Source organism: Mesoplodon densirostris, chromosome 16 (assembly GCF_025265405.1).
Source record: "Mesoplodon densirostris isolate mMesDen1 chromosome 16, mMesDen1 primary haplotype, whole genome shotgun sequence".
NCBI classification, from domain to species: Eukaryota; Metazoa; Chordata; class Mammalia; order Artiodactyla; family Ziphiidae; genus Mesoplodon; species Mesoplodon densirostris.
The window spans coordinates 76,637,003-76,709,091 of NC_082676.1; the positions used below are offsets into that span (position 1 = coordinate 76,637,003).

Here is a 72,089-nt window from a genome sequence, read left to right on the forward strand (position 1 = left end):
ATAAATGATATTTAGATGTGTAGTAGATGTCATTATTATTCCACTTATACTGTTGAGGAAACTGAGATATAAAGAAGTTGAATAATGTCACGTAGCTGCCATGTGGTGAAACCCATGATGCCAACCGAGAGCCAGTGCTCCTCACCAGCATGCTATACTGTCCCTGGCAAAAATGTGTGTGTGTACATATATTAGACATAGAGTCAATATCCAACATATACAAAGAGTCCCCATCAATCAATATGAAAAACATAAGCAACTTAATAGAGATAGATATGAGAAAAGTATATAGAAGCGATTTTCAAAAGAATAAACAACAAAAGGTGAATAAATATATGGGGAAAAAATGTTCAAGACCCCAAGTGGGAAATGCAATTAAAAATAACTACTAAAGTCCATAAGGTTCATGAAGACTTTAAGAGTTCTGATCTCCAGTGTTTAATAAGGAAGTGGAGAAATAGCCTCCCACCCAACATTCACAGAAGTCAGTTTGTCATTATTTGCCAAGATTAAAATGTACTTTAACTTAGCTATTAGCTAAATTAAATACTCACATATGTACAAAAATATATGTAAAAATGCTTGCTATTTCTAAAAATGACCAATGGAAATAATCCCAATCAATAGAATGGAATAGCCACAAAATTAAATGAATACTGACATGGAAAGATGTCGATTTGGGGTTGATAATTTTTTTAAAAAGCAAGCAGGAGAAAATTCCATACAATATGATTCTCTCATATTTTATATGTGTGGAATTTTCACGTATGTGTGTGTATCTAAATGCATTTAAAAGTTCTCAATAAATACCGAAGTACACATTATACTATTCTTGTTTATTTTTATTTATACATACAAGAGTTTATTATACCAAAGTATTATCCACAGAGGAGAGAGGTTGATGGAGGAGAAGGGTGGAGAATGAATATGGATTTTTCACTTTTACTCCATCCATTTCTAAAATTATTGAATGTTTTATAGCCACATATTACTTGTGTAATTTATAAGAAGACAATAAGTATGACAAAAATTGTTTCCAAAAATGAAAAAAAATGCACAGAGCAAAAATATTATATTTAGTCAGCATATTGTTTGTTTGAGAATTTTTAAAACATCTTTATTAGAGTATAATTGCTTTACAATGTTGTGTTAATTTCTGATGTATAACAAAGTGAATCAGCTATATGTATACATATATCCCCATATCCCTGCCCTCTTGTGTCTCCCTCCCACCCTTCCTATCCCACCCCTCTAGGTGGTCACAAAGCCCCGAGCTGATCTCCCTGTGCTACGTGGCTTCTTCCCACTAGCTATCTATTTCACATTTGGTAGAGTATATATGTCAGTGCTACTCCCTCACTTCATCCCAGCTTACCCTTACCCCTCCCCTTGACCTCAAGTCCATTCTCTACATCTATGTCTTTATTCCTGTCCTGCCCTAGGTTTATCAGAACCTTTTTTTTTTTTTTTTTTGGTCAGCATGTAACTACCAAATTACCATTTCTGTTTCCTGGTATCTACCATAATGAATAAAATTCTTGCTACTCAAACTAGCAAGAGGTCCTTGACAAGTAGCAGTGGCATTACCTGGGAGCTGGTTAGAAATGCAGAATCTCAAGCCTCACCTCAGACCAGCAAAATCTGTATCAAATCCCCAGGTGATGGTTGTGCACAGGAAAGTTTGAGTAACCTTGCTCTAAAGCATTTAGCATTTTGATTTCTGCTTTAACCACTGAAAAAGCAACTGTTTAAAAGTAAAATAATTTAATATTTTTCCTAATATATGAAAGATATTTGAAAGTATCTTCAAATATCAGAGATAATTTGTAAAGATAGTTCTTTCACAATAATAAAAATATTTTTAATGTTAAAGTGTTAAACACAAAACAAATTTTTCAGTAACTAGGGAAGCAAGACTACTGAGTAAAAACAAAACAAAACCAGTATTAGAATATTTCAAGCAGAGCAGGTTGAACTTTGTAAATTACGATTTTTTCTCCATCAAAATTCAGTGTTTGCACTTCCTGAGAGGAGAGCCAGCTGCCGAGCCCCAGCTGTCTGGATTCTCCATTCCCAGGTGAACTGCAAGGTGTGTCAAGAGACAACACGGAGACATAGCAACCGACTTAGTTCCTCATTATCAAGCATGTAGAGCCTCGACTTCCTGCTTTCACACATAAATCCATCCCCTTCACAACTTCTCACATTAATCCCACCCCAATTCCTACCTAGCCTTCCCTAAAGGAAGCTCCCTGGACCAGGTGTGACTCCACCTCTAATTATTCTGGCTTCATTTGCCTGTGTTTTTCCTCATTATACTATCATTAGCATGAGGAGCAGGCTCCTGTTGCCTGGGCAACAAGAAGCAGCACTGTGCACTGTGCCTGGTGACCGGATCCTACTTCTGGTTTTTCTTTTACACTCTTGAATACTCTCACTTTTATGATCAAAAGAATGCAATCCTTTCTGCAGTTCTGCCTCTTTTCTTTTATTGTGGTTCTCTCTGTAGTGTCCAGCTAATTTGTCGAATTTCTCTTGGATTTATTACTTTAACTTCTCTTATTTCCTTTAGCTAATGCTGATGCTTTCTTTCCCCTTAATCAGATTCTCCCTTTGAATTGCCCACTCTGATCAAGACAGCCAGCTCAATATTTTTTCTCCTTTTAGATGTCTGTCTAAAATATTATATGCACAATTAAAATGACCCTATTTATGAAATTTCCTTGTCTGTCCTACTTCCTTCCTTTCTTCACTTGCTCCAGTTATTTGCTACTGTAATAATACAAGGCTAATAGAAAAATAATGCCCTCTGAGAAGCCTCTTAGATAGCCTCATCCACCAGAGGGCAAACAGCAGAAGCAAGAAGAACTACAATCCTGCAGCCTGTGGAACAAAAACTACATTCACAGAAAGATAGACAAGAAGAAAAGGCAGAGAGCTATGTACGAGATGAAGGAACAAGATAAAACCCCAGAAAAACAACTAAATGAAGTGGAGATAGGTAAACTTCCAGAAATAGAATTCAGAATAATGAGACTGAAGATGATCCAGGACCTCAGAAAAAGAATACAGGCAAAGATTAAGAAGACGCAAGAAATGTTTAACAAAGACCTAGAAAAATTAAAGAACAGACAAACAGAGATGAACAATAGAGCAACTGAAATGTAAAATACACTAGAAGGAATCAATAGCAGAATAACTGAGGCAGAAGAACGGATAAGTTACCTGGGAGACAGTGTGAAATTCACTACTGTGGAACAGAATAAAGAAAAGAGAATGAAAAGAAATGAAGACAGCCTAATAGACCTCTGGGACAACATTAAATGCAACAAGGTTCACATTATAGGGGTCCCAGAAGGAGAAGAGAGAAAGAAAGGACCTGAGAAAATATTTGAAAAGATTATAGTCAAAAACTTTCCTAACATGGGAAAGGAAATAGCCACCCAAGTCCAGGAAGCACTGAGAGTCCCAGGCAGGATAAACCCAAGGAGAAATATGCTGATACACATAGTAATCAAATTGACAAAAACTAAAGACAAAGAAAAATTACTGAAAGCAACAAGGGAAAAATGACAAACAACATACAAGGGAACTCCCATAAGGTTAACAGATGATTTCTCAGCAGAAACTCTACAAGCCAGAGGGGAGTGGCATGATATACTTAAAGTGATGAAAGGGAAGAACCTACAACCAAGATGACTCTACCTGGCAAGGATCTCATTCAGATTCGACAGAGAAATCAAAAGCTTTACAGACAAGCAAAAGCTAAGAGAATTCAGTACCAACAAACCAGCTCTACAACAAATGCAAAAAGAAATTCTCTACGTGGGAAACACAAGAGAAGAAAAGGACCTACAAAAATAAGCCTGAAACCATTAAGAAAATGGTAATAGGAACATACATTTTGATAATTACCTTAAATGGGAATAGATTAAATGCCCTAACCAAAAGACACGGGCTTTCTGAATGGATACAAAAACAAGGCCCCTATATATGCTGTCTACAAGAGACCCACTTCATACCTAGGGACAAAAACAGACTGAAAGTGAGGGGATGGAAAAAGATATTCCATGCAAAGGGAAATCAAAGGAGAGCTGGAGTAGCAACACTCATATCAGATAAAATAGACTTTAAAATAAAGAATGGAGAGGGAGCTTCAAGATGGTGGAAGAGTAAGACACGGAGATCACCTTCCTCCGCACAGATACACCAGAGATTCATCTACACGTGGAGTAACTCCTACAGAACACCTACTGAATGCTGGCAGAAGACCTCAGACCTCAGATACACCAGAGATTCATCTACACGTGGAGTAACTCCTACAGAACACCTACTGAATGCTGGCAGAAGACCTCAGACCTCCCAAAAGGCAAGAAACTCCCCACGTACCTAGGTAGGGCAAAAGAAAAAAGAATAAACAGAGACAAAAGGATAGGGACGGGACCTGCACCAGTGGGAGGGAGCCATGAAGGAGGAAAGGTTTCCACACACTAGGAGCCCCTTCATGGGCAGAAACTGCGGGTGGCAGAGGGGGAAAGCTTCGGAGCCACGGAGGAAAGCACAGAAACAGGGGAGCGGAGGGCAAAGCGGAGAGATTCCCGCACAGAGGATCGGTGCCGACTAGCACTCACCAGCCTGAGAGGCTTGTCTGCTCACCCGCCAGGTCGGGCGGGGCTGGGAGCTGAGTCTCAGGCTTCGGTCGGATCGCAGGGAGAGGACTGGGGCTGGCAGCGTGAACACAGCCTGAAGGGGTTAGTGCACCACGGCTGGCCGGGAAGGAGTCCGGGGAAAAGTCTGGAGCTGCCAAAGAGGCAAGACACTTTTTCTTCCCTCTTTGTTTCCTGGTGCACGAGGAGAGGGGATTCAGAGCACCGCTTAAAGGAGCTCCAGAGATGGGCACGAGCCGCGGTTATCAGCGCGGACCCCAGAGATGGGCATGAGATGCTAAGCCTGCTGCTGCTGCCACCAAGAAACCTGTGTGTAAGCACGGGTCACCATCCACACCTACCTTCCGGGGAGTCTGTGCAGCCCGCCACTGCCAGGGTCCCATGATCCAGGGACAACTTCCCCGGGAGAACACACAGCACGCCTCAGGCTGGTGCAACGTCACGCTGGCCTCTGCCGCCGCAGGCTTGCCCCGCATCCGTAACCCTCCCTCCCCCTGCCCTGAGTGAGCTACAGCCCCCTAATCAGCTGCTTCTTTAACCCCTTCCTGTCTGAGTGAAGAACAGACATCCTCCGACGAACTACACGCAGAGGCGGGTCCAAATCCAAAGCTGAACCCTGGGAGCTGTGTAAACAAAGAAGAGAAAGGGAAATTTTCCCCAGCAGTCTCAGGAACAGCGGATTAAATCTCCACAATCAACTTGAAGTACCCTACATCGGTGGAATACCTGAAGAGAAAATGAATCATCCCAAATTGAGGAGGTGCACTTTGGGAGCAATGATATATGTGTTTTTTCCCCTTTTTCTCTTTTTGTGAGTGTGTATGTGTATGCTTCTGTGTGTGATTTTCTCTGTATAGCTTTGCTTTTACCATTTGTCCTAGGGTTCTGTCTGTCCGTTTTTTTTTTTTTTTTTTACTTAAATTTTTTTCTTCTAATTATTTTTTTAATTTTTATTTTATTAACTTTATTTTATTATATATTATTTTATTTTACCTTCTTCTTTCTCTCTTTTTTTTCCTCCCTTTTATTCTGAGCGGTGTGGAAGACAGGCTCTTGGTGCTCCAGTCAGGTGTCAGGGTTGTGCCAATGAAGCAGGAGAGCAAAGTTCAGGACACTGGTCCACAAGAGACATCCCTGCTCCACGTAATATCACACAGCAAAGATCTCCCAGAGATCTCCATCTCAAAACCAAGACCGAGCTCCACTCAGCAACCAGCAAGCTACAGTGATGGACATCCTATGCCAAACAATTAGCAAGACAGGAACAAAACCCCATCCATTAGCAGAGAGGCTGCCTAAAATCATAATAAAGCGACAGACACACCAAAACACACCACCAGACGTAGACCTGCCCACCAGAAAGACAAGATCCAGCTGCATCAACCAGAACACTGGAACTAGTCCCCTCCACCAGGAAGCCTACACAACCCACTGAAACAACCTTAGCCACTGGGGACAGACAACAAAACCAACAGAAACTGCGAGCCTGCAGCCTGCGATAAAGAGACCCCAAACACAGTAACTTAAGCAAAATGAGAAGACAGAGAAAGACACAGCAGATAAAGGAGCAAGGCAAAAACCCACCAGACCTAAGAAATAAAGAGGAAATAAGTAGTCAACCTGAAAAAGAATTCAAAATAATGATAGTAAAGATGATCCAAAATCTTGGAAATAGAACGGAGAAAATTCAAGAAATGTTTAACAAAGACCTAGAAGAACTAAAGAGCAAACAAACAGAGATGAACACAATAAACAAAATTAAAAATTCTCTAGAAGGGATCAATAGCAGAATAACTGACACAGAAGAACGGATAAGTGACCTGGAAGATAAAAGAGGGGAAATAACTACTGCAGAGCAGAATAAAGAAAAAAGAATGAAAAGAATTGAGGACACTCTCAGAGACCTCTGGGACAACATTTAATGCAGCAACATTCAGATTATAGGGGTCCCAGAAGAAGAAGAGAAAAAGAAAGGGACTGAGAAAATATTTGAAGAGATTATAGTTGAAAACTTCCCTAATATGGGAAAGGAAATAGTTAATCAAATCCAGGAAGCACAGAGAGTCCCATACAGGATAAATCCAAGGAGAAATACGCCAAGACACATATTAATCAAACTATGAAAAATTAAATACAAAGAGCAAATATTAAAAGCAGCAAGGGAAAAACACCAAGTTACACATAAGGGTATCCCCATATGTTAACAGCTGATCTTTCAGCAGAAACTCTGCAAGCCAGAAGGGAGTGGCAGGACATATTTAAAATGATGAAGGAGAAAGAATTACAACCAAGGTGACTCTACCCAGCAAGGGTCTCATTCAGATCTGATGGAGAAATTAAAAGCTTTACAGACAAGCAAAAGGTAAGAGAATTCAGCACCACCAAACCAGCTTTACAACAAATGCTAAAGGAACTTCTCTAGTCAGGAAATACAAGAGAATGGAAAGACCTAAAATAATAAGCCCAAAACAGTGAAGAAAATGGTAATAGGAACATACATATTGATAATTACCTTAAATGTAAATGGATTAAATGCTCCAACCAAAAGACATAGAATGGCTGAATGGACGCAAAAATAAGACCCATATATATGCTGTCTACAAGAGACCCACTTCATACCTAGGGACACAAACAGATGGAAAGTGAGGGGATGCAAAAAGATATTCCATGCAAATGGAAATCAAAACAAAGCTGGAGTAGCAATTCTCATATCAGACAAACAGACTTTAAGACAAAGACTATTACAAGAGACAAAGAAGCACACTATGTAATGATCAAGGGATCAATCCAAGAAGAAGATATAACAATTGTAAATATTTATGCACCCAACATAGGAGCACCTCAATACATAAGGCAAATACTAACAGCTATAAAAGGAGAAATCGACAGTAACACAATCATAGTAGGGGACTTTAACACCCCACTTTCACCAATGGACAGATTATCCAAAATGAAAATAAATAAGGAAACACAAGCTTTAAATGATATATTAAACAAGATGGACTTAATTGATATTTATAGGACATTCCATCCAAAAGCAACAGAATACACATTTTTCTCAAGTGCTCATGGAACATTCTCCAGGATAGAACATATTTTGGGTCACAAGTCAAGCCTTGGTAAATTTAAGAAAACTGAAATGATATCAAGTATCTTTTCAGACCACAATGCTACAAGATTAGATATCAATTAGAGAAAAAATTCTGTAAGAAATATAAACACATGGAGGCTAAACAACACAATACTAATAACCAAAAGATCACTGAAGAAATCAAAGAGGAAATCAAAAAATACCTAGAAACAAATGACAATGAAAACACAATGACCCAAAACCTATGGAATGCAACAAAAGCAGTTCTATGAGAGAAGATTATAGCTATACAAGCCTACCATAAGAAACAAGCCTACCAAATAAACAACGTAACCTTACACCTAAAGCAATTAGAGAAAGAAGGACAAAAAAATCCCAGAGTTAGCAGAAGGAAAGAAATCATAAAGATCAGATCAGAAATAAATGTAGAAGAAATGAAGGAAATGATCGCAAAGATCAATAAAACTAAAAGCTGGTTCTTTGAGAAAATAAACAAAGTTGATAAATGATTACCTAAACTTATCAAGAAAAAAGGGAGAGGACTCAAATCTATAGAATTAGAAATGTAAAAGGAGAAGAAACAACTGTCTCTGCAAAAATACAAACGATCATGAGAGATTACTACAAGCAACACTATGCCAATAAAATGGACAACCTGGAAGAAATGGACAAATTCTTAGAAATGCACAACTTTCTGAGACCAAGCCAGGAAGAAATACATAATATGAACAGACCAATCACAAGCACTGAAATTGAAACTGTGATTAAAAATCTTCTAACAAACAAAAGCCCAGGACCAGATGGCTTCACAGGCGAATTCTACCAAATATTTAGAGAAGAGTTAACACCTATCCTTCTCAAACTCTTCCAAAATATAGCAGAGGGAGGAACACTCCCAAACTCATTCTATGAGGCCACCATCACTCTGATACAAAAACCAGACAAAGATGTCACAAAGAAAGAAAACTACAGGCTAATATCACTGATGAACATAGATGCAAAAATCCTCAACAAAATACTAGCAAACAGAATCCAGCAGCACATTAAAAGGATCATACACTATGATCAAGTGGGATTTTTCCAAGGGATGCAAGGATTCTTCAATATACGCAAATCAATCAATGTGATTAATAATATTGACAGGGCCTCCCTGGTGGCACAGTGGTTAAGAGTCCGCCTGCCGATGCAGGGGATACGGGTTCATGCCCCGGTCTGGGAGGATCCCATATGCCACGGAGCGGCTGGGCCCGTGAGCCATGGCCGCTGGGCCTGCGCATCCGGAGCCTGTGCTCCGCAACAGGAGAGGCCACAACAGTGAGAGGCCCGCATACCGCAAAAAGAAAAATAAATAAATAAATAAATAAATAAAATAATAATATTGACAAATTGAAGAAGAAAAACCATATGATCATCTCAATAGATGCAGAAAAAGCTTTTGACAAAATTCAACACCCATTTATGATAAAAACTATCCAGAAAGTGGGCCTAGAGGGAATCTACCTCAACATAATAAAGGCCTTATACAAAAAGCCCACAGCAAACATCATTTTCAATGGTGAAAAACTGAAAGCATTTCCTCTAAGTTCAGGAACAAGACAAGGATGTCCACTCTCACCACTCTTATTCAACATAGTTTTGGAAGTCCTAGCCATGGCAATCAGAGAAGAAAAAGAAATAAAAGGAATGAAACTGGAAAATAAGAAGTAAAATTGTCACTGTTTGCAGATGACATGATACTATATAGAGAGAAGCCTAAAGATGCCACCAGAAAACTACTAGAGCTAATCAATGAATTTGGTAAAGTAGCAGGATACAAAATTAATGCACAGAAATCTCTGGCATTCCTATGCACTAATGATGAAAAATTTGAAAGAGAAATTAAGGAAACACTCCCATTTACCACTGCAACAAAAAGAATAAAGAACCTAGGAATAAACCTACCTAGAGAGAAAAATGACCTGTATGTAGAAAACTATAAGACACTGATGAAAGAAATAATAAATGATGCAAACAGATGGAGAGATATACCATGTTCTTGGATTGGAAGAATCAATACTGTGAAAATGACTGTAGCACCCAAAGCAATCTACAGATTCAATGCAATCACTATTAAATTACCAATGGCATTTTTCACAGAACAAGAACAAAAAAATCTTAAAATTTGTACAGAGACACAGAAGACCCTGAATACCCAAAGCAGTCTTGAGGGAAAAAAACAGAGCTGGAGGAATCAGACTCACTGACTTCAGACTATACTACAAAGCTACATTAATAAAGACATTATGGTACTGGCACAGAAACAGAAATATTGTTCAGTGGAACAGGATAGAGAGTCCAGAAATAAACCCATACACCTATGGTCAACTAATCTATGACAAAGGACACAAGGATATGCATTGGAGAAAAGACAGTCTCTTCAATAAGTGGTGCTGGGAAAACTGGACAGCTACATGCAAAAGAATGAAAATAGAACACTCCCTAACACCATTCACAAAAATAAACTCAAAATGGACTAGAGAGCTAAATGTAAAACCAGACACTATAAAACTCTTAGAGGAAAACATAGGAAGAACACTCTTTGACATAAATCACAGCAAGATCTTTTTTGATCCACCTCCCAGGGTAATGGAAATAAAAAGAAAAATAAACAAATGGGACCTAATGAAACTTCAAAGCTTTTGCACAGCAAAGAAACTATGAACAAGACGAAAAGACAACCCTAAGAATGGCAGAAAATATTTGCAAATGAATCAGCAGATAAATGATTAATCTCCAAAATATATAAACAACTCATGCAGCTCAATATTACAAAAACAAACAACCCAATCCAAAAATGGGCAGAAGACCTAAATAGACATTTCTCCAAAGAAGACATACAGTTGGCCAAGAAGCACATGAAAAGCTGCTCAACATCACTAATTATTAGAGAGATGCAAATCAAAACTGCAATGAGGTATCACCTCACACTAGTTAGAATGGGCATCATCAGAAAATCTACAAAAAACAAATGCTGGAAATGGTGTGGAGAAAAGGGAATCCTCTTGCACTGTTGGTGGGAATGTAAATTGATACAGCCACTATGGAGAAGAGTATGGAGCTTCCTTAAAAAACTAAAAATAGAATTACCATATGACCCAGCAATTCCACTACTGGGCATATACCCAGAGAAAACCATAATTCAAAAAGACTCATGCACCCCAATATTCATTGCAGCACTATTTACAATAGCCAGGTCATGGAAGCAACCTAAATGCCCATCAGCAGATGAAAGGATAAAGAAGATGTGGTACATATATACAGTGGAATATTACTCAGCCATAAAACGGAATGGAATTTTGTCATTTGTAGAGACGTGGATGGATCTAGAGACTGTCATACAGAGTGAAGTAAGTCAGAAAGAGAAAAACAAATATTGTATATTAATGCATATATGTGGAACCTAGAAAAATGCTACAGATGAACTGGTTTGCAGGGCAGAAATAGAGACACAGATGTAGAGAACAAACATATGGACACAAAGGGGGGTAAGTGGTGGTGGGGGGGTGAGATGAATTGGGAGTTTGGGATTGACATGTATACACTAATATGTATAAAATAGATAACTAATAAGAACATGCTGTACAAAAAAATAAATATATAAAATTCCAAAATTCTAAAAATAAAAGAGCCAACACAGCCAAAATTAAATAAAATAAATATTTTTTTAAAAAGAAGAAAAGCAAAGCTCTCTACTATCATAATTCCTAACAGTAAGCTACATAAAACATTACCTGTCCAATCTCTTTTTCTAATGTAGTAGTTTTTAACCTTGGATGTATGTTGAAATCTCCTGGGTAGTTTAAAAAATCACTGACGCTTCAGTCTCACCCTTAGAGTTTCTGATGTAATTAGTCCGAGGTGCAGCCTGGTAGAGGATTTTAGAAAACCCCTTGGTGATTCTAATGTTCAGCCAAAGTTGGGAAGCAAAAAGGGTAATAGCTTTTCAACCAGCCTTTCCTGGTTTTGTTATTTTTGTTATTCCTTGGCACGTATGATGACAAATTACAAATTTACACTTCCCTTAAGGTCTCATGTCAGTCTTGGGTCTATTTTCCCACAACTCTGTTTCTCTCCTTCCCCTGTTCTAAGCTGCGCATTTCAGAGGGCTGATACTCATAGACTCTTTCCTGGGCTCCTGTGACAGCTAAAACTTTAGCTAAAAGTTTTGTAGTTTTACCTCTTATATTTAGGACTTTGATCCATTTTGAATTAACTTGATGTGTAAGATGTGAGGTAGAAGACATTATTTTGTATATAGATATCCAGCTGTCCCAGTATCATTTATTGAAAAGACTATTCTGTCCACCCTTGAATTGTCTTGGCAACCTTATTAAAAAATCATTGGACCATAAATGTATTGGTTTATTTCTGAACTTTCAGTTTTATTCTATTTATCTATTTGTCTATCCTTATGTCAGTACCATACTCTTTTGTTTACTGTAGATTTGTAGTAAGTTTTGAAACAGTTCTCCAACTCTGTTCTTTTTCAGTATTATTCTGGCTAATCCATGTCCCTTGCACTACCATATGCATTTATGGATAACTTGTCAATTGCTGGGAAAAACATGGCTTGGATTTTGATAAGGATCGGGTTCAACCTGTAAATCAGTTTGGGGAGCACTACCATCTTAGCAATGTTAAATCTTCCAATCCATGAACATGGGCTTTTGCATCATTTATTTATGTTTTTAATTTCTTTTTTTTTTTACTCTTTTTTTTTAGTTTCTGCTTTATAAAAAAAGTGAATCAGTTATACATATGCATCTGTTCCCATATCCCTTCCCCATTGCGTCTCCCTCCCTCGCACCCTCCCTATCCCACCCCTCCAGGCAGTCACAAAGCACCGAGCTGATCTCCCTGTGCTATGCGGCTGCTTCCCACTAGCTATCTACCTTACGTTTGGTAGTGTATATCTGTCCATGCCTCTCTCTCGCTTTGTCACAGCTTACCTTTCCCTCTCCCCATATCCTCAAGTCCATTCTCAAGTAGGTCTGGGTCTTTATTCCTGTTTTACCCCAGGTTCTTCATGACCTTTTTTTTTTCTTAAAATCCATATATATGTGTTAGCGTACAGTATTTGTCTTTCTCTTTCTGACTTACTTCACTCTGTATGAAAGACTCTAGGTCTATCCACCTCATTACAAATAGCTCAATTTCGTTTCTTTTTATGGCTGAGTAATATTCCATTGTATATATGTGCCACATCTTCTTTATCCATTCATCCGATGATGGACACTTAGGTTGTTTCCATCTCTGGGCTATTGTAAATAGTGCTTCAATGAACATTTTGGTACATGTCTCTTTTTGAATTATGGTTTTCTCAGGGTATATGCCCAGTAGTGGGATTGCTGGGTCATATGGTAGTTCTATTTGTAGTTTTTTAAGGAACCTCCATACTGTTATCCATAGTGGCTGTATCAAGTTACATTCCTGCCAACAGTGCAAGAGGGTTCCCTTTTCTCCACACCCTCTCCAGCATTTATTGTTTCTAGATTTTCTGATGATGGCCATTCTGACTGGTGTGAGATGATAACTCACTGCAGTTTTGATTTGCATTTCTCTAATGATTAATGATGTTGAGCATTCTTTCATGTCTTTGTTGGCAGTCGGTATATCTTCTTTGGAGAAATGTCTATTTAGGTCTTCTGCCCATTTTTGGATTGGGTTGTTTGTTTTTTTGCTATTGAGCTGCATGAGCTGCTTATAAATTTTGGAGATTAATCCTTTGTCAGTTGCTTCATTTGCAAATATTTTCTCCCATTCTGAGGGTTCTCTTTTGGTCTTCTTTATGGTTTCCTTTGCTGTGCAAAAGCTTTGAAGTTTCATTAGGTCCCATTTGTTTATTTTTGTTTTTATTTCCATTTCTCTAGGAGGAGGGTCAAAAAGGATGTTGCTGTGATTTATGTCATAGAGTGTTCTGCCTATGTTTTCCTCTAAGAGTTTGATAGTTTCTTGCCTTACATTTCGGCCCTTAATCTATTTTGAGCTAATTTTTGTGTATGGTGTTAGGGAGTGATCTAATCTCATACTTTTACATGTCCCTGTCCAGTTTTCCCAGCACCACTTATTGAAGATGCTGTCCTTTCTCCACAGTACATTCCTGCCTCCTTTATCAAAGATACAGTGACCATATGTGTGTGGGTTTATCTCTGGGCTTTCTATCCTGATCCATTGATCTATCTTTCTGTTTTTGTGCCAGTACCATACTGTCTTGATTATTGTAGCTTTGTAGTATAGTGTGAAGTCAGGGAGCCTGATTCCTTCAGCTCCGTTTTTCATTCTCAAGATTGAGTTGGCTATTCGGGGTCTTTTGTTTTTCCAAACAAATTTTGAAATTTTTTGTGCTAGTTCTGTGAAAAATGCCAGTGGTAGTTTGATAGGGATTGCATTGAATCTGTAGATTGCTTTGGGTAGTAGAGTCATTTTCACAATATTGATTCTTCCAATCCAGGAACATGGTACATCTCTACATCTATTTGTATCATCTTTAATTTCTTTCATCAGTGTCTTATAATTTTCTGCATACAGGTCTTTTGTCTCCTCAGGAAGGTTTATTCCTAGATATTTTATTCTTTTTGTTGCAGTGGTAAATGGGAGTCTTGATTTCACTTTCAGATTTTTCATCATTAGTGTACAGGAATGTAAGAGATTTCTGTGCATTAATTTTGTATCCTGCTACTTTACCAAATTCATTGATTAGCTCTAGTAGTTTTCTGGTAACATCTTTAGGATTCTCTATGTATAGTATCATGTCATCTGCAAACAGTGGCAGCTTTACTTCTTTTCCGATTTGGATTCCTTTTATTTCCTTTTCTTCTCTGATTGCTGTAGCTAAAACTTCCAAAACTATGTTGAATAAGAGTGGTGAGAGTGGGCAGCCTTGTCTTGTTCCTGATCTTAGTGGAAATGGTTTCAGTTTTTCACCATTGAGGACGATGGTGACTGTGAGTTTGTCATATATGGCTTTTATTATGTTGAGGAAAGTTCCCTCTATGCCTACTTTCTGCAGGGTTTTTATCATAAATCGGTGTTGAATTTTGTCAAAAGCTTTCTCTGCATCTATTGAGATGATCGTATGGTTTTTCTCCTTCAATTTGATAATATGATTAATCACATTGATTGATTTGCATATATTGAAGAATCTTTGCATTCCTGGAATAAACCCCACTTGATCATGGTGTATGTTCCTTTTAATGTGCTGCTGGATTCTGTTTGCTAGTATTTTGTTGAGGATTTTTGCATCTATGTTCATCAGTGATATTGGCCTGTAGTTTTCTTTCTTTGTGACATCCTTGTCTGGTTTTGGTATCAAGGTGATGGTGGCCTCATAGAATGAGTTTGGGAGTGTTCCTCCCTCTGCTATATTTTGCAAGAGTTTGAGAAGGATATGTGTTAGGTCTTCTCTAAATGTTTGATAGAATTCGCCTGTGAAGCCATCTGGTCCTGGGCTTTTGTTTGTTGGAAGATGTTTAATCACAGTTTCAATTTCAGTGCTTGTGATTGGTCTGTTCATATTTTCTATTTCTTCCTGATTCAGTCTTGGCAGGTTGTGCATTTCTAAGAATTTGTCCATTTCTTCTAGGTTGTCCATTTTATTGGCATAGAGTTGCTTGTAGTAATTTCTCATGATCTTTTGTATTTCTGCAGTGTCAGTTGCTACTTCTCTTTTTTCATTTCTAATTCTATTGATTTGAGTCTTCTCCCTTGTTTTCTTGATGAGTCTGGCTAATGGTTTATCAATTTTGTTTATCTTCTCATAGAACCAGCTTTCAGTTTTACTGATCTTTGCTATCATTTCCTTCATTTCTTTTTCATTTATTTCTGATCTGATCTTTATGATTTCTTTCTTTCTGCTAACTTTGGGGTGTTTTTGTTCTTCTTTCTCTAAATGCTTTAGGTGCAAGGTCAGGTTGTTTACTCGAGATGTTTCCTGTTTCTTAAGGTGGGATTGTATTGCTATAAAATTCCCTCTTAGAACTGCTTTTGCTGCATCCCATAGGATTTGGGTCATCGTGTCTCCATTGTCATTTGTTTCTAGGTATTTTTTAATTTCCTCTTTGATTTCTTCAGTGATCACTTCGTTATTAAGTAGTGTATTGTTTAGCCTCCATGTGTTTGTAATTTTTACAGTTTTTTCCCTGTAATTGATATCTAGTCTCATAGCACTGTGGTCGGAAAAGATACTTGATACAATTTCAATTTTCTTAAATTTACTAGGGCTTGATTTGTGACCCAAGATATGATCTATGCTGGAGAATGTTCCATGAGCACTTGAGAAAAAAGTGTATTCTGTTGTTTTTGGATGGAATGTACTGTAAAAATCAATTAAGTCCATCTTGTTTAATGTATAATTTAAAGCTTGTGTTTCCTTATTTATTTTCATTTTGGATGATCTGTCCATTGGTTAAAGTAGTGTGTTGACGTCCCCTATTATAAGTGTGTTACTGTCAATTTCCCCTTTTATGGCTGTTAGTATTTGCCTTATGTATTGAGGTGCTCCTATATTGGGTGCATAAATATTTACAATTGTTATGTCTTTTTCTTGGATTGATCCCTTGATCATTATGTAGTGTCCTTCTTTGTCTCTTCTAGTAGTCTTTATTTTAAAGTCTATTTTGTCTGATATGAGAATTGCTAGTACAGCTTTCTTTTGATTTCCATTTGCATGGAATACCCTTTCCATCTCCTTACTTTCAGTCTGTATGTGTCTCTAGGTCTGAAGTGGGTCTCTTGTAGACAGCATACATATGGGTCTTGTTTTTGTATCCATTCAGCCAATCTGTGTCTTTTGGTGGGAGCATTTAGTCCATTTACATTTAAGGTAATTATTGATATGTGTGTTCCTATTCCCATTTTCTTAATTGTTTTGGGTTCGTTATTGTAGGTATTTTCCTTCTGTTGTGTTTCTTGCCTAGAGAAGTCCTTTAGCATTTGTTGTAAAGCTGGTTTGGTGGTGCTGAACTCTCTCAGCTTTTGCTTGCCTGTAAAGGTTTAAATTTCTCCATCAGTTCTGAATGAGATCCTTGCTGATTAGAGTAATCTTGTTTGCAGGTTTTTCTCCTTCATCACTTTAAATATGTCCTGCCACTCCCTTCTGCCTTGCAGAGTTTCTGCTGAAAGATCAGCTGTTAACCTGATGGGGATTCCCTTGTGTGTTATTTGTTGTTTTTCCCTTGCTGCTTTTAATATGTTTTCTTTGTGTTTAATTTTTGACAGTTTGACTAATATGTGTCTTGGCATATTTCTCCTTGGATTTATTCTGTATGGGACTCTCTGTGCCTCCTGGACTTGATTAACTATTTCCTTTCCCATATTAGGGAAGTTTTCAACTATAATCTCTTCAAATACTTTCTCAGTCACTTTCTTTTTCTCCTTCTTCTGGCACCCCTATAATTCGAATGTTGTTGTGTTTAATGTTGTCCCAGAGGTCTCTGAGACTGTCCTCAGTTCTTTTCATTCTTTTTCATTTATTCTGCTCTGCAGCAGTTATTTCCACTATTTTATCTTCCACGTCACTTATCCGTTCTTCTGCCTCAGTTATTCTGCTATTGATCCCATCTAGAGTATTTTTAATTTCATTTATTGTGTTTCTAATCATTGTTTGATTCATCTTTAGTTCTTCTAGGTCCTTGTTAACTGATTTCTTGCATTTTGTCTACTCTATTTCCAAGATTTTGGATCATCTTTACTATCATTATTCTGAATTCTTTTTCAGGTAGACTGCCTATTTCCTCTTTATTTGTTAGGTCTGGTGGGTTTTTATCTTGCTCGTTCACCTGCTGTGTGTTTTTCTGTCTTCTCCTTTTGCTTATCTTACTGTGTTTGGTGTCTCCTTTTTCCAGGCTGCAGGTTCGTAGTTCCCGTTGTTTTTGGTGTCTGTCCCCAGTGGCTAAGATTGTTTCAGTGGGTTGTGTAGGCTTCCTGTTGGAGGGGACTGGGGCCTGTGTTCTGATGAATGAGGATCAATCTTGTCTTTCTGGTGGACAGGTCCACGTCTGGTGGTGTGTTTTGGGGTGTGTGTGTCTTTATTATGATTTTAGGCATCCTCTCTGTTAATGGGTGGGGTTGTGTTCCTGTCTTGCTAGTTGTTTGGCATAGGGTGTCCAGCACTGTAGCTTGCTGGTCGTTGAGTGAAGCTGGGTGCTGGTGTTCAGATGGAGATCTCTGGGAGATTTTCGCCATTTGATATTATGTGGAGCTGGGAGGTCTCTTGTGGACCAGTGTCCTGAAGTTGGCTCTCCCACCTCAGAGGCACAGCACTGACTCCTGGCTGTAGCACCAAGAGCGTTTCATCCACCCAGCTCAGAATAAAAGGGAGAAAAAGTAGAAAGAAAGAATTAGTAGAAGTAGAAAGAAAGAAAGATGGAAAGAAAGAAAGAAAGAAAAAAGAAAGAAAAGAGGGAGGGAGGAAGGAGGGAAGGTAGGAGAAAAAGAAATAGGGAAGATAAAGTAAAATAGAATAAAGTATGATAAAATATAATAGAGTTGTTAAAATAAAAAATAATTATTTAAAAAATTTAAAAAAAAACCGACGGATAGAACCCTGGGACAAATGGTGGAAGCAAAGCTATACAGAGAAAATCTCACACAGAAGCATACACATACACATTCACAAAAAGAGGAAAGGGGGAAAAAATCATAAATCTTGCTCTCAAAGTGCACCTCCTCAATTTGGGATGATTTGTTGTAAAAAGAGGAAAAGGGGAAAAAATCATAAATCTTGTTCTCAAAGTCCACCTCCTCAATCTGGGATGATTTGTTGTCTATTCAAGTATTCCACAGATGCAGGGTACATCAAGTTGATTGTGGAGCTTTAATCCGCTGCTTCTGAGACTGCTGGGAGAGATTTCCCTTTCTCTTCTTTATTCTCACAGGTCCTGGGTCTCAGCTTTGGGTTTGGCCCCGCCTCTGCATGTAGGTCGCCGGAGGGCGTCTTTTCTTTGCTCAGACAGGACGGGGTTAAAGGAGCAGCTGCTTCGGAAACCCTGGCTCACTCAGGCCGCGGGGGAGGGAGGGGCACAGAGTGCGGGGCGAGCCTGCGGCGGCAGAGGCCGGCGTGACGTTGCACCAGCCCGAGGCGCGCCGTGCGTTCTCTAGGGGAAGCTGTCCCTAGATCCCAGGACCCCGGCAGTGGCGGGCTACACAGGCTCCCTGGAAAAGGGGCGTGGACAGTGACCTGTGCTCGCACACATGCCTCTTGGCGGCGGCAGCAGCAGCCGCAGTGTCCCACGCCCGCCTCCGGGGTCCGCTCCTTCAGCCGTGGCTCACACCCGTCTCTGGAGCTTCTTTAAGCAGCGCTCTGAATCCCCTCTCCTCGCGCACCAGGAAACAAAGAGGGAAGAAAAGGTCTCCTGCCTCTTCGGCAGCTCCAGACTATTTCCCGGACTCCCTCCCGGCCAGCCGTGGTGCACTAACCCCTTCAGGCTGTGTTCATGCCGCCAATCCCAGTCCTCTCCCTGCTCTCCGACCAAAGCCCGAGCCTCAGCTCCCAGCCCCGCCCACCCCGGCGGCTGAGCAGACAAGCCTCTCGGGCTGGTGAGTGCTGGTCGGCACCGATCCACTGTGCGGGAATCTCTCTGCTTTGCCCTCCGCACCCCGGTGGCTGTGCTCTCCTCCGTGGCTCCGAAGCTTTCCCCCTCCGCCACCCACAGTCTCTGCCCACGAAGGGGCTTCTAGTGTGTGGAAACCTTTCCTCTTTCACGGCTCCCTCCCACTGGTGCAGGTCCCGTCCCTATCCTTTTGTCTCTGTTTATTCTTTTTTCTTTTGCCCTACCCAGGTACGTGGGGAGTTTCTTGCCTTTTGGGGGGTCTGAGGTCTTCTGCCAGTGTTCAGTAGGTGTTCTGTAGGGGTTGTTCCACGTGTAGAGGAATTTCTGGTGTATCTGTGGGGAGGAAGGTGATCTCCACGTCTTACTCTTCCGCCATCTTCCCCTCTCTAGGTTTTTAATTTCTGTTGACAATGTTTTGTACTTTTCAGTTACAAACCTTGCACTTCTTTTGTTAAAATTTTCCCAAGTGTATTATCCTTTATGATGATATTGTAGATTGAATTGTTAATTTCATTTTGTGGCCTTGCATTGTAAATCTGCCTTTTTCACAAGGTCTCCAGATGATTCTTATGTACTCTGACAGTTTGATAAGTGCTGCTCTATTCAATAAACTCAACCCAAATAATATTCCATACAACACTGCCAAATTCTGTCCCCCAAAGCTGCCAGCTCTCCATTTAGAAATGACTTGAAGCAGCATTGTTTACAGGAAACAGAGGTAGGTCCAAAGATACTACTTAACTGTGTGAATTAAATGTTTTAAATAAGAGGAAGCAACTAGTTAATATAAATAGAGTTTTGTTTTCATTTCTATGCAGTGAAAAACTCATATTAAATATCCATTTAATTTAGGCAGAAACTACAGTGTTGACTTTTCCCTGAATTATGTGGATAAGTGAAACGTTTGAAAGAATTATATTGATAATTATTAATTCTTCATTTCATTTCTATTGTATTTTTCATTTTTTTCCCAATAATAGCAACAATTACAACAGTTATACCTTATAATGAATATGTTTACTACACCCTGTTCTGCCATCTGGTGTTAGATATGAACACCAATTACCTCCATGACTTTCGATAACTCACTTTATCTTTCTAACTTGCAATTTCCTCAACTGAATAATGTAGAAAATGGACTAGATTTCTCTAGCATCTCACTCTTTTCGCTCTACATTAGATAATTCTGAATTTCTCTCATGTCCAAATATACCACTTAATTTTATGAACAATGTATTACAGAATTAGTCACTTATGAATAGTATAAAGCATGATTCAGAATGAAGGTGCTGAGGTCTGACATTTTTATACATAAATACAGCTACAGATCAAATTCAACACAACACTTATAGTCATAATATATTCTCTCGGCTTGCAATGTCCTTTTAGCAAACAATAGTTAATGAAACAAATTAAACAAAATGCAGTTTAAAAAACTTATACTGAGAGTCATTTGAAGTTAGTTAAAAGGGTACTTATTTACATATGTCTTCCCCAAATTAACACTTTTCTGTATATTTAATAGTCATTTTCTTTTCCCCCAATTTCACACTAATAATTTTGTAAAAATCAATGTGTAAATTACTGTATTAGCATGTAAAACTAACATGATGCTTTTCAAAGATGAAGTGAATATTTTGGTAAAAAGCCTTCAAACTGGAGGCATTTAATAATACTTATATTTCCTTCCTATTAATTCAGGTTAGCTTTCTCCCTCAGTCCAACAATTACTAACAATTTACCATACAGCAAACATTTCAAGATTTTTGCTAACAATTCTTGCCTTTGAGAAATTAAATCTATTTTCAGAAAACTGTAAAGATGATTTCTTTCTCTGATATCATTCTATCATGGAAGAGATTCTATTGCTTGCTTTTCTCAATGTACCTATGGGATTGATGGTATACCCATGACACATTAGTTATATGATAAATGAAGTCAGTTAACTGAATATATAAATAATAATAACAATAATAATAATACTTGTCTTCCTATGGTATCATTGACCTAAGAGTACTTAGCAATTTGACTGATGCCTTATGTCTTATTTCAGGTTTCCTAGAAACAGAGCATTAGCCAGGGATTCTCGTTTAAGTAATTTATTGAGGGAGTGCTCTCAGAGGACACTTGTAAGAGACTGAGGAAAGGAGAAGAGTGCCAGGGAAGGACATGAAGCATGAGAATGCAGCTGAAATCTAGTCTCAGCCTGATCACAGGAGCAGCTCTGGAGTGTGAAGAGCACCACAGAGTTGTTCACGTCTAAGCCCATTTTATGGGTGAGTGGTGGATTATAACCTCCCAGGAATCTCCTGGTATATGGGGTCCACTGGCTCAGGGCAGTCTCAGGAGACGGGGGAGCTGTGAACTATTAGCAGGAGCAATCACAGCATCTAGAACAGTGGTATATAACAAGTATGTGCTTAATAATGATTTGTTAAATGAGTCAATAAAATAGCCTTTTGAGTAGAAAATTATGTTTAAAATTGTTCAGTTATTCAAAACTCCCTGGAAAAAAATGAATGAAGAACGAATTGCTGTGATGCCAATGAAAGTTAAATGAATTTGGATTCAATATCCACCTCCATTATCCATATTCATTCTTCTAATTGCCCAGGGCAAAATGAAGACCAAGATCTAAATATTATTGTCTATCATCACCCTTATCTGCTGTTTTGGTTTTGCATCATGGCTGGATCTCTTCTAAATGTGATTCAAACAAAGATACAATTGACAGGAACTAGAACACAAATTCATATGGCCCCATTATATTACTCTACTGGATTCTTTCTGTATCATAGATGCACAAGGACAATTTCGAAGGGAATTCGAGAAAAAAAATGTTCACAGTTTAACACAATATGAATTTATTATTTGTGTTTTATTTCCTAAATAATCTTCCTAAATTGTTTCAAGGGCACTCTAAAATAATTAAAATATTGAGAATAGCAAGATAAAAAGCAGTAAGTTTTCTTTCCAAACTGTTTTATAAAAAGTCTTCCTTCACTGTTTTGAACATGAGTTATTTTAAGAACTTAGCACAGGAAAACAAAATTCTCAATGCAGTAATCATTTTACTGCTTGGTCATATGAAAGGAAAACAACATCATGGATCTTTCTTGCAAAGCTGGACAGGTAGAAAATATGAAAGTATGTAAAACCAATCAGACTGTGTCTCTAGAGAATTTCTCATCTCAAGTGTAGTTAACAAACTCCCAGTCCATTGTCATATCTAGATACAGCCTGTAGCCCATGTATATGAGCCTGTGAACAGTGTAAAATAAACTCAAAATAAAATCTTCTTATAGTACAAGATATGGCAGTCATTAAACTAAGATACAGCAAGTGTTATGAAGCATGAAAATATGGTACTTGAATTCTGTTTATTCAAAAGTCTTCACTGAGCTGAGGGTGTAACTAATTCAATTACTGATTTGAATATGTATTATATTTTAATTGTTGAAGCTGTGAAAAGAAGCATTGCCTAAGGATGAAATTAATAAAAATATCTAATCAGCTTGAAGTTAATCATTTAACTTTTTTTATTTAATGAAGATCTAATTTCTAGAACAATTGTGCCTATATTTTTTGGAGGTACATACCTATACTCTGGTCTATCTAGTGCACAAATCACTTTAGAATCATACTAGTTTACTTCAACTGCTTATCTAGGGAATGTTAAATAGGAGAGAAAGGTTTGGGTTTTTTCCATAATTGAAATAAAGGTACAATGAACAGTAACTTCCTGATGTTTTGTCTAATCAACATAACAGTGTAGATTTACTCTGCCTATATATGGAACTGTAGAAGAAAGTTGAGAAAGAATAACTATTAATAAATATAGGTTATACAATAATTATATGTTGCAGACCAGCTATAATTTCTGGATGGATATTCAGACTATATTTATATTGCATAGAAGGATAGACATCAAGATTTATTTGATAAATGTGTCAAATATTGATGGAGTTGAGTATCAAAATGGTGCTGTCAGGGGCCTCCCTGGTGGCGCAGTGGTTAAGAGTCCGCCTGCCGATGCAGGGGATACGGGTTCGTGCCCCGGTCTGGGAGGATCCCATATGCCGCAGAGCGGCTGGGCCCGTGAGCCATGGCCGCTGGGCCTGCGCATCCGGAGCCTGTGCTCCGCAACGGGAGAGGCTGCAACAGTGAGAGGCCCGCATACCGCAAAAAGAAAAAAAAAAAAAAAAAGGGTGCTGTCAGAATGCTGTGTCAGCATGTTTTTGTCATCTCAAAATGGCTTAAAAATACAGGAAATTATTTTCTCACTTAGTTTGAAGTCAGAAGTAGGGCAAGTCCAAGTTAGTTCAAGTTTATTAAAGCTCCAAGTTCTTGGAATTTGCTGGTTGGCTTTTGTCCTGAAGCTTGCGCCCTTGTGACCAGAATATGGTTGCAGCATCTCCTAACAATGAAGCCTGAACACAAGGTGTAAACCAAACCACTATATATGGTAACCTTTCCATAACCAATCATATTCTTGGCAAAGCCCTCATTCTTGCTTGGCGATGGATAAATTAAATGTTTTCTTATTCAATAATCTAGTCTAATCTGGGATTTTCTACCTAATCCTGTTATGATAGCAGTCACAAGTAGTCAGAAATCCAAGTATTATCAGTATTAGCACATTGTCCATCACTGGGGTGTGCTGGTGGGAAGAAGAGAGGAAAGGGAGGAAAGAAAAGCTGCTTGGATAAGTGATGGTGACTGATGGTTCCCTGGTGGAAAAAGCTGTTTTCCATTGGAATCATCAGCTGCTGGGCAGGTCGGGAGAATTTGACTTTTTAATAATTATTGATGTGATAGTTTCAACATAGCTGGTGGACATATTTTTCTAGACACACCCCTACCTTTTAGCCATATCTCAGTTGTGTTTCTCTTCAGAGCCCACAGTTTATTCACACTCCCTTTAGGAGGTGTGTCCCACTGTTCCATTGCTCTACTGCCAGGCTGGCTCACAATTGCCCTTCAGCTAACCTCAGAGATCTCTTTTGGAAATAGAGAAACTTGTGGGGTCTTACTTGCTGTCCTCTGAGAGCTTAGGGACTGAAGAGAGGGTGGGTGATTTTGCTTATCTTTTTATCCCACCATATCCTGTTGGCTCAGATCCGTCAAGGATCCTCTTGCCTTTAGAAATGTCCAGATGAGAAGCAGGTATCATTCCTATGGTTCGGCATACATGCAAACTTCAAAAGTTTTATGTTCAGGCCTCTGTCCACCCTGTCTGACCTGCTTGGATGTAGGAAATATTCACGCACCAAACTCTGATTTGCCCAAACTCTGCCAACTTTAGTATATTTTTCTCCCCACTACCTCTTGTTTATACCTCCTGTGGCATTGTTGGGGGTGGGATAGGAACACATCAAGCATGTTATGGCAAAGTCTCCATTAAGCCTGGCCATTGGTCACCTAGGCTGGGGGATGATCTTGACACAGGAAAAAGCCTGATATCTGCTGCCAGGGATTCAGGCATCTGAAGTTTTAACTGGAGCTGAAGGATCCACTTTCTAGATGACTTACTCACAAGGCTGTTGGCTGGAGGCCTCAGGTCTTTGCCACATGGACCTCGCCCCGGGACTGCCTGAGTATCCTTGTAACATAGCAGTTGACTTGCTCTAGAGTGAACATTCTGAAGGGGAGAGATTCAGAAATTACAATGTCTTTTATGACCTTATCTGAGATGTCACATGCTGTCACAGTCACTTTATCCTAGTCATTAGAAGTAAGCCCAAATACCTGGATCTGTGAAAGGGGAAGGGAAGTAAGCTCTACTATTTTGAAGGGAGGGTCAAAGAACATGTGGACACTTTAAACCACCACAATGTTATTATTCTTTTCACTGAGATACAAAAAAGAAATTTAACTTGACCAAGCTTACATGGTAAAGGTTCTGACTCCATTGTGTGTGTGTGTGGCGGGGCATTGATTTTCCCACACTACCAAGCAATTCTCAGAATCCAGCTGGGTGTCCTACAATTCAACTCAATCCTGACACTATCTACTCAAGTTAGCATCAGGGTAGAGGGCTCATTCCCACAAGATTGCCCTCCACTTCAGATGCCAATAGCAAGTCCAGTTTGTCATCTGGCCTTCTAACCAAACTGCTATACATTGGAGATTCCCATAATCCCTTCCTTGGGTTTGATTAATTTGCTAGAATGGCTCAAAAGACTCAGGAAAACTGTCTGCTCACTAGACTACTGGTTTATTACAAATGAACTTAAAGGATATTTATCAATAGCCAGATGAAGAAATACATAGGGTTAAGTCCTGAGGTCCTGACAAAGGAGTTTTTGTTTTTGTGGAGTTTGGGGCCCTGCACAATGGCACATGGAAATTTTCTGGTTCAACTTGGAAGCTCCCTAAATCCCATCTTTTGGGGGTTTTATGGAGGCTTTATTACATAGTCATAATTGATTAACTAATTGGCCATTGGTGATTGATTCACCCTCCAACCTCTCTTCCTTCCCTGGAGGTAGGGGGTTGGGACTAGAAGTTCCAACCTGCTAATCTCAAGGTTGGTTCTCCTGGAAACCAGCCCCCATCCTTAGGTGGGGTCCAAAAGTCACCTCATAAATATAACAAAAGACGTCTTTGTTGCTCTCATCCCTTAGGAATTCCAAGAGTTTCAGGAGCTCTGTGCCAGAAATGGGGATGAAGACCAAAGATATTTCATACTATAAATCACAATATCACACATGGTTAGCAGCCAGGGGAGCTGAGACACAAGCCCAGATAATCTGACTTCAGTGCCCAAACTCATAACCACAACATGAAACTGGCCTTTCCATGAAAAAAAAGATTGATTTCTTAGGATTGTGTTATATGCATTGACATGGAATATTCATACTTCCAGTATAGTATAATAATTGTCTGGAATTAGAAATTCTAAATTATCTTGGCCAAACAGAAGAGTTGCCATTGGGCTTGGAGGGATGTAAGATCCTTCCAAGAAGGTTGGATGGATATAAGATCATGCCCAAGATGTCATCTAGGGGTGGAAAAGTAGAATGGGGAAGTGAAAGTGTTCTTTTTAGATTGGGGGAAACATTGGGAGAACAGAGCATCTGGAGATAGGTGGAGAAAAGTTATTTTTATAAAATAAAAATATAGATTATTAGTGCCTGAAAATGGAAGGTGATTATTAATGGGATAGAAAAGTTCATCAGATTTCCAAAGTTAGCAAGGAGGAAGTTGAGCAAACCAGAAAAATAAAGAAAAAAGAGGTCATAGCAGAATAAACTAAATAAATTGATAATGAAAGTTAAAAATAAGAGATTGAGGTATAGCAAACAAAAAGAAATGATTATTGGACCAGGAGGAAAGAAAGGTTATGGACACTACCTAAGAAAATGAGAGACATTATTTAACAATAAAAGGCAAAAGTTAGGAAGCAGATGTCATAAATTTATATGCACAAATAGTATGGCAGCTAAGTACATAAAGCAAAAATTACTAGAAATATAAGACAAACGATAAAAATACACTTATGCAAGAAATTTAATATATTATAAAAATTAGACTGATATAGTGAATTTAAAAATAACCAAATTCATGGTGTAGGGGTTCAGAATGAACATCCCCTAAAGTGTGTCACTTTTGCATGAGGATTATTTTAAGCTAAAAGGAATCAAGATCCTGAGGGTTTAAGAGAAACTACTACTCCTCTTTTAACTACCTAGAAGAATTTAAGCAGGGGATTTTTCCTAGGAAAGAGTTATTACAGATACATTTTACCTAAGTGGCCCCATCTATATGGCAGGGCAAACGTCTAATTACCAAACATCTGATCTTCTTCTTATCATCCTGTGAAAGAACCTTCTGTCCTTAGAAGCCCCAGGCCCCTATCCCATTCCTTACCTTGGGATGGCATATAGACCATTTTATTCTTCTGTTTCTGACCCTCTGATATATGTGGGGTCTCTGATCCTCTCATGTATGTGTGATACCTGTATATATTAAATTAAATTTGATATTCTCCTGTTAATCTATATCATGTCAATTTAATTCTTAGACCAGCTAGAAAAACTTAGAAAGGTAGAGGAAAGTTTTCTTTCCCTCCAACAATAGGATCTAAATAATATAACAGTAGCCTACAAATAATGAAAATATGCTTGTGTCAAAGTAAAATGCACAACATAAGAGTTGTGAGTTTAAGTTTTACTCAGGGTCTTACTGAGGACTATAGCCTGGGAGACAGACACTCAGTTAGTCCTGAAGAAACTGCTCAGAAGAGGCAGGGGAAAAGCCAGTTTATATATGATTTGTGACTAGGGAATACATGCAGTCAAGCTTACATCTTGGTGAAAGATTACTGCTAATCACAAAGAAGAGATATCTTGAGATAATGATTTTTGTGCTTTTCTATGTATGGGAAGATGCAAGAATCTGAGTTCATCATAATTCTTTCTGAGATATGCATTGAACTATCTAAGAGGACTGCTTGTCCAAAGCACAGAATGACTCATCCTGTTTTTCATCCTGAATTCCTCCCAGAGTGCACTGTTGGTGGGCAACTGCAGTGGGTTACCACTTAACCCTTATAGAACTGAGGGGTAAGTAATACCCTTTGTTCTTCTTTTTTCACCCTGGATCAAGAGAATTGTTGAGGTGTTTATTTCAGATTCACTATCATTTCCTTATATGATCTTAGACTTTAAGCCAGAGAAAAGTGCAGACTCTGATGTATTTAAACACATTTATCCACAAACTGCTTGTGTTCTAAAGGAAGACTTGCTCAACATTCCTTCAATTCAGGGATTGTTTTCTAACTGCTATAATATAAATGAGTCAATCTAAGTTCTTAATGGAAGCATTACCAGGCCAAAGTTGAGTCCATTTGTCTGTCTCACAGCAAGGCCAATCTACTGACAACAGATTGTGGTGAAGGAAAGTACAGTGTTTATTTGCAGGGTACCAAGAAAGGAGAATGGGCAGTTCATGATCAAAAGATCCAAACTCCCCAGTGGCTTTCAGGGAAAGGTTTTTAAAGGCAACATTTGAGGTAAGGGTGGCAGTTCATGGACTTTCTTCTGATTGGTTGGTGGTGAGGTAACAGGGTGATGTTCAGGAACCTTAATGATCAACCTTCTGGTTCCAACCAGTCTGGGATCTACGTGCTTGTGGTCAGCATGAAGTCACCATCCTCCATCTGGGTGGGGGGTGGTCTTTTCATTATGAAAAGATCCACAATGGTTCAATGAATTTTATTTCCAATTAAATGTACCATCACCCTCTAGCATGCCATACAGGTTACTAAATTCATCCATATTTCAATTAATTTCACATTTAATTTAATTAATATAGTTGTTGCTATGGAACAACTACTCTATGGCCTGCTTTTCAGGCCAGTAAATAAGAATTTAAGCACTCTGGTAGCTAATGCAATACTATTGGATTTTAATGACAGTTTTAATAAAGATGTATGACGTAATTCAGTAGAATCACTTTTATTTACCAAGCATTTTGCAGAAAGCCTGAGACTGTGTAAAAAGTGCTAAATATATAATCCCTTTGCATAGTTGTAATTTAGAGATAAAATTTCATTTAATATGAGATATAGATGGAAGCACAAGTTAGATTATTGGTAAAGTATTTAGCCCATGCATCAGTCTGTCTCCTAGTTTGTATTGGGAATGTAGGTGTGTTACCAAACCAGGTCTCTTTGCTAGATGCACAGCAAGCCAAAGGCTGAGACATGGAGGTTTGTGACCGAGAAGGAGTTTATTCACAAGGCAACCAAACGAGGAGACAGGAGAGCTAGTCTCAGATCCGTCTCCTCAAAGCCCAGGGGTTTGGGATATTTATGGGATAAGTAGGGTGGTCTTAGGCATAGGGAAAGGTGCTTGGAAGTAGAGAAAAAGGTGAAGTAATCGGTCTGGGTTACCTGTTTCTGTATATTCAAAATGAAGGCACTTAGCATGGTCAAAGGGTGGAGATTTCCCACCATCTGATGTCAATAAGCCATCACCAGACACCTGCCCAGGGCCAGTTTTAGGGCTGGTGATCCTGACTAGCCCTGGCTCGCACTGGGCAAGATCCAAGCTCCAGTAAAGCAACTGGGTGGTGTGAAACTGGGAAAGTATGCAGTTAAAGAGAAAAGAAGAAAGAAAGTAACCACAGAGAGCTTAATTAAGCAAAGGGCTTTTAACAAGTTGTTCCCTTATCTGTTGTTCTGTAAGACAAGCTAAAGAATGTCTATTAGTTACCAGATTCTGTTAACTCTATGGGGCGTGGGGGAGCAAAATTTGCCCCCAAAAATGTCTTTCTGTCATGCAGAATATTTTGAGCTGAAAATAATCAAGCCCCAAAAGAGTCAGGACATCTTTCTTTTGACCTCTGGCTTCGCTACCTGAAGAATTTCAATGAAGGGCCTGTTCTTGGAATAGAGCTATCACCAGGGAATATGGGCTGGGTGTAGCGAGGGAAACTCAACAAGGCCTAAAGATCAGAGTCCACTATGTGCCCACTGTCTTTGCATGGCCCAATGTTTTGGTAAATATTTGTTTACCAAATGTTTGCTTTTTCATCTCCATGTGAACTGCCTTCCTCCCCTGTGAAGTCCCAAGCCACTACCCCCAACACCTCTTTTGTCTTCCGCTGAAGATGGCATTTAAGGTGAGGGCTCCTGCCTTGTTGACAAGTTATTAAGTTCTCCTGGGTCTCTCTCCTGTATAAATGTTATTAAATTTTGTTTGATTTTCTCCTGATAATTTGTCTCAGTCAATTTAATGCTTAGGCCAGCCAGAAGAACCCAGAAGGGTCGAGGAAAATCTCTTCCTCCCCGACAGTAAAAACTCTATAAACTTTTCTGTCATGTCTCCATTAGCTTTATTTTAAGCAGTAGGACTATTAATGCCCTTTCCTCCCATTTTTTTCTTTATGTTGCCCAAGTTTTGACAACTCTACTGCCAAATGCTAAGGGCAAAAAATAAAGTTCAAGTTAAGAACTTTTCTGTTTTTAAGACCTCTCATGAAAGAGGGGAAAGGTTGTGTCTATTTACTAATCTGTGGGATTTCTAAAATTTTACCCTTGTTACGCCTGCCCTCTCATTAGAGGAAGATGGTATTTATGTTGTTGCTCAGTGTAACTAGCCTCCCAAGGCTACAAAATGTTAAAATCACACATGATTTTCTATTGCCAACTACTTTTCAGCTACCTACTCATAAAATCAAAGAGAATTTTTATGAAACTCAGACATTACCCTTTCAGGGGAAAATTTTCCCTAAAACCATATTAGGAGTGTGAGTCAGACTGCTTTGTCTATCTCCAAGGTCTCAATCAACTAACAAATATTTACCAACTTCTACTCAAAGTATTTGTACCAATAGTTCTGATAAATCCAAGCATAGAGTTTATACATAATCAATCTATTCCCTTGGTCTTCTAGGTGTGTTTCTTCCCAAATCTACCAGATCCTCAAATAACTTTAGGGACCTTCTCCAGAGTTAAACAATGCTGCCATCAACATCAACTTTGTCTCCAGAATGAAGAAGACTATCACTGTAAAAATCCATTGATGACCTCTAATACAGAGTTTGAACTATTCATCTATAGAAGCATTCCCCAAGAATCAATCACATTTGTCCACCAGAGCCAAGATGAGATCATTCTTTTTTTTTTTTTTTTTTTAATGTTTGGCCATGCCTCACAGGTTGCGGGATCTTAGTTCCCTGGCCAGGGATTGAACCTGTGCCCTTGGCAGTGAAAGAGTCCTAACTAGTGAACTGCCGGGGAATTCCCAAGATTATTCATTGTTAAGCCTAGTTCCTATATGGCTTGTAAGCGTAGTTTATTTTATTCTAGTTTTACAAACTGAGACCCAAGTAACCCGAGTGACTTCCTCTTCTTTGCCAAACCCCACTAGGTCAACAAGCTAAACCCAAATGTGAGGCTTTCCCTACACTGAGAAGCAGTAATTCAAGAAGTGCTGCCCTGAATCTATTAAAATAATCTGAGTTGTGTGGTGAGTACTTGAGGGTAAACAGTGTAGCTTTCTGATAATGTTACATTCAAATATCTACATGCAATCAAGCTTTTAGACTAACAATTACTAATCAGAGCATACAAAATAAAATCAGGAAATAGATGGGCAAAAATTTTAAAGTGTGACAAAACCAAGTTTTGGCTAAGACACATACTGCTAACGGGAGTCTAAATTGCTATACATACTTGGAAAACAAGTTGACTTCACCTTGACATCATAAATAACCTATGACCCAGAAATTTCACTCCTAGGTTTATACCTTAGAGAAGCTCTTGAACTTGTGAATCTAAAGACATGTACAAACATGACAGTAGCATTTTTTTTAATTTTTTTTTATTTTTGGCTGTGTTGGGTCTTTGTTGCCGCCCGTTGCGGCGAGTGGGGGCTACTCTTCGTAGCAGTGTGTGTACTTCTCATTGCAGTGGCTTCTCTTGTTGTGGAGCACAGGCCCTAGGCACACGGGCTTCAGTACTTGTGTCTCGCGAGCTTAGTTGCTCTGCGGCATGTGGGATCTTCCTGGACCAGGGATCGAATCCGTGAGCCCTGCATTTGGCAGGCAGATTCTTAATCACTGCACCACCAAGGAAGTCCCAACAGCATAGTTTTTAATAACAAATATTGGAGACAGCCTAAATGCCCATCAAGAGTAGAATTGATTTAAAAGGGAAATAGAATGGTGGTACCATGGAATAGTTTACAGCTGTTAAGATAAAGGAGCTATAATTAAGTATATCAACAAATACACATTTCGAAAATAAGATGTTGAAATTAAAAAAGTCATCAAAACAATAACACACAGTTCTATACCATTTTTATATACTCTGAAAACATGCAATACTAAATAATACTATGTGGGGAAGATTTCATATAAAGCAACACATTTTTAAAAGGCAGGGGGATGATAAGTACAAAATTCACAATAGTGGTTATCTCTGAGGGCAGGAAAGGAAAGATGCAGTGTAAGGAAGAAAACCCAGGCTGTAGAGGCAGACTTCTTTTTCCTTAGCCATGGTGCGCTTTGTTTCTTCATACTTTCAAAGTGTTATATAGTTTACTCTTTTGTGTTCATGGAATAGTCCTTAATCATATTTTTAAATGAAGTGTAAAATATAGGACAGATGGGGTAAGGAACTACTGCTTTTAATTAGAAGCTATTACATATTATTTTTAAAAGCATACATATTTTATACTCACATAAACAGATAAAAGCTTTCAGAATTTGCCTCCAAAAAAGGGTGCATGTGTTTGGGGGTCGGGATGTTAGGGCATCTTTGTAGGCCCTGAAATAAAGCTATCTCCATGATATATTTGGTCCCATTTGTGTATAAATCTTTTTAAGTATATATACATCCTAGAGTATGCAAAGAAAATTTCTGGGGTCTATGAGAAAGAAAACTTACAAGACTCTACTGCAGTCGTCTCTGACAAGTAGATTTACTTTGCCTTTTATTGTATTTTCATTTAATCTTACTGCTTACTTGATTAATTAACACTATATGAGCTTTACCTTTCTGATCAAGTTATTTTTTGAATGAGGGCAGGAGGTAGGAGGAGAGGATGAAGGAAGGGAGAACTTCTGGAGACCCCAGCAATGGGCGCAGCGCCCCTGCCATCCGTTCTGGGAGCGCTGAGCCCTCCTCCAGCATCCTAGTCCGGCCGGGCGACCAGGCAGAGACCAGGCCACCCGGCGGGAGGGGCGGCGGGCGGCGGGCGGCGGGCGGCGGGAGGTGAGAGGAGACGGGCCTCGCCCCGCCCCGCCCCTCCAGCTGAGCACCTGGGCCGTTGCCCTGGCAGCGGGGCCTTGCTGGCGTGGCCAAAACTCACAATCGGTGGGTGTAGCCGGCTCCCACCCCGCCCCTGCGCTCACCTGGCCTCTCGCTCGCCCTCGGCGGATCCGCGGCCCATGGGCGCACACACCCCCTTCCCTGCTGCCCCGCGCGCCTGCTCGGCTGCTCTGCCCAAGCGGACACCATTCACGTCCGGGCGCCCAAGCCGGGCTCTGGGAGCCCGAGGTCGTGGCTGGGACCCGCGCCAGGCGGCAGAGAACCAGAACTGGCCCCCTCAAGGCCGAGGCGCGTCTCTGCCCAGACGGCTCTGATCATCCCGGCGACTAAGAGGTGAGCTCGGCACCGTGGTCGCGGCCACCTGGACTTTCCCTTGAAGTGACATCTTACCCACCTTCCCTTCCCGATTTTTCTGAGACTTAAAATTGAACGGAACAGTAAAGAATCCCCGACATCTAAACCTTGGCTTATGGATGAGCTGAAACCCATAGATGTTTGATTTATTCATGGCGAGCCTGTGTTGAGAGACTTGTCTAAATACTTTACAAAGCTGATCTCATTTCTGCTTCACACAGCCCCATGAAGGGTGCACTCCTCTTATCCCCACTTCACAGATAAAGAGACTGAGGCATGAGCTAGGTAGATGACCTGTCCAGGTTTATCTAACTCCTTTGTATAAATAATGATGCAGAGGAGGGAAAACAATGGGCGGCAACAGATCTCCCCACTTCCAATCCTGCACTCTTTCCGCTGTACCTTTCCTCTTTCTGACCAACTACCATTGCCTCACAGGCTCCTTTGAAAAGTTAATGAGCTCTATGGCTCTCTCCCTACAATGGAAAAATGCATCTGGACACACTTACCCTGTAGATTTTCATATAATTTCAGAGTATCCAGACTCCAAACGTGAACTTCAATTCAAAGAATCCTGTTCTATTCCACTATCTTTTGAGATTGTGCACATGGATGGTTACATGGGGTATGCCAAGGTGCCCCAGGGCTACGCATGCATACTGAGATGTGTGTATATGTGGTGACCCTCCTGAGGATCAGAGAGGCTGTACAGTTTACAAGGAACCCAGGACTAGAGGGCAGGACTTCTGTCATTTCCTCCAACAGGGTCAGTCTTGGCAGTTGGTCGTGAAGGACACTGCACAAGGCGTTGCTCTCTCCCCAGCAACTCGAAGCATTAACCAAGAGGAACGCAAGCTGTAAAACTGACCTATGGGCTACTGAATTTCCTTGTAGCTGAATGGGACAATGCCATATGCTGCTAGTTCTTTGTAGGGGTGGGTGCTCTCAGAGGCAACACTGAAGCCTCGATTAGGAGGTCTGTCCTCACAAATGAGTTTGCATCAACTCAGTATAAGCAATAAGCTCTTGGGGTGCATCTTATCCTATTCTGTATATGATGTATGTATGTGGTAAGACAACCCAGCATCTAACCAGAATAAGGCTAATAATAATAATACAACAAACCATAAACTCCAGCTAAAATAAATGTCACCAAGCCAAGCTGCAAAGGCCAAGTGGATAAGCTCTGAGGCAGCTCAGGACTTACTGGGAGCCTAGTTTACACACGTGGTTCTAACAAGCTGCCTTATCCAGTTCCCAGTCCATCACCCATTGTAAACAGATTAGAAGGGAAGAGAAGGGCTACAGCAAACAGAACGTTGAAGCCACAAGCCACGTGATGGCTGATGTTCTGCAGCAAAAGAGGAGGCACAAAGAATAAACAGAAGGCAGAAGAGGGGGAAGAAAGGAAGGACCCCATTTGATGGTGGTAACTCCTCACTTGGAAGGCTCTCCTCCTTGTCCTCACCCAGGCTGGGGCTTACTGAAACTGCCAAAAACCTCATAACTCCCCACCCACCAGGCTCAGATCTTTCCCTGAATAATGTACACCATTGCCTTGTGAATTCTAACTCTGCATGTTCAAAGCTTAGCTCACTCCCTGACCAATCTGGACTGCATCCTGGGCTCACCATCTCAGACACAGATTGCTCAAGACAGAAACTTAGGCGTTTTCTTTGATTTCTTCCATTCCTCAATCTTTTAACTTTCAGTCACCATTTATTGAGCAAATATTTATTGAATGCCACATAGGAGTCAGGTTCTGGGTGATGGAGAGATAATAGTAATTAAAATATAAAGCTTCTATTCCATGAAGACTATATACTAGTGAGGGAGACAGATAATACAAAAATTGAGTATATCTATATTTACAGATTTCTAGAAATGTTATATATAGAATGTTTCACTTCATCGTGAAAAAAATAAAACAAAGGGATGATGTAACATGGTGGCTGCAATTTGAGTGGTGAGAATGCCAACCAACAGAAATTCTGAGCAAAGAGCACTCCAGGCAGAGGGAACAAGAGGTTCCAGAGTCAGGAATGAACCATAACCAGAAAGAAGGCCAGTGTGTGTGGCTAGAGATCACTAAATCGAGGGAGCCTGGAGTGAAGTGAGGTCAGAGGGGCAGGGAAAGTGTCCTTAAGAGATCTCCCCGAGGGGGTTGGATTTTTTCTGATTACAATGGAAAGATATTGAAATACTTTTAAAAGGTAGTTTAGAGAGAACTTTCAGGTGTGAAGTTAATGCTCTGTATCTTGATAGGGGTTTAGGTTACAAAGTTCTATGCATTTATCAATGGTTATATATAGAAATAGTACACATAATTCTTGTACATTATATTATATATTCAGAAGACCAAGAAGAGAAAAGGAACTGTAAACAAATATTGAACTACAGTTAAGGATATGTATACTGGAATATGTCTGCAATTTACTTTGAAATGGGTCAATAAATAAGATAGATTAATGGATAGATAGAGGGATGGATAGATGTGTGATATTGCAAATAAAGCATGAATGGTAGGATCTCAGTGGTGGGGATATATGGGTGTTCAACTTTCTTTATGTTTAAAAATAGTAATACTAAAATGTTGGGGGTGGAAGCTGGTCTGATCTTATCTAATCTACATTTTACAAAGCTCTTTCTGGGGACTGAATAGAGAATGAGCTGTAGAGGGTTCTTGTGGAAACAGTGAGACAAATTACAAGGCAATGGCAATGATTTGGCCTAGGATAGCACCTCTGTACTCTCTGGAATGGATTCCCAATATGTTAATGAGGTTCTGTTCCCAGAAAACATGAAGAAACGCAAGCTGGGCGTACCTAACATGGTCTACTACTTGACTCAAAATATTGTTTTTTTGAACTGAATAAACAATAAGAGATAAAATTACATATTAGAATGCTCATTGCAACTTAGTAGGATTATTTATGAAAATTTACACTTATCTCTGAACCATTTACCTACATAGTTCCCACGTTAAGATGGCACAGGAATCATCCATCACATCTTTGGTATTTCCCAGGGCTCAATAGATTCCTGTTTATAATGAGCACTTCAAAATTCTACACATTCTTTATAACATTTTTAAGCTACTGAAATCTGTGTGGTCTGTACACTGTGAGGAACATGCTGGTACAGATCATTATAGTGGAGAGCTTGGCAATTTAATTAGCTTCACCTTCTTCATGGGTAAATGGTAAAGCTGTGTCAAGGAGGGAGGATTAAATGAAATAATAAGAAAACTGCATAGCAAGTCTAGTGTTAATTATGGTGGAAGATTTGTTTTGAAATATTTTAATGTTATGCTAGCTGAATATTTTTGTATTTATATGTAATTTCTGTTTTCATGAATCAGTTGCAATAGATTATGATAATAACGTTTCATAAGAAACAGCATCTCTTCTTATGGAAGGCTTAAAATATTATTAGTCAAAGTAAAGAAGACAAAATTAACTTTGAGTTATATGTTTTTGCTTTGATTTTTGTTGCTGTAGTTTTTGTTTTGGTCCACAAAGGCATTTTCAAGAAGCTGGTCAAATATGGCTTTAGCAGATAAGAGACTTGAGAACCTGCAGATCTACAAAGTTCTCCAGTGTGTTCGGAACAAAGACAAGAAGCAGATAGAGAAGCTGACCAGGCTCGGATACCCTGAACTCATCAATTTCACAGACCCCATCAATGGAAACAGTGCCCTGCACTTAGCCTCGGTTTCCAATGACATCGATATGGTCAGCTTTCTCCTGAGCCTCGGTGCTCACCCTGATGTGCAAGATAGAATGGGCTGTACTCCAGCTATGAGGGCTGCAGAAATGGGCCACGAATTGTCCATGGAAATATTAGCCAAGGCAAAGGCCGATATGACTATTGTCGATAATGAAGGAAAAGGTAAGAACTCCCAGCATTCTATCTAGCAATTCAGTTTGTAGCCAGAAATCAATAAAATGCATTTTTTGCTTTCCAACTTTAGAAGAGAGTTATTTATGGTACATGGTAGTGAAAGTCTAGATTCTCACTCTTATACCAAAGGACACTATCTCCCCATGATTTGAAAATGATGCAGGTATTTCTTAGGGAAGCCAGTTCTGAGAACTTTCTCATTGAAAAAGAATATTAGAATTAGTCAATCTGTTGTTTTTTTTTTTAACGTGGAGAACTTTCAACATGAAGCACGTTGATATTTCCATAATCACAATCACCCATTGTAAAATGTGAAGTCTCATTTCGAGCTAAAGATGAAGGAGAGCATCTCTTCTTTTTTACATTTTAGAACCTCAAGTAATACTAGATATAGGTTTTGCTCTCAAGAGCAGTCTAATGTAGAAAGTAGTTGCATTTAGGAAGTTGAGGGACAGAGGTGGATGCTGACATAAACTCCAACTTTCTAGTATCATTTAAAAATGTATTTGAAAACATGACTTAAAATTTGAGATATGGCATTTCCATGATTATTCAGCTGAGATAGCCCCACTTTGTCACTCTTCCCCTCCCAAATCCCATTTCAAGACCACGATCTGGGAGCTTCTTGTCCAAATAACTCAAGGTTCTGACAGGAGGTGACACAGCCTCATGAAAATCATTAAGAAAATTACCTCCAGGCTTAATATAAATTGGTAGATTTAATCAATTGTTCCAAAGAGTTGCTTCAAGTACAAAGCCATTAACATCAGTCCCACATTAGAGAAATGAATCCCATTTTATAATGTTAATTAATGTTTTCTGACAGGAGCAGAGTCTGCTTTTGTAACTCTCTGCAGACATGGTATTTGAAAAGTGACTTGCTTATAACAAGAGGAGAGGACAAAGTAAAGGAAGAATTATTTAATTACTTAATGGCACCACATAACAAAATACGCTTCAGATGCCCTCAGGAGTCAAATGTGTTTTAAAATGTTTTATTCTGAAAGAAAACCTCCCAACGCTCTATAGAATATCATTTCACAAAGTGTGTGTCAAGGGCCATTGAATCAGTGGGATGTTGATAAGTGCTACATGCAAAATTGGTTCATTCCGCTGCCAAATTTATGAGAGAAACATTGGATAAAACAAACTTAGACATGTTTATTTTACATTTGTCATATCGATCAAAACCAGTGACATTTTCCGTATTTATTTGACCATGAGATAGTTTTTTAAATGGCATCTTGTATACCTGGAGTTTCATGGAAACTTCAGTACATTCAGAAGAACGGTAACAAAGAAAAGTTTACCTTCTTGAGTTTGAAACAGAGATACAAATCACAAAGAAATCTGTCTGAGACATTTTATAGCATAAAAAACTAAAATTATAAAATGTAAACAATCAAGGTAAAATTGGAAACGAGGTCAAATGAGTATCTGTAGCAAATGCAACAGCCATGAGTTTATCTATACCCATTCAAATTAATATTAAACCTACCAAGGTTCTGGAAGACCAATGTATGATAAAAAAACAACCTGAAAAATCAAATAGGAAGAATTAAAAATATAAAATGAAACTTGAAACAAATACAAAATCTTGTTTCACACGTGACCTTGTTAGTACTTCTCCCACCAGCCTTGATTGTGGTTCATGGTATGCCTACTGCACAGAGGGCCTTGTATTCCCATCAGTAAACCTAGCTTACCTTGCACATCCCTCAGCTCAAGGGCTGCTACTGGCCAAACTCCTTGGTTTATTCCACTGTAGTCTCTCTACCCTTAACATCCTATTTTCCAGTGATTGACATTTGGCTCACTGCACATGGTTTCAAAAGGATGAGCAAACATTTAAATGGTTAAAATACTTACTGGAGCTTTAGAAGGATGAGGGACGTACTCTAGGTCTAACCTGTACTTTCTCTTTGAACAATTTTGCAGAATATGGAGAAGGTAACACTCTAAGCCAAAAAATTATTTGTTGTATTAAGAAATTAATTACAGTGTCTGGAATTATTTTCTTTAAGGGTAAAGCTGGAATAGTTCCTTGTAACACCCATTCCATTGGTTCTCCCATTTATAGGGATGCATCCCCAATCCTCAATGCAATACACTAGTTCTATTGGGTATACATTTTTTTCTCTTTTGTTTTTGCTTCAACCTTGGAATGTTGATTTGTGTCCTTTGTGGCTTAAACAGTCAGCATAGATCGACTTTCACTGTGCACTGCACATGCCATCATTATAAAATAGCCATTTCATAAGTTCCTTCAGGTCTTTGTAGTGAATTCAACCTCATCTGGTACTATTTTCTAGATTTTGCTGTTGTTATTGTTTATTGCTGTTTCGGTTCACTCTTGCCTAATATGACTTCTCTGTCTTTGATTTTATATTTTCAACCATGTCCTTGACCATCTTTCTATTTTTAACTGTTTGAGTAACTCTATTTTAGATGCATGTTTATATGAGATATATTTTGGTTTCGATTTTCACATAAATTTTATTTTTATTTTAATGGTAGAGTTTATCCAATTTACATATATCTAGATGCTCCATCGGTCTGGTGTCAGAACTATCACTTATTTTATATTATGAAAGCATAATATACTTAATTTATATAAATACACAAATATGTATAAAAATATTTTCCTCGATGGTCCATGTGTTCTGTGTTTTGTTTTGCTGTGTGTGTATATTTTCCTTCTCACATTTTCTAAAATTAATGGTATGTTTTTAGTTCTCTTAATGGCTAACTGGACAGCTTTACATATACTTAAAACTGTTTATTGAATTAGCACTTTAAACAGTATTCATTAATATTTCTCTGTGAAAGATGAGATTGGTACAAGAACCCTTCCTCTCACCTCCTTTACCTCCCTTCCAGTACCTAATTTTAGTACATTAAAATCATTTTAGTTCTTTCAGTGATTCTTTTCATACCTTTAAATAATAAACGTCTATCTCTTTATCTGTTTTTAATAATATCTCATACTCCAGCAGTAAAAGATAAAGAAAATCAAATGCTTACACTGTCTCTCCTTCCCTCTCTTCCCTCCAAGTTTTGTTAAATTACATTATTATTTCTATATTACTGTGAATTACAATATTCTTTTCTGTATCTACAGTTCCTAAGGTAATTGAGCTTTGGTTCAATGGTTGAAGGGATTCAGCATCTATCATGGGTCTTTTAGTCACATATTCTCTGTTGATCTCCTGTTAGACTCATTTTTGTCATCAAGTAGTTTAGCTCATTCCTTTGGGCTTATATCCTTTGATTTCTTGCATCTTTAAACTGATTGTCCATCACTTTTATATATGAACAATAGCTTGACTGAGTATTAAAAATTCCCTGTTTTCTTTTCCAGGTGACATTGTAGAGCTCCTTTGGTTATTTTCTAGCAATGAATGTTGCTGTACCAAAGTCTTGCAGCCAGCTTGACTTTTCCTCTTTAGAAATGACTTGAATTTTTAACTGGATGCTCACAGGACACTTTCGTACCTAGCTTTACCTAGGCACCATCTTATGGATTGTTCTTAATCAATTTTTCCTGAGACTCAGTATACTCTGTCAGATCTAGGTTTTTCCTTCAAGAGAGTTTTCTTCTATTATATCTCTCCATTTCTTTCTGTTCCATTTGTTCTTTTATTTCTGAATACCAATTACATACATGTTAAATATTCTTTGCCTCTCTAGAACATTTAAATTCTTGCATCATTTCAGTTACATTTTTCTTTCAAGTTCTTTCAAGTTTTTCCTCCATGTCCCTGACCATGGTTTTGGCGATGTCTGCTCTCCTTTTTCCTGCTTCCAATGTGAACCACTTTCATTTCTTTAGTGGCTTTACAATATTTTTCTCTACCATTTCTTTTTTCAAGCTCTGTTTGCTCAAATTCATCTTTTCCTTCTATTTATCTTTTATTGTCCTATAAGTACTTATTATAGAATCGGTCTAGCTTTGCACTTTTGTTTCAGAAAAAAAATATATTTAATTTCTTTGTTATCTTGGAAATGGGTCAGTCAATAATTTTCATCGTATAGTTTTTTGAGTATATAATTTTTGCCTAGTGTTTGTCATCAAGTTTCTTTCCTTACCTTTCTTTCAGTATATTTCTTCATAGGTCACATGCTGGTTTCTTGTTGATTATTGTTCCTCTTTGAATGAAGCCTCTTTTTAGAGTCAAGTCATTACAAAGTCAGTTTGGAGTTTGATTGCTGTTTACCTGACTTTCTTACCAGGAGAATATAAATAATACCCCAGGTCTGTAGTACATTTTTGACATGGGTTATGTTGAGGGTCTGTGTGTCACCGGTGCTGGGTATGAGGATTTAGCATTTTTCTCTCTTCAGTAAACAAAATGATTTGCCAAAATGTCAGAGCCCCTTGCCATCTAGTGTTTCTTCTCACTGCTACTGTACAGACAGCCTGCTTCCTATAAATATGGCTGGTCTGCACATTTCATCATTATGTATCATCTCCTTTGCCACTCTGCAGTTTCAGAGGGGATCCAGGGATCCACCAATAGTCTTCTGGCACACACACCTCTGCATATTCCAAGAAGAGACACTGGGGTATAGACTGCAGGATGCCAAATACCCAGGGTCAACCGGAGCTCACATCCCAGCACTCAAATTCTTCCCAAACAAAGTCTTATCACATTTTGCTTATGACTGTTTTCTGGCTCTTATAAGAGGTTGTGTTTCTTTTCTGGTATCTGTGTCTTGGTGTTTCAGTTGATTTCAGAGGGAAAACCAAGGCATAAATATCTTTGCTCTATCACCTTCAGCTAGCTAATTATGAATTTGTAAATTATTGTTTGTTCCTTCCTATCTGATCCAAATATAGAGAGACTACTAATTAAGTATTCTTTGGGGATTCTATTTTTCTACAGGTATTTTGTTTTACTGCATTTTACCTACTAAGAGACATTATCACTGTGCACGGATTGCCTTGGAACATGGTGCAGATGTCAACAATTGTACCTATGAAGGAAAGCCAGTATTCCTTAGAGCTTGTGAAGAAGCACATGATGTTAAAGATGTGTGCCTGACATTTTTGGAAAAAGGAGCCAATCCAAATGCTGTCAACCCAGTATGACTATTCTTCTGATTATAAATATTCCTTTTTTTCAATTATAGAAAAAAATTTCAATACACTAATAATCTCTATTAGTGTATTTTTTTCATTTGAATATGGTAAAATTATCCTGTTAGGTTAGACTGTTCATTTCTGTTCAGAATACTTTAAGATGATATACTTTCATCATCTCTATATGGCATGGCCATGATTCTACAATCTATTTCCTAATTACGTTTGGAAAATTGGTATTTATTATGTGTAATGTTAAAAGATCATTATAGGAAATAGAAAAGATATTAGTGATGCCTAATAAAAATTTATCTTCTTCAAAAGAAAATATGTAGTTCTGCTGTTTCCCTTAATCATTTTGCTCCCTCTCCTCATTTGGCTAATTTTACTGAGTTTTCTTATCTCTTAACTGTCATTTCCCAACAATAAAAATAGATTTTCTTCTCATTAGAAAACACCTATAGCCTAATTTTAGCATGTGTTTTACCCTCTTTTCTCCCTTATTGCTCTACTTTCTTTGCAAGAAACTGCATTTTTCAGCATGAAGTTCCTACAGGGACTTTTGGTGTGACCCTGACTCTGATTTTAGAATTTTACATTTTGGACACTGACCCATTTTACTGACTTCATTTTTCCTATTTGTTACATGAAACCAATAAAACTGTACAGAACTGAACGTGTCAGTGTGACTCTAAGGCCAAATGGATTTAGACCATATTTATACGGAATATGTTATTTAGTATGATAGGGATAAACAGCATCTGATCTGTTTCACGTCCAGTCCACAGGTCGCACGGCTTTAATGGAAGCATCAAGAGAAGGAGTGGTAGAACTAGTTCGAGGGATATTGGAAAGAGGAGGTGACGTGAATGCATTTGACAATGACAGACATCACGCCGCACACTTTGCTGCCAAAGGAGGCTTTTTTGATGTAATAATCTACTCTTTGCTTTAAAATTTGTTTCTAAAAATATTCTCTTCTTTTTCTCAACATCTTAAAATATCATGTAGGTTACACTGATATAATTTTTTCTGAGTTATCATCTTGATTTTCTGAAATAATTCTAAAACTATATTTTATACCAAATATTAACCTTCAAAACATATTTTAGCTCTTTATTCAGTTTTATCTGCTTGCTAATTTATTCTTTTAATATTGCTAATAATGTTTTTCTATATTTTTAATTATGACAGCTTCAAGGTTTTGCCAACCGGGATTACTCTATTTTATGACTCCCTTACACATTAGAATTTTCACAGTACAGTATGATCTAATTGTGGGGAGAACAATGCCAATATACTCATCTCCCTGATGTTTGAGGCATCTACTGACTCATCTAAATTTTTAACTCTAAGTATTCTTATTATCTGGATATATCAGCAAAGGATATCTCATAGGTATAGTGATATTGCAGAAACAAATTAGAAATCAATGCTATCCTATTTTTTTAAATTCTGAATTATATCTAAAATTTCTTTACTGAGTTTTTCTGAGTTTTAACATAATTATCTTTACTTTTGGCATAGGGTCTCTTCCCTGCAATAAAAGTATATATCATATTAGAAGTCACATCTGTTTGGTAAAGAATTTGCTCCCCTGATGATGCTTGCCATAGTCTGATGTTTTCTAAAATTGCCTAAATTTACTTCAAAACGGTAGCTCCCCAGCTGAGTATAGAGTTTTCTATACTCTAGATCAATGTTGTTTGATAGAACTTCTGGCAGTGATGGAAATATTCTCTGTGCTGTACAATGTGGTACACTACACTACACATGTGATTTTTGAGTACTTGAACTGCGGCTAGTGGAAGTAAGGAAATGCATTTTTAAAATTTCTGTTCTATTTAATTCATTTTAATTTAATTCAAATTGACACTCTGGATAGCACAGGTCTAGGTCCCAGTTTTCATTCAGTAAGCGTACATTCCTATTCCTCTACAATATCCACTCTTTATTTTGCAGATATTGAAGCTTCTCTTTGCCTATGACGGAGACATGGGGCTGATTGCAATGAATGGCAACACACCACTTCATTATGCTGCTATGGGTGGTTTTGCAGATTGCTGTAAATATATAGCTCAGAGAGGTAAAATGGTCTACCAATTTCATGCCTAAAGAATTTATAATTTTTCCACACTGTAGCTCATCTACAGAGAATTTCAGCCTGTCAAATGTCAGTTGCTTATCTCACACATATATGTAGAAAGAAAATTAAACTTTTTTCTTATTTACCTTCTGTTAAATCATGAATCTGGCCTTGAAGGTGATAAAAATTCATTTCTCAAGTATTTTTAAGTTATTATTAAAAATCTAAAGAGAATTGTTTATGAGTCAACCAATTATTAAGATGCTTATAGTTATTAAATTCTTGTTAAAAAATGTAAATAATCAATCTAAAAAACAAGCACTAAACACCATGTCTTTTAGTTTGCATTCTTAATTATTTTATTTTTTAAAATGTACTATCATGTCAAGTGCATAGATAACATTTCTGGGTAATTTTAAATTATGGGGGAAATATTTTGGGGAGAAACACATGAAATAAAATGAAAAATTTCATGGAACATTTGAAATATAAGTAATATTTATTATTTTAGATTTTTCTGTAGCTTTCAAATAATTATTAACTTAGGAATATAAACTATGTTATGTATAGCTTAATGTATTCCTTAAAATAGTAATATTAGCCAATTAAGTTTAAAGATTTGGATCTATTTGGTTTTAATTACATGCTAATTAAATGTACATTCAAAGTTATTAACTCTGTTAGAGAGGGAGCTGCATTCTGCTGAATGTTATGGTAGTGGTTTTTTTTTTTTTTCCAGTTTATGAGAAATGGGCAGAAACTTAAAGTTCAACAACTCTATAATGGAACAGAGAAAGTGCTTTTATTTTCCTGTCTTCTACAGAGGAACAGAAATTTTGAAGTCACTGGGACCCTAGAGAGCCTATACTGTAACCACTAACGTTTTAAATAGGACTAATGTGCCTGCATAACTAATGGTGTAATAACTGATCCACTTTGACTTTTTTCACATTATACAAAGCTCACATTCTTTCCCCGTTCCACTACAATAAAAAAAAAAAACAGATAAAGGAAAATATATCTACTGCAATTTTTGCCCTCATCAACTGTCTCATCAGTCTCATTTTCAAATCTGTCACCATCAGCAGATTATTCTGACACTTCATTTTTAACATTGTGTATTTCTAGAAACTAAAGATCTGCCCAGATTGAGACAAGCTTCTTCAACTTTAACATGCTGATTCCTTTCTTATTGGGACAAACATCCCCCAATATATACTCTACCATTTATGTACTCCTGGGATAAAGTCAGAGAAAGCAAATTGAGAAGTAAAGGGCCAGAGCCTGCCAAAGGCCTTGTCTGGTGATGCAGAAAAGATTAATCCTCCTGGCTGGCTCACAAGACTAGGCTGTGTTTCTGAAATAAATGTCTGAAAATGTTCTGAGTTCTGTAGCATGTTTGGAAGTACAACCACCAGATCCTATGTGGGTGACCTATTTCCATACCAGGCAATTGCTTATCTAAGGCAATCAGAGCAGCAAGAAACCATTGGTCATGAAATGCTCATTTCTGAGTAAACTCCCTGGGTGTAACCTCTTTTATTCTTAAATAGGAGGGCTGGATTCTTTTCCCACATTAAACTACCTTCCTCAGTATGCTCCTGTTTTGTGCCTGATCTTGTCCCTGGAGTAATTTACAACTCCCTGTAGGCAGTGTGAGGCCAGATCCAGGGGAGAGGATGGGAGTTTGGAATAGTTCTCCTGAAGCCCCTGTGCAGGGTTCTCCTTCTCTTGGGCCTTTTGACAGTACAGTCAGCTGAAAGTTGAGTATCTCAGCCACAGAGGCACATAAATCACAAAGGGAATGAATGGATCTTTATTTACTAATGATAAAAAAGGAGACAAAATCAAAGGGAGAGGAAAATGCCTTCATATCTTTAAGCTGGGATGTTGGAGTCTTTTATCCAGACAAAATTTCTAACAGGGAGGAAACTAGGAGCAAAAGAAGGCAAGATAAAGCTGCTTTAAAACCCTTTGATCCTTAGTGCTGGGCTGAATATAGGAGCGGATTGGGAGATGGTCGATAAACCCCCAGACACCCTAAATAAGCAAAAAAAGCTAAATAAAAACAGCATACTCAAGATGACTATGGAATTATACTATGGAATTATTATGCTGTGGAATTATACTGTTGAGACCAGTCTCAGGTCCCTTTCCCAATAAGCCACTGTTCTTCAGACTGTCCAATATAAAAATTTTAGAATCTTTATTGTTCCAATGCTCTTTTTGAGTTTTTCTATCACTAGTAAAATTATCAGCCTTCATATAAAATTTTAATTTTTGACAATGCCATAGGAAGTGCTAATGTTGAAAAACACTGGTGATTAATTTTCTTTTTGATAAGGAATAAAACTATAAAGTGTTGGAGGGACGTGTTTTATTTTTGCATTCGGTGACCTTTACATTTTGGATGCTAGAGATACTGAGGTTAGAGAATCTTTTTTGATTATGTGATGCTTGCAAAGCAACAGAAGAACCTTCTAGATTCAAAACACTAGAAAGACCATCTTCATAGTCTGAATTATAATGGGGTTTGTGTGTCTCCAGACACTTACTACAGACAACACAGCCTTCTTGATAGCATTAACTAGACTCCTTGATGCACTCAGAAAAGTTTATTTATTTGGAGAATGCTTACATATAATGTTGGTCCCATCATTTTAATTAAGGGTCCAAAAAGGGAAACGGATTTTAATGCCTAATTGTACAGTTCTTATGCTGGAATTCTTTCAGGTTTGATGAACAAATTACTTTCTCCTCCGTTAGGCTGTTCACATGACCTTACTGCAAAACAGCAGGTCAATATAAATTACACTAACTTCATGGAGAATACAGTTAAAGCATAGTTTAAGATTTTACACAGATTTAGTCATAATCGTTCAAAAGAAGCAGGTGTCAGTTAGCATCCTGAGTTCCTAAGGTCCTATTTAAGCTGTTTGAATCCAGCTTCCTTCCAAATTCAAATGTCACCCTTACTCTTTCCCACTAGTCAGGAAGCCTCCTTAGCAAGTATCCCAATATGATATTTGTTTCAAATATCTATAGGGATTAATGTCCTAATCCTTTGGGAAAAGATACTATCAATTGGAAACATATCTCCCTCAGAATTCACCAAAATAAAGCTCACAGGAAAAAAAAATCATACCTTAATTTTGTAGTTATAATAGCTAAATGTGCTTACCTCTATATACAAGTAATTGGGGAGCAACTTTTGATTAATCACTAGAAATTTAAAAAACCGTTGGATGCATGTCATTTGTGGAGTCATGGAGATGCCTTGGCACCATTCATAATCATGATGTTTCCTGTTTTAGGATGTGATCTGAAATGGAAGAATTTGGAGCATAAAACACCCAGGGCCTTGGCTAAGAAAGGTGGCTTTAAAGCAGCCAGCAAAGAAATACGGCGGGCGGAGCGAATCGCTAATAAACTGGCCCAGCCAGGAGCCAAAAATCCGAATCCACGATTGTACCTGAGACTTCACGATTGGTCCATAGAACATGAGACTTTCCTTCGGGAAGCCCTTTCGTTTGTGGACAGGGGCGATGGGACAGTCACCAAGGAAGACTTTGTGCTGGCGCTGGAGGAGAGGCAAGATTTTATGAGCTCAGAACAGATAGCTACCATAGCTCAACTTCATGAAAAAGTCCGGGGCGGAGGGGTCAACATTAACGATTTCTTTAAAGGAACCAAATACTTAAGCAAGTCTTATGTCCTGGGATCCTATGGGCCTAAGAAAAAGAAAAAAAGGATGGCCAAAAAAGCCAAAAAAGGCAAGTTTGTTTTACCCCTCCCAATCTGCATCATCCCTGACCACGTGTTTCCACGCCGGAGCGAAGGTGGGCCGCCTTATTACATGATTGAAACCTACGATCATGTAACTGATTGCAATCGCTTTAACCGAGATCATCCACCCGAACATCCCATTCAGGATGACTCTGCTTGGTACACTGATGATCCAGGGAAGGTCTTTTCAAACATTAATTTTATCACCAAGGCGGGAGACCTGGCATCTCTGAAAAAGGCGTTTGAATCAGGAATACCTGTGGATATGAAGGATAATTATTACAAGACACCCCTAATGACTGCATGTGCCAGTGGAAACATAGATGTGGTCAAGTTTCTTCTTGAAAAAGGGTATGCCTTTCGGTTGAGTGAAATTTAGATTTTTGGGAGTCTTCACATTTCAAGGAAGGCTAAGACACATTCAGCTCCAGAATTTAAGTAGTGCAAGAAAGGGCTTCATTCCTGAAGTCCAGATCACAAATAGATCTTATACCGGGAGCCAGGCTGATGGAACATAGGAGTGTGTGTATGCAAAGACCGTTTGCCAATAACAACTATGTACAAAGTGAAGGCGCAGAAGTTTTCCCTCTGAGGGTAAACAAAGCCTTCTGATAAGGTAACCCTGGCCTCCCAAGACAATTTAATTTGGTCTCAGAGCTTTACCTAGATGATGTGGAGTTGCTTTTTATTTTATTTTAAATTAAAAACAGAATTTTTTTTATTGTGGTAAGAACAGATAGCATGAGATCTACCCTCTTAAATTTTAAGTGTAGGGTACAATATTGCTAACTATAATCACTATAGTGATTATAATATTGTAGAGCAGATCTCTAGAACGTACTCACTTTACATGGAGTCATTTTTAAATCTGTCTCTTTTTTTTCTTTCTTTCTTTCTTTGTTTTTTTTTTTTTTTTTGGAGGGGATCTCAACAAATTCAAGCAATTTGATGGTAGCCATAACGACTAAGCACGTTTCATTCCCTTTTCCTTGGTTCATTTGTAAATATCTTTAAAATAACAAAGCATGACATTTAGTTTAACTTTTAAATCTAAAGCAATGTCTCAGGTTTAAGTCCTTCTTTTTACCATTGCTGAATAACCCGGGGTAACTTTCTTAACTTTTTGTGCCTCAGTTTTCTCATTTTTATAATGGGGTTATAATGGAACTCAGCTCACAGGATTTGTTGAAGATTAAATGAGTTAAAATATGTAAAGCCCTTAGTAGCCCAGTAATTGCAGACTTGATAAAAGGTATTATTGTTATTACTACTATAATGTTTAACTTCAAAGAAGGATTTAAATGTGTTTATTATAAAGAGGGAGTATAAAGCAACTAATGACAATATGAAGTGTTGGGCAGAGAATTTTTAAATAGGACTAAAATTTTATTTTATCTTTTCATAGTTTCTGAATGATATATTGCTTTCAATAAAATCAAAAGAATTAATTTTCTTTTTTCATTTAATTTTAATTTTATATTGGAGTATAGGTGATTTAAAATGTTGTTCTAGTTTCAGGTATATAATAAAGTGATTCAGTTATAAGTATTCATATCCATCCTTTTTCAGATTCTTTTCATGTATAGATTATTACAGAATATTGAGTAGTAGAGTTCCCTGTGCTATACAGTAGGTTCTTGTTCATTATTTATTTTAAATATAGTAGTGTGTATATGTTAATCACAAACTCCCAATTTGTCCCACCCCCTCACCTTTCCCGTTTGGCAACCACAAGTTTGTTTTGGAAGTCTATGAGTCTGTTTCTGTTTTGTAAATAAGTTCATTTGTATCATTTTTTGATACAAAATTTTGATACATTATAATGCTTAAATTTTTAATAATGAAGGTGTATTTAAAAATTCATAACATACAGAGAAAGTAGATACAAAATGAAATACTATAACTTTTCTGTTTCCTGTTAGCTTTGATCTTTCATTGGATCCAGTTTTTCCCTGATTTTAATGATGCAAAATTGTAACCCTTAGGTTACAATTGTAACCTAAGGATCTAAGGGTTAAAATTGTAACCTTTAGTGTCTAAGCACCTTTTAAACTAAACAAAATGTATATATACACAAAGTTAATACTGTTATATAATGAAGAACACAGGTCAAGAAAAATTATGGCACAGAATATAACTTGACCCAAACCTTCCTTGGTTTACAGTTGAACAATTTGATAAAACTATGAAATCTTCCTTAGCATTTTTAGCCTCCAGTGCTTGGAATAACCCATATTTTTAGCTCATGCATCTACCTCCTTTTACAGGGCTAACGTCAACGCAACAGATAATTTTCTGTGGACTCCGCTTCATTTTGCATGCCATGCCGGCCAACAGGATATTGTTGAGCTTCTTGTTAAATCTGGAGCCGTGGTAGATGCCCTTTCAATCAACAACTCAACTCCCTTAAGTAGAGCCATTGAGAGCTGTAGACTGGATACTGTAAAATACCTACTTGATATTGGTGCTAAATTCCAGCTGGAGAATAGAAAAGGCATGTGTTCTCATTATGGGTGATTAGGGTTAGAAAAGGGGAATTTATGATAGTTTCCAAACCCGTTTAAATCAATTCTTGTAGGACCACATTTTCCCTTGAGTCACTGCTGCGAAAACAAACCTGAGTAAATGTTATGGAACTTTATCGTATACACAGTGCTTCTCAAATCATTTGTGTAAAAGAACCAGTTCTTTATGTTGGTGATCCATTGTGGATGAAGACTTTTGCAAAATACAATGAAAAATGATTTACTAGAAAAATAAAGAGGAAAAAACCCATAAAGTCCAAACTTTTTTTTTTTAAAGGAGGAAAGCAAGACATTTTTTTTTTAAATAGGAGACAATCTATTTATTTATTTATTTATTTATGCTGTGTTGGGTCTTCGTTTCTGTGCGAGGGCTTTCTCTAGTTGCGGTAAGCGGGGGCCACTCTTCATCGCGGTACGCGAGCCTCTCACTATCGCGGCCTCTCTTGTTGTGGAGCACAGGCTCCAGACGCGCAGACTCAGTAGTTGTGGCTCACGGGCCTAGTTGCTCCGCGGCATGTGGGATCTTCCCAGACCAGGGCTCGAACCCGTGTCCCCTGCATGGGCAGGCAGATTCTCAACCACTGCACCACCACGGAAGCCCCAAACTTCTTTTTTATCATTGGATTCAAATGACATAAAATTGTTATAAAAATTTCTAAACATTTACTCTTAATCCCTGTATTTATTTCACTGTGGCTGCATAACCATTAGTTTGTAGACTGACACCAGTCTGCAGATCACATCATGAGTCATCACTTTGTCTTAACAGTCAATTCCTAATAATTGGCATAGTTTGAAGCCTCTGTAGACTTTGGATTCTTTCTAAAGTTGTACAAATCATTCCTGAATTGAGGCTCTTTCTAGGAAGTAAATTGGAAGCCTACCTTATCTCATAAATATCCCGTGTAAATATGTGGAGGTGTTGTTTTCTTAGAGTAAAACCCATTGCTTCCTTTTGATATGAAGGAGCTTTAGTATCTGTGGCTGCTTCAGGCTGCCTCTGAGTCACAGGTAATATTGTTAGGCCTGCCTGAGGATGTTACAGGTGTCATAATACCCAGCCATCTGCATAGAGCACTTGTGACCTCCAGTCTCCCAGGCCTTTTTGAATACACCTCCTTCCATCATGGGAAGGGGAGGACAATGTAAAATTGTCACACACAAAGGAATGTGTGCACTGTGGGAAGAGAACCAGCACTCAGATATTCAAAATGTAACCTACCACTATTTCCTATCAACTTTTTAAGAAACATGCTCAAAATAATTAACAAGAAGAAATGGTTTTGCTGGTAAATGGCCCTCTAAATGATGAGATTTTATAGCTGGGGCCACCTTAGAGAGTATCTGATCCAGCTCTGTGACTTTATACATACCATTTACTTCAGTAATCACCCTTGGTACTGCATGCTTAGAGCTGATGTGCTGAGATTTTGCTACATGGTTTATTATTAATCTGTTTAATGAAACTCTGAATTTATATTTTAAACAGGGCATAGTGCCATGGATGTTGCAAAGGCTTATGCTGACTATAGAATAATTGGTTTGATTGAGGAAAAGCTGGATAGCTTGCCAAAACCAGCAGAAAATCAAAAAACAAAAGGCAAGCCACCGCTTAAAGTGAAGACTGAAGGCCCTGAGATTAAGAAAGAAGAGGTATGAAAGGCAGTTGACCTCCCATTAGTAACTGGTGGGGCTGCGGCACCATTTACATATTGTTACAGGACGTGGGCAAATCATGTGCAGTCCATGTTTTCAGCACCATTATGCAATAGTTGTAAAGAAATATCTAGCAAGAAACTTCCTGTTACTGAAAAGCCTAACAAGTACTCATTGCAAACAGAATCCACACAAAAACCATTTGGTTCAACCAAATACCATTAGAATGTTGGAAAAAGAACTGGTATTGGATATGTATACACTCAGACCTGAATTATACAGATTTGATGGGATGGCCCAAAAAGGGAAGAAGAGTAACCCTTATGAGAAATGAAGTAAAGCATGATTTTCCTTCATTTTGGTTTCATAATATTTCACTACCCACCTTACCACCCCACTCCCAAAGAATTTTAATGATTACTATGAACCCAGGGATATGTAACTTGGATATCCTTCAAAATAACTCTAGAAGGTTTTAAAGGTGTCAAATTGTCCCTGGTAATCTGGAATGGTTTGGGTGCCTCTAAATTAGCAGCAGAAGATTGAGGTTGTTGTTTATGGGGATTTCTGAGACACCAAGAATTTTTCATTCATTAGCAGGAAGCTTTAAGTACATTTCTAGACTGGAAGTTTCTTTTAGGGAAGCAGATGGATCCCTAGAGATTCTTGGCTGACACAGGATAGGGGATGAAATTCAGGAAGAAAAAGCTTTAATGTTATCAAATTAGAAAGGGTTAGAGAAATGTAGGTGGTAGGAAGTAGATAGAGTTGAAGGGATGATAGGCAGACAATAGAGAGTAGTAAGCATGGAGGAAGAGAGTAAGGATGGCCAGAGGTGAAGGAGGATTAATCAGCTAAAGCTCCTAACACATGTACCATTATCATTTTGGTAGGAATACATCCTTCTGATTAATAATGGCCACAGGTCAAGGATGGATATCTGAAAGACTTTTGTGATCTGTCACTAATACTAATTAAATAAAGTTAAACGAGGCAAATGAATGATCTCTCCTCACCCAAAATGATAATAATATTCTATTTCATTTCAAATTATAATTTGTATAGTAACATTTTTAGTTTTTTTCTGGCTTCAGAGTAAGATGCAGAACAGCAAATAATGTTAGGAAGTGTATATAGGTTTTTGCAATTGACAGGTTTTTTTTGGTCTTGTTTCCAGGAGCCACTTTCATCAATGTATACTGTACCAACCATAGTGGAGAAAAAGAAGATGCATAAGGATAATGTGGTTTACCTCAATTCATTGATTACCAGTGGTTATACCAAGAAAGTGGATATCACATTTATTCCACAGAGGGTAAGTACTTTAGAAAGATCATAACATGGTATAAACTCCTGATGTCATTTTTCAAGTACTCTTTATGCAGCGCACCCAAACAAATGTCCTTATCTTTTGTAGTTATTATTTGGAGGTGTCCTTTTTCTAGGTCCTACTACTTCTGACTAAGTAAGTCCAACTTGTATAGCTTCCAATATCTGGTATTACTATTTTCTGTATTAACATTTTAATTTTCCTTGAACAATTGAAGTCTTCTTCAGTTAGTGCCATTCCTTATAGCCATGTAGTCACCGAGTTCTATAGATACTTTCTCTGGGTACTCCTTAGAGCCCAACCCTTCCTCTTTTTACACACTATCACCATCTCACTTGGGAGTTTCATACTAATCAAGACTGGATTTATTCAGTGGCTTCCTTAAACATCTACAATTAAAAAGGTGAAAATGTCTTTGGAGAATAAGAGTGGTCTTGACAATATGCATCAAGCCATGCCGAATAAGAGACCACCAGCTCCTTCTGGCCTCTACTGTGAAAATAATTTTGACTTCCCCATAAGACATAAAGGCAGCAAACCCAAACTATCTACTAACTCCATTGCTTCCTGGTTTTGACATCCTAAAAATGATCAGCAGCTGGCCTGAGGATCATCAGAGAGGTAACTGAAGAGCATTTCAGTTGTCCAAATAGTCCCCATCAGAAACAGCGATGCCCACATAACCAAAACTGTTGTGTAAGAGATAAAAGTTAAAATAGATTTAGAAATAAATGATAGTTTTAAATTAACCATCTTGAAGATTGTCTGGATATTGACATGTTTATTGGCCATGATACTCACACCTGCTCTGGATGTGGTTGTTTATTTAAGATCTGGATTCCCAAAGCCACGACAGCAGAGCTGATCAGGAAGAGGGAACTGCGCCGGGAGCGGTTCTCTTACGAGGTAGATTTTGATGACTTCATGATGCCCTTTCAGAAGCACATCACAGAGAAAGCGCAAGCATTGAAAGCTACCTTCAAGACCTAAATCACAGCAGTTGCTTCCTGGGATAAACATTTTGAGACCAGGGACCAAACGTTGGAGAAAGTAGGTATTTCCATTAAAGCCAAAACAATCCACAAGTAACCAAATATTTGTTTTTGCTTTAACAGCTATAAGTATTCTGAGCTGTCTAGAGAAGGTGTGTTTTATTTTGCAATGAATTGCATGTTATTCTGCATAAATCCCCCAATTTTCCTCAATAAGGCCAGGGAAGGGAAAAGAAGCCAAGCACAGGGGAGCTTTCTGATGAAACCCCAGCTTCCATCCAACCTGTGGGGAGCTGTGGAGCACCAGGAAAAGGCTCTGGGCTTCTGGATTCCCAAGTCAATCAGTTACAGACTACAGGCTAGAGAGGGTACCAGTAAGGCTATTCCAGTTCTCAAGGGCAATTCAGTGAATTGGGTCACGTTGGGAACTACTGGCTGGAAAGCATGCAGCAGCTTGCTGCATGGGTGGGTGTGCCACATGGGAAAAGGAACCCCAGGGCTCTGGGTGGGCACCAACAGTGTGTGTTATAAGAACGTATATACAGGAGCTGAACTTGAGAAGGAAATACTCTTCTCTATACTGAGCTTTAAATGAATGGGTGAGCGGGTTAAAAGTGTGGTTTTGTAGTCAGTAGATTTGAATCTTCACTCTGCCATTTACCAGCTGCACATCTATGGATCAAGTTACAAATTATCTCTGAGGCTCAATTTCATCATCTATAAAGTAGGGAAATCAAAATGGAATATCAAATGGAATTTGATATTGACTGAAAATCAATATCAAATGAAAATTTGCTATGAAAATCAAATGGAATAACATCTATAAGGTTTCTAGTTTTGTGCCTTTGCATAGTCCGTGCTCCATAAGTGATTTGTTTTTAAACTTCTTTCAGTCTCGGACTGCGAAATAAACCAAAAGGAGGCACAGGGATGAGGACCCAGACCTAGAGAATCAGAAGAGTATAAAGGATTCACTTTCAGACTGTCAGTTGAAGTGATTTAAACCTGTAGACATTTTATGTAGCTTTTGATCGTCAGAGAAAGATGAACAGTATGCATTTGCTATGGAAATAGTTACTAATCCTTAGTCATAGTCATTCTAGTGGATAGTGAAACAAATGTTCACTTTTTTTTTTTTTTTTTGGTCTGCAGAGCCTAACCAATTTCTTATAGAGTCTAAATAGTTAGATAATGAAAATAGTGTCTTGGGTTGAGCTCCCTAGAAATAGGGAGATGGAGACTCTTGTGTAAGTATTTTATTGAGGGAGTGTTCCCAGGAGAAACTTGTAAGGGATGATGGAAGAAGAATAAAACAGGGGGAGGACCTAAGAAAGAGAAAGTTAGCCCCAGCCTGATTGCATGGGGAATCAGCTCTGGAGGATGAATTGTAGCACAGAGGTTGCCCTGCTCAGACGGAAGGAGGTTGGCTGTTAGATACTTCAAGTTTTTCACCTTGTTCACTGACAAGGTGACTCCAATCAGCCAAGGGTAATCCTCCAGAGGAGAAGGTAACTCTGAGCCCAAAGCCACCACCAACCTCATCAGCTGAGCAGTGGCTACTCTAGCTGTTAATGGAAATGTGTAGCACTGTAGCATCTGGTACAAATGACATGTTTTGTGTTCAAAGTTTCAGGTGGTGATGCCTTGAGGTTCATTTTGTACAACATGCTTTCTTCTTAAAAAGAATGTAACTTTTACAAACTTCCAAACTTGTCTAAATTATTCTTAATTACAAAGAACAAGAAAGAACAGCAATGAGGACCAATTCAGCAGCTACTTAAAAGGAGAAAGCAATTCACAAATCCCACTGGCTGCATCTGTTTCTTCAAAGTTGAATTGAGCATTATCAATCACTGAAAATTTTAAGCAGGAGAGACATGTTCAACCTCATGCTCAGGATAAGGTCATGTCTAATTGGTACAAATGAATCAGCTCCAGGGCAGTTAGCTTAGCAATTTTTATTAAATTCACAACTTAGCAAATTCACTCTGTAGCATGAAAGTGCCCAAGAGAACCACTCAGCCTATAGTCTGTTTTTAAGGAAGATAGTATGAAAAGAGAGAAGGGAGAATTCAGATGGCTTCTACAAATAGGCATAAATTTGAAGTAAATTGTCATCTGTACTGCATTATTGTTTTCCAAATATTTGTATAGGGTATATTTTTTCCTGAAATTGTGTTTATTTAACAATGGACTCTGGGGGAAATTTACAAATGAAGGTAGATGGGGCATTTGTGCAGATCAAATAAACTCATGTCAACATTCTTGGATTTTTAGGTAATTGTTACTATATCATGAATTTTATCTGGGCAATAAGGAATAACTGAATATTCTGTTAACATTCTGGAAGTCACTGGAGACTTTTTTTATCCTAGATAAAGAGTTGAGTATTGTGTGGTGTATGTGTTTTATTCAGGATTTAGAATAATGGTCTTTCCTTTTTATCTTCATCAAATAGTAAGACTTTGAAGAAGAACTAATACACAAAAGATGATTTAATTTCCATAGGTTTAGTTTTTTACAAGATGATTTGAAATATCCATGTATTTCTTTACATTTGGGAGATTATTATGCTCTTTGTTATTGGGACATGCAGGCTCCAGTGTGGTCCCCTCCTAAGAGAGTTAGAAGCAAAATAAGTATTCCCTCACCTCATAAAAAGTAAATACGGAAATCAACACAGAACAAATGAAATGACCAATAGGCAAAGGATTACTGATAAATATTTATCAGTAATTCATCCCAAGCTAAAGCTATAATATATTGTGAGGTAGGAGATAGATGGGCCCCTGGGCCGGACAGATGGTGTTTGTCAAGTGGAGTGAAACTGAAGCTTTGTTCTCACCCAGACACTCCAAGGACAAAGCTAGTGGCAGAAGCTGAGCTCTGCTAAAGTAAAGAGATAAGGTGCCCGCTCCTGAGATCAAGGAAGACTTCCCTGTCAGCACATGCGCAGGAAGGCTCCTTGGGGGTCAAAAAGGAAGGGGACCCCACCTCATAATCAGTGTGGACATGCACCCACAGCCCTCTATGGTGGGATACATCTTAGCAAAAAGTTGCACATGCGTCTTGGGGAGGGCTCTAGGACCAGTCAGGTGCGAAAAAAGAAACGAGATAATTGACCAAATGTAAACAAAGACCCAAAAGGACTGTCCTATATAAGAGATTTAAATCACCTCTTAACTGCACTCCTCCTCATTAGGGAGGATGCCCACACCCTTTCTCTCTGGGTGTGTATTTCTGCCTTGCTTCTGTTTTAAATAAACAAAATGCTTCTCTGTGTGCTCTCCCATATGTTGTGCTGTATCTCATAATAAACTTTGTGCCTGTTTTTACAGTTTTTGCCTCCTTGACACATTCTTGCTTTCAAACGGGGGAAAGAGCCAGGGCCACTTTGCTCCTAGCCTCTAGCCCCTGGTGGTCTGGTGGCTAGAATTCCTGGTTTTCATCCAGGCTACCCAGGTTCAATTCCTGGGCAGGGAACTAAGATCTCTCTTCAGGACTGCTCACTGCTGTGTCTCCGAGATCAGTTGCACAGCTAAAGAAAGAGTCAGCCAAGAGGAGGATTGATCAGCAAGAGACTCATCACTAAGTGACAACAGCCAGGCTGACTGACTGTGTCTCTCCAGATTCTCCCCTGGGTAGGGACCTCTGGTCTATGTCACACATGCATTTTTGTTATAAATTTAGACCCTTCAAGGCTGGTAGCATTAGAATTTTGAATCAACCAGCAATGCTTGCTCTGCACACAGTTTGGTTTTATTCATTCATTCAGTGTATATTTATTGAGCACTGATACTGATAATCCTGGAGCTGTTCCTTTCTCTTCCCCTGTGGTGCAACCCCAGAGTGTGACCTAGCCAGATTGTTTCAGTGTCATCTGGCTTCCAGCTGGATTGGGACAATGGCAGACACTGGTAAGAGAAAGGAGTGGAAAGGAAGAAGAGAAGCCAGGCTAGTTCTCCTTTTCCCTCTTTGCCTCAGGCTGCATCCCAGGCAGTAGCTGTGTCTGTCTCCCCCATAGCTCCAGTTCCCACCTGAATATCCTGCCCTGCTTCCAACTTCCACTGTGTGACCCTGGCCTCTGAGCTCTGGTGGCACCACCTCCTCCCTCTGTCCCTTAGCCTAGGGATGGTACCAGCTTCCTTTTTTTTTGGTAAATATCTGGGTCACCTCACAGTGTCCTGGTTGACTCCTCAGCCTCTTCTATCACCTGTGCCACCAAATCTTTGCATTAACTTCCCTTCTGAGAGAACTCAGAATGGTTTCTGCTTCCCTGGTTGGATCTTAATTTACCATGTACCAAGCACTACGGCATGTAAGGAGAAGATGAAATGCAAAATGAGGCATGACCCCTGCCTTCCTGGAGCTTTCAGTTGGTAGGAGAGACATATTTTAATAGAATAATCACAAAATACATATGTGACAATTACACAAGGTTGGATAATTGGAGATTATCACAAGACTCACACGATTCCACAGGATATACTTAAGGAAGTTTCTCATACAAGCAAAGGATATGGCAGGACAGAGAGCATAGGCTATCATATTTTGGTCTAAGACTTCTAGGCATAACTCCGTAGGTCCCTTCTTAGTTGCTCAGGGCAGGGCACACTTCATCTTCAGATTATCCACTAACAAGATAACAGTGAGCCCAGGCACACATTTATTGAGGGCTTTTTTATACCACTGGCTATATAAAAACCCAGGCTGTGTAACCTGTTAAATCAGGTACAAACTATCAATCTACACATCCCTAAAAAGTGTAGACAAACTAATACATGTAGCCTCTAGGGGAATTTTGAACTTTAAACAGAACATTATGAAGTTGGAGTTAGTATATTTCAACCTTCCCTTGACCAGACTTCTAGACATCCCAGGAGGTAAGCACAGCGCTACCCAGTATAGCTGCAAGGTTAACCCTTTCCTTACATAACCCTTTCCTTACATTCCTTACATAACATGTAAACTTACAGTATGTGCTCTGGAATCAGAAAAATCACACTGATGAAATAGCATTTTACGTGAGAGTTGAAGGATGAGGAAGAAATTAAGTTGGCCCTTACGGAAAGGAAGAGTCTAGTAGAAAGAACAGCATTTTTCAGGAAAGACCCAATTCAGCAAAGACTGAAAAAAAGGCAGTGTGACTAGAACCTTAAATAGAAATTTTGGCAGGGGAAGAGGCCAAAGCCAGGTTAACTGAGAGCTCAAGTCGGGTTTTTACTGGACCAACTGGAGAAGAGGTTCACTTTTTACTTGGGATTCCAGCAGGATGTAAACCTGGAGCTGTCAGTGGACAGTTTCGCTACCTTGTGGGGACATTCAAGCTGCGGTTGTGTTACCAAGTCCAAGCTCGCTCTGCTCACCGCACGACAGGCCAATAAATTGGAGACGAGGTGTTGAGGCAAGGAATACGGCTTTATTTGGAAAGCTGGCAGACTGAGAAGATGGTGGACTAATGTCTCTAAATAACCATCGTATCAGGGTTTGGATGCCAGTTTCTTTTATAGCACAGAGAGAGGGAGGAGATGAGGAAGTAAAGTAAAAAGGCCATAAGTTTTACAAATATCCCCTGGAATGGCCAGCCTCAGGGAGGGGATGTGTTAAGTTCTTCTTTTTTGTAGCTATCCACAGGAGGACAGGGTCCAGATGTTTCCCTGAACAAAGGCACTCTGGTTTAACATTCAGACAGAGGGGCAGGGCTCCCCGAGGCAGGCCATTGTGTACAGACGGTATCTTTTAGTGAACAAAAGCAACCGGGAAGCAAAGGTTAAAGTAAAAGAAACAGATCCAACATGTAGTCAGAGTTGGCTCTTCCCTGTTGCAGTTGGAGTTCACACAAACGAAAGCAGAGCTGAGAGAGCAAAGAGCCAGAGGAGAGTGCCAGCAAGCACAGTAGAGGGAGAGAGAACAGTTCTCACGTCTCAGATCCAGGCTTGCTCAGTCTATCCCTTGAAACTCTAAGTTTTAGGACCTGTCACATTCTCTTTTGATTAAATTGGTTAGTGTTCATGTTACTGAATGCATGTTCCTGAGCCCGACACACAGTGAGGCCAAACAATACTCAAGATTGGAGTTTGGAGCAGAGGAAGGTTCACTGCAGGGCCATGAGAGGAGAACAGGTGGCTCATGCCCCAGAAAGCCCCAAACTTCCCAAAGGGTTTCAGCAAGGCATTTTTAAAGGCAAGGTGAGAGAGGAGCAGGATTGCCTTTTGCGAACTTCTTGGTGTAGGAATCCTTTATTCTTGCAGCTGTCCACATAGGTCAGGTCATGATGTCCCTGTAAACCTCCAACAAGACAAATGTTACTTTCTGTTCTGCAACTTTTTAATCTCTGTTTGGATGGAAAAGTGTTATCACCTTAAAGGTCAGAGCCTTGAGAATGGGCTCTCCTTTATATTTTAGGCTATAGGCAACGTTCTTAACTTGTAGCAAAAGCAGTGGAATACAAAGGTTAAAGTAAAAGAAACAGAACTAATATGGAGTCAGATTTATTCTTCCCTATTACATTAAGAGTCCTAATACTAAAAGGAAAGCCCTGCAAAGGATATTGAGAAGTACCAGGAACTGTAGTGTTACCAAAGTCAAGGAAATTCCTAGGAGGGTGGAGGAATCAGCAGAATCAAATAGAAGATCATCATTTCCCTAAATCCATATGATTGCTTTACCAACCCCTCCAGGGATTTTCCTGCTATGTTGAAAATATAACATCATCTAAACTTAAATTATTTAAAAATTAGTCATTATACAGACTAAAAATTATGCATGTGCTCTTTTAGTGCTTAGTCACGTGTAGAGAGATGTTTGCTCTTGTGCTAACCCATCCCTGACTGTTATAACCCTGAGTTGCTGCATCTGTTCTTTAGAGTGTTTCTTTGTTTCCTTTTACTGAACTATATTAGCTTTCCATTTTTCCACTCAAAACATAGCTAGTTCTGTGAAGCTTCTAATCAGTGACCACCCATAGACGGGCTTCCTTACCCCATTGCTCTCCTAGTTGAGTCTCAACTCCACTCCAGACCCTAAGATGTATAAAAATCGCAATACCTTCACTTCTTATGAATGATTGGCAAAAAAACAAGAAAGAAGTAGTCTCAAAAGCGCTTTGAAAATGACCTTACAAGACTTTTTCTTTTCAGAGGGTAAGATGGGATGTACAGCTGACAAAATAAAATAAACCTGAAATGGATCAAAGACCTAAATGTAAGGCCAGACACTATAAAACTCTTAGAGGAAAACATAGGAAGAACACTCTATGACATAAATCACAGCGAGATCCTTTTGACCCACCTCCTAGAGAAAGGGAAATAAAAACAAAAATAAACAAATGGGACCTAATGAAACTTCAAACATTTTGCACAGCAAAGGAAACCATAAACAAGATGAAAAGACAACCCTCAGAATGGGAGAAAATATTTGCAAATGAAGCAACTGACAAAGGATTAATCTCCAAAATATACAAACAGCTCATGCAGCTCAATATCAAAAAGCACAAAAAACCCAATCCAAAAATGGGCAGAAGACCTAAATAGATATTTCTCCAAAGAAGATATACAGATTACCAACAAACCCATGAAACGATGCTCAACATCACTAACCATTAGAGAAATGCAAATCAAAACTACAATGAGGTATCACCTCACACTGGTCAGAATGGCCATCATCAAAAAATCTACAAACAATAAATCCTAGAGAGGCTGTGGAGAAAAGGTAACCCTCTTGCACTGTTGGTAGGAATGTAAATTGATACAGCCACTATGGATAACAGTATGGAGGTTCCTTAAAAAACTAAAAATAGAACTACCATATGACCCAGCAATCCCACTACTGGACATATACCCTGAGAAAACCATAATTCAAAATGGGACATGTACACATTTTTCATTGCAGCACTATTTACAATAGCCAGGACATGGAAGTAACCTAAGTGTTCATCAACAGATGAATGGATAAAGACGATGTGGCACATATATACAATGGAATATTACTCAGCCATAAAAAAGAAACAGAACTGAATAATTTGTAGTGAAGTGGATGGACCTAGAGTTGGTCATACAGAATGAAGTAAGTCAGAAAGAGAAAAACAAATACTGTATGCTAACATATATATGGAATCCAAAAGAAAAAAATGGGTTCTGATGAACCTAGGGGCAGGACAGTAATAAAGGCACAGATGTAGGGAATGGACTTGAGGACACGGGCAGGGGGAAGGGTAAGCTGGGACAAAGTGAGAGAGTAGTATTGACATATATACACCACCAAATGTAAAATAGATAGCTAGTGTGAAGCAGCTGCATAGCACAGGGAGATCAGCTCGGTGCTTTGTGTCCACCTAGAGGGGTGGGATAGGGAGGGTGGGAGGGAAGAGAAAGAGGGCAGTGCTATGGGGATATATGTATACAATATAGCTGATTCACTTTGTTATACAGCAGAAACTAACACAACATTGTAAAGCAATTATACTCCAATAAAGATGTTAAAAAAAGAAAACTATATGAGATATTAAGTATTCATCATTGTTTTAAGGCACTAAGTTTAAGGACCATGTATTATGCAACAAGAAATGACTAATTTAGTTGTGTACACATAGAGAAGAAGGTGTATTTGAAGTATATTTGGAGGTACACTTGATGAGACGTGATAAAGGTCTGGATTTGTGGGTGGGGTTTGAGGAGAGCAGAATTGAGAACACCTCCCAGATTTCTGGCCTGTAAAAATGGGGAGATCACATTATATAGTGAGAGTAAGGAAGGTATTAAAGAGGAACACATCTGAGGTCAAGAGTCCAGGTTTGAAAATGTTTAATTAAAGATGCCTGTAAAACATCCAAGAGGATAAATAAGCTGCAGAATATTAATCTGGGCTACAGATATAAATTGGGGAGATTTTGGCTTAATGATGGTATTTAGAATCATAGGAATAAATTCTATCAACTAGACCAGGATGATGACTCTGCCTCAAGAGGTGAAGTTTGATGATTTTCATAATGTAGAAATCTAGAAGAGAAGCTGACACATGAGAATGAGGGGCGGGGGGAATGGTTAGAGAAGTTAGAAGAAAGAGGAAAATGGGAAAATGTGGAGTCACAGAAGCCAAGATAATAGTTTCCCAAGGAGGAGAAAGAAGTTGGTGTCAAAAGTTACTGAGAAGTTTAGTACACTATTGACTGAAAAGAAAGTAGTACAATCATTCTTAACCTTGGCTGCATTTTGGAATCAACAGGTGAATGTTTAAAAACCGGATTTTTGGTTTTATTGGATTTTTTGGTGTCCACCCAAAATGATTCTGATTTAATTGGGCTTGTGTATGGATAGCTGTCTATATTTTTAAAGATTTCCAGAGTATTCCTGTGTACAGTATTGAGAACCAGTGATAGGATAGATTTGGCAATGTGGCAGTACTTGTAGACCTTGGCAAAATTGTGGGCCAGAAACCAAATTTGGTAGGTTGAGGAATCAAATCCTCTATCACAATTTATCTTTTTTTTTGTTTTTGATAGAGCAATGTTACAGTTTTCCCATTTTCCTAATCTAATAAATTGAACTTTTCGGTAATAACCTTGTCTTGGGACACTTTTTAACTATTTCCTAGGTCTGTGGTTCTAAACCTAGGCTACTGTTAGAACCATCTGTGGAGCTTTGTAAAATATTCTCAAACAATCCCTACCCCAGGTTAATTAAATCAGATCCTAACAGTGGAAAATGGACAAGGGGATTTTTTTTTTTTTTTAGAATTTTAATGTTACTTTATTTTTAGATTTTTTGGATATGGACCATTGTATTAATTCTTCATGGAATTTGTTAGAATACTGCTTCTGTTTTGTTTGTTTGTTTGTCTGTTTGTTTATATACACCAGGTTCTTATTAGTCATCAATTTTATACACATCAGTGTATACATGTCAATCACAATCGCCCAATTCATCACACCACCACCACCACTCCCCCGCTGCTTTCCCCCTTTGGTGTCCATATGTTTGTTCTCTACATCTGTGTCTCAATTTCTACCCTGCAAACTGGTTCATTTGTACCATTTTTCTAGGTTCCACATATATGCATTAATATACGATATTAGTTTTTCCCTTTCTGACTTACTTCACTCTGTATGACAGTCTATACATCCATCCACATCTCTACAAATGACCCAACTTCGTTCCTTTTTATGGCTGAGTAATATTCCATTGTATATATGTACCACATCTCCTTTATCTATTCGTCTGTCAGTGGGCATTTAGGTTGCTTCCATGACCTGGCTATTGTAAATAGTGCTGCAATAAACATTGGGGTGCATGTGTCTTTTTGAATTATGGTTTTCTCTGGGTATATGCCCAGTAGTGGGATTGCTGGGTCATATGGTAATTCTATTTTTAGTTTTTTAAGGAACCTCCATACTCTTCTCCATAGGGGCTATATCAATTTACATTCCCACCAAAAGTGCAAGAGGGTTCCCTTTTCTCTACACCATCTCCAGCATTTGTTGTTTTCAGATTTTCTGATGATGCCCATTCTAACAGGTGTGAGGTGATACCTCATTGTAGTTTTGATTTGCATTTCTCTAATAATTAGTGATGCTGAGCAGCTTTTCATGTGCTTCTTTCCATCTGCATGTCTTCTTTGGAGAAATGTCTATTTAGGTCTTCTGCCCATTTTTGGATTGGGTTGTTTGTTTCTTTAATATTGAGCTGCATGAGCTGTTTATATATTTTGCAGATTAATCATTTGTTGATTTGTTTGCAAATATTTTCTCCCATTCTGAGGGTTGTCTTTTCATCTTGTTTATGGTTTCCTTTGCTGTGCAAAAGCTTTTAAGTTTCATTAGGTCCCATTTGTTTATTTTTGTTTTTATTTCCATTACTATAGGAGGTGGATCAAAAAAGATCTTGCTGTGATTTATGTCAAAGTGTGTTCTTCCTATGTTTTCCTCTAAGAGTTTTACAGTTTCTGGTCTTACATTTAGGTCTCTAATACATTATGAGTTTATTATTGTGTATGGTGTTAGGGAGTGTTCTAATTTCATTGTTTTACATGGAGTTGTCCAGTTTTCCCAGCACCATTTATTGAAGAGACTGTCTTTTCTCCATTGTATATCCTTGCCTCCTTTGTCATAGATTAGTTGACCATAGGTGTGTGGTTTTATCTCTGGGCTTTCTATCTTGTTCCATTGATCTATATTTCCATTTTTGTGCCAGTACCATATTGTGTTGATTACTGTCACTTTGTAATATAGTCTGAAGCCAGGGAGCCTGATTCCTCCAGCTCCGTTTTTCTTTCTCAAGATTGTTTTGGCTATTCGGGGTCTTTTGTGTTTCCATACAAATTTTAACATTTTTTGTTCTAGTTCTGTAAAATATGCCATTGGTAATTTGATAGGGATTGCATTGAATCTGTAGATTGCTTTGGGTAGTATAGTCATTTTCACAAAATTGATTCCTTGATTCCAAGAACATGGTATATCTCTCCATCTGTTGGTATCATCTTTAATTTCTCTCATCAGTGTCTTATAGTTTTCTGCATATGGGTCTTTTGTCTCCCTAGGTAGGTTTATTCCTAGGTATTTTATTATTTTTGTTGCAGTGGTAAATGGGAGTGTATCCTTAATTTCTCTTTCAGATTTTTCATCATTAGTGTATAAGAATGCAGGAGATTTCTGTGCATTAATTTTGTATCCTGCAACTTTACCAAATTCATTGATTAGCTCTAGTAGTTTTCTGGTGGCATCTTTAAGATTCTCTATATATGGTATCATGTCATCTGCAAACAGTGACAGTTTTACTTCTTCTTTTCCAATTTGTATTTTTTTATTTCTTTTTCTTCTCTGTTTGCTGTGGCTAGGACTTCCAAAACTATGTTGAATAATAGTGGCGAGAGTGGACATCCTTGTCCTGTTCCTGATCTTAGAGGAAATGCTTTCAGTTTTTCACCATTGAGGATGATGTTGGCTGTGGGTTTGTCATATATGGCCTTTACTGTGTTGAGGTAGGTTCCCTCTATGCCCACTTTCTGGATAGTTTTTATCATAAATGGGTGTTGAATTTTGTCAGAAGCTTTTTCTGCATCTATTGAGATGATCATATGGTTTTTATTCTTCAGTTTGTTAATATGGTGTATCACATTGATTGATTTGCGTATATTGAAGAATCCTTGCATCACTGGGATAATTCCCACTTGATCATGGTGTATGATCCTTTTAATGTGTTGTTGGATTCTGTTTGCTACTGTTTTGTTGAGGATTTTTGCATTTATATTCATCAGTGATATTGGTCTGTAATTTTCTTTTTATGTAGTATCTTTTGTCTGGTTTTGGTATCAGGGGGATGATGGCCTCATAGAATGAGTTTGGGAGTGTTCCTTCCTCTGTAATTTTTTGGAAGAGTTTGAGAAGGATGGGTGTTAGCTCTTCTCTAAATGTTTGATAGAATTCACCTGTGAAGCCATCTGGTCCTGGACTTTTGTTTGTTGGAATATTTTTCATCACAGTTTCAATTTCATTACTTGTGATTGGTCTGTTCATATTTTCTATTTCTTCCTGGTTCAGACTTGGAAGCTTATACTTTTGTAAGATTTTTTCCATTTCTTCCAGGTTGTCCATTTTATTGGCATAGAGTTGCTTGTAGTAGTCTCTTAGGATGTTTTATATTTTGGTGGTGTCTCTTGTAACTTCTCCTTTTTCATTTCTAATTTTATTGATTTGAGTCCTCTCCCTCTTTTTCCTGATGAGTCTGGCTAATGGTTTATCAATGTTGTTTATCTTCTCAAAGAACCTGCTTTTAGTTTTATTGATCTTTGCTATTGTTTTCTTTGTCTGTATTTCATTTATTTCTACTCTGATCTTATGATTTCTTTCCTCCTGCTAACTTTGGGTTTTGTTTGTTCTTCTTTCTCTAGTTCCTTTAGGTGTAAGGTTAGATTGCTTATTTGAGATTTTTTTTGCTTCTTGAGATAGGCTTGTATAGTTATAAACTTCCCTCTTAGAATTGCTTTTGCTGCAACCCATAAGTTTTAGATCGTTGTGTTTTCATTGTCATTTGTCTCTGGTATATTTTGATTTCCTCTTTGATTTCTTCAGTGATCTCTTTCTTATTTAGTAATGTATTGTTTAGCCTCCATGTTTTTGTGTTTTTTACATTTTTTTCCCTGTAATTCATTTCTAATCTCATAGTGTTGTGGTCAGAAAAGATTCTTGATATTATCTCAGTTTTCTTAAATTTACTGAGGCTTGATTTGTGACCAAAGATGTTATGTATCCTGGAGAATGTTCTGTGTGCACTGGAGAAGAAAGTGTAATATGCTATTTTTGGATGGAATGTCCTTTAAATATCAATTAAATCTATCTGGTCTATTGTGTCATTTAAAGCTTCTGTTTCCATATTTCTTTTCATTTTGGATGATCTGTCCATTGGTTTAAGTGACGTGTTAAAGTCTCCCACTATTATTGTGTTACTGTTGATTTCCTCTTTTATAGCTGTTAGCAGTTGCCTTATGTATTGAAATGTTCTTATGTTGGGTGCATATATATTTATAATTGTTATATCTTCTTCTTGGATTGATCCCTTGATCATTATGTAGTATCCGTCTTTGTCTCTTTTAACATTATTTTAAAGGCTATTTTATCTGATATGAGTATTGCTACTCCAGCTTTCTTTTGATTTCCATTTGCATGGAATATCTTTTTCCATCCCCTTACTTTCAGTCTGTATGTGTCCCTAGGTCTTAAGTGGGTCTCCTGTAGACAGCATATATATGGGTCTTGCTTTTGTATCCATTCAGCAAGCCAGTGTCTTTTGGTTGGAGCATTTAATCCATTCACATTTAAGGTAATTATCAATATGTATTTTCCTATGAACATTTTCTTAATTGTTTTGGGTTTGTTTTTGTAATTCCTTTTCTTCTCTTGAGTTTCCCACATAGAGAAGTTCCTTTAGCATTTGTTGTAAAGCTGATTTGGTGGTGCTGAATTCTCTTAGCTTTTGCTTGTCTCTAAAGCTATTGATTTCTCCATGGAATCTGAATGAGATCCTTGCAGGGTAGAGTAATCTTGGTTGTAGGGTCTTTCCTTTTATCACTTTAAGTATATCTTGCCACTCCCTTCTGGCTTGTAGAATTTCTGCTGAGAAATCAGCTGTTAACCTTATGGGAGTTCCCCTGTATGTTACTTGTCCTTTCTCCCTTGATGTTTTCAATAATTTTTATTTGTCTTTTGTTTTTGCCAGTTTGATTCCTATGTGTCTTGGCGTGTTTGGGTTTATCTTGTATGAAACTCTCTGCACTTTCTGGACTTGGGTGGCTATTTCCTTTCCTATGTTAGGGAAGTTTCCAACTGTAATCTCTTCAAATATTTTCTTGAGTCCTTTCTCTCTCTCTTCTCACCCCTATAATGTGAATGTTATTGCATTTAATGTTGTCCCAGATGTCTCTTATGCTGTATTCATTTCTTTTTATTCTTTTTTCTTTATTCTCTTTTGCAGCAGTGAATTCCACCATTCTGTCTTCCAGGTCACTTATCCGTTCTTCTGCCTCAGGTATTCTACTATTGATTCCTTCTAGTGTAGTTTTCATTTCAGATATTGTATTGTTCATCTCTGTTTGTTTGTTCTTTAATTCTTCTAGGTCTTTATTAAACATTTCTTGAATCTTCTTGTTCTTTACCTCCATTCTTTTTCCAAGGTCCTGGATCATCTTCACTCTCATTATTCTGAATTCTTTTTCTGGAAGGCTGCCTATCTCCACTTCATTTAGTTGTTTTCCTGGGGTTTCATCTTGTTCCTTCATCTGGTATGTAGACCTCTGCCTTCTCATCTTGTCTATCTGTCTGTGAATGTTTCTTTTTTGTTGTTCCACAGGCTGCAGGTTATTAGTTCTTCTTGCTTCTGCTGTCTGCCCTCTGGTGGATCACTGCTTCTGTTTTATGTTTTGGTTTTTGCCCCCAAGGCTTGTGGGATCTTAGCTCTGTGATCAGTGATTGAACTTGCACCCCCTACCCCCTGGTGGTGCAGTGGTTGAGAGTTCGCCTGCCGATGCAGGGGACATGGGTTTGTTCCCCGGTCCGGGAGGAACCCACATGTTGCGGGATCTTTAAAAAAATGTTTTGTTTCTTTTTTTTAAATATACAGACATAGTTTAATGCCTTTTCACAAGAATATAACCCAAGCCTTGTTAAAGACTCATATTCTATGAAGGCATCTAAAATGCCAATCCACGGCACAGCGCTTTTGCTCTTCCCCTCCATTTATGTGGTAATTCTCATGGATTTCTGGCCGGATGTCACAGACAAAGGCCAAGAGGTTATCCAGGACTTCATCCCTGTTCTGCCGGAAATAGGTCTGAAGGATGGTCATCTTCTCCTGGGTGTCCTCCTCCACTTCAGTGCTGCAACTGCCGTGGGATCCCAGAGCCTCAGCTTCCTTGGCCTTGAACTCCTTCTCCCTCTGCAGGCGGTACTGTTCAATTTCAACCTGGGCTTCTTCTTTGGCCTGCTTCAGCCTCTGGTTCTTTCACTTGCGGGCCTTGCACACCTACTCGGCGGCCCGCTTCTCGGCCTGGAGCAGCTGCTGGATGCCCTGTGACTGACTGGCCATAGCTGCGGTGAAGGCAAAGGCAAAGTCTTAACCACTGGATTCCCAGGGAAGTCCCAAGGGGATTTTTTGAAAGCACCCCAGAGTATTAATGTACAGCAAGGCAGAGACCATTTCTGGGTGTTATGTAAAAGCAATATAAATTTGCTGTTTATTTGGTGCTGGAATATCTAGGGAAGTAGAGATTCTTTAGTACCTACAAGCAAGTGCTGTAGATCACAAGATGTCAAATGCTAAAAGGAAAATGATAGGAAAAGTTTCCATTGGCTGAACCCTCAATGGAAGCTCAAACTTTGTAGACTCCTCAAGACTTTACTGATAATGTATTCTCTCCCAACAGCTACTCATAAGTAGTGAAATACTACTGAATAGAGGAGCTGAAATGGAGGAAATGTATGACATTTGCCTCCTAGGAAGAAAGATTTTCTTTGACCAATGCATTTCATAAGTCCAGGAGGCAGCATCAACATAGAATACTATGTGAGCAGTGCCCCCTGCAGCTGTGCATGCACCAGCCCTGTCTATAATTCATCTTCATGAAGAATGCACACCACTGAGGCAAGTTGGATTGACAGTACTGCCTCTTCCTGAGGTTCATTTGGCTTCACATTGCTAACATCTTCCAAGGGATTTCAAGTCACATTTCTCTTTATCTTCAATAAATTATCCGAAGAACTCCAAGGGCCATAACATTTCATAAGGAACTCAGCTCTGGTAACAGGAAGGCAATACTTTTGATCTCTAGCTTTTGAGGTAGGCAGCTGGAAATATAGCCAAAGGATTTCAAGTTCACAAAAGTGAAAGCAAGGGAAATCTGTTAATCCCTGTTCACTCTCTAATATTCCTGTGTCTTTCTATGTGACATAGAATTGGTAGGCTCAGAATTTGCCATAAAAACACTGTTCACTTCATGCTTGGTTCTTTAATAACATCTTAACTCTTTCACTTACTAGCTATGTGACTTGACAAGTTATTTGACTTCCCTCTGTTTCTTTGTGTGTAAAATAGGGGCACACATTTACTATAGTAGTGATTAGTACTATTCACCAAATATTGCCTGTTCCTTCCACTTCTGGATATACACTGTGGGGTTGCACTCCCTGTTCTGCCCCCTTGTGGTTGGGTGGTGCCAGGTGATTAGCTGTGAACAATGAGTTGGGAGCAGAAGTGATGTTTGCCATTTCCAGACTCGAGCTTTGAGTTGCAGGTTTGAGACTTCCTAGGTCTCTTTCTCTCTCTGCTGCTGCTGGTTACGCTGTCAGCCAAGGAGAGATGAAACAGGACCCAGAGCTGCCTGTCAGTGGATATGGTGGTTTATAAACAGCTGAGATTACAGACTATTGACTACCCTGACTAATAGACTTATCTGTAGGTTTGTGGTGAGGACTCAATGGGATAATATATTGTAGGCAATTGCTCTGCTTACTATCTGTCACACTATAATGTGCTAAATACACATATGTTTCCATCTTTCATTTAAGTATTACTGGCCTTCTCTGTCTAAATATTTGCATTTGTGTAGCTTTCAGGATTTAATTTTCAGATCAGGATTGAATGATACAAGCTACCTTTAGAAGTATCAACTCTGACCTTTACTTATACATGAAAATTATTCATCAACAAGTTAGTAAATCATATTTTCATCTCGTGATAATTGGTGATATAAAAGAACCTCT

The 72,089-nt window shown here is 38.4% G+C and overlaps 1 protein-coding gene and 1 pseudogene across 1 annotated transcript; one reads left to right on the plus strand and one right to left on the minus strand.

The window, feature by feature from the left end:
* Positions 1-37,028: 37,028 nt before the first annotated feature.
* ANKEF1 (ankyrin repeat and EF-hand domain containing 1) lies at positions 37,029-54,842 on the plus strand. The gene is made up of 9 exons (XM_060078799.1): positions 37,029-37,374; positions 42,273-42,472; positions 43,251-43,400; positions 44,432-44,555; positions 47,870-48,692; positions 50,609-50,835; positions 52,356-52,519; positions 53,700-53,837; positions 54,684-54,842. The coding sequence occupies exons 1-9, from the start codon at positions 37,029-37,031 to the stop codon at positions 54,840-54,842; spliced, it is 2,331 nt and encodes a 776-aa protein (XP_059934782.1).
* Positions 54,843-70,002: 15,160 nt separating this feature from the next.
* LOC132477008 (V-type proton ATPase subunit G 1-like) lies at positions 70,003-70,416 on the minus strand (annotated as a pseudogene).
* Between the last annotated feature and the right edge of the window lie 1,673 nt (positions 70,417-72,089).

Coding starts and splice junctions, on each gene's coding strand:
- ANKEF1 (XM_060078799.1), top strand. CDS start 37,029: ATGGCTTTAGCAGATAAGAGACTTGAGAACCTGCAGATCTACAAAGTT. Junction 52,520..53,699: donor CTGAGATTAAGAAAGAAGAG/GTATGAAAGGCA, acceptor TCTTGTTTCCAG/GAGCCACTTTCATCAATGTA. Junction 53,838..54,683: donor TCACATTTATTCCACAGAGG/GTAAGTACTTTA, acceptor TGTTTATTTAAG/ATCTGGATTCCCAAAGCCAC.